This window comes from Nicotiana tomentosiformis, chromosome 8 (assembly GCF_000390325.3).
Source record: "Nicotiana tomentosiformis chromosome 8, ASM39032v3, whole genome shotgun sequence".
Lineage (NCBI taxonomy): Eukaryota > Viridiplantae > Streptophyta > Magnoliopsida > Solanales > Solanaceae > Nicotiana > Nicotiana tomentosiformis.
The window spans coordinates 43,550,444-43,622,532 of NC_090819.1; the positions used below are offsets into that span (position 1 = coordinate 43,550,444).

Sequence of the window (72,089 nt, forward strand, 5' to 3'; positions counted from 1 at the left end):
GCAAAAAAAGTATTTTTAGAATAAGCATTTAAATTATCTTTTTTCTGGAAATATAAAAAATATATCATAATAGTAGTAATACTAGTTATTAATATTAATTATATGATAATAATTTAGTCTTAAATAAATATAATTATCCCACTTTTATTATTTTAATTAATCAAACAATTGGTTTCTATAATTTTAATATATGAGTATTTTGGGCAGATAGGTCGAAGCCTCGGGCATGGATCTATTCGAGGGTCTCCCTTTAAGACAGCCGCTTCATGTACTCAATAATGGTTTTCATATGAGCCTCGGATGCCTCGACATCAGCCCTATACTGGGCCACCATCTCTTCAGCATTGGCGGAGGTTGTGTGCATCTGAGCCTTTACAGCTTCACATTTACTGCCGAGGGCATCCCGCTCTCTAGGGCCAAGTTCAGTTGGGCTCGGAGTTCCTCATTCAGCTGGGCTCGCTTATTGTCCCTGTTTTTTGTCACTCGGAGTTGAACTTCTACTGATTCTAGTTGTGCCTTGGCGGTCTCCTTCTCCGAAGCCAGCCGGTCCATTTTGCCCTTCCAAGCATCGGCTATGGCTTAGACCTAGTTCATTTCAGCTCGGAGTTTGTCGATCCGGTTAATCTTCTGTTTAACCTGCGAGGTTTGGTTATTAGTCTCCATGGCTAAGTCCGTATTGTTAACTTCGAAAACCTTTAACTTTTCAACCAAGTCGGCATGCTCCTTTTGAGCCGCATCCAGCTCGGCCTGGAGATTCTTGACGACCCCTTCGTGTTGCTCGCTGAGAAGCTTATATGTGTCTCTTTTCTCAGCAAGCTCCTTGATCTCGGCCTCGAGCTGGTTAACCTCGGCCCAGTACTGAAGAAAGCTTTCTTGATGGAGCACCGAGGCATGCGAAAGGGTAAAAGAAAGAAGACGTGAGAAATATCAAGGATTAAGTCAAAGGTCGAATGATCGTAATGATACCTTACCCGATTCAGTGCATCTTGCGCCTCATTGAATAGGCATGGTACGTCCACCTCATTCATTTTCTCCTGGTCTTCTTCAGTCACCAAGCATCAAAGGTGGCTCCCTACTCCTACGGGAGCGGAAAGAACCCGGGCATCCTCCGGGATAGTGATGACTATTGATCTCTTGCGGCCGGGATCTATGCTTGGTGTAGGGAATTAGTTGACTAACTTCGGGCTCAAATGCAGCCTGCCAACTTCTGAAGACGAGCCCTTTCTCGGCACCTCCAAGTTGCCGAGCCCAGAAAAATCCTCCAAATTGGACGAGTCCACAGCGTCAAAAAAGGAACGAAGGGGATCGTCCGCACCTTGAGTCCCTTCGTTATACCTCTCCTTTCCCACTCGAGCCTCCTCGAGCATGGAATCGGTATAGGAAGGCGACCCTAAAATCTCTATTATACCAGGTGCTTTCTTCGAGGCATGGCCGGCATACCGGGAAGTATCGGCCTCGGTCTCCTCATCGACCCCCCGGGCCTGAGAGGATCAGCCTTATAGATCTCCTCTTCAACGGATACTCGCTTCTCGAGGGATGTCGGCCCGTGGGCCACGAAAAAATCATCTTCTTCGGGCTCATCCCTGAGCCGATAAAGCGAATCTGAGTCGAGCGCTCGAGAGCTAGAACTTTCCTTTGGCTTACGGGCCAACCCTTTCTTTGGCTTCTTCTTCTCTGAGCTCGGGGAGCCCGGAGCCTTCCTTTTCTTCTTTTCTCCTGCTGCAGCCCCTAGCTGCCCCAAAGCGAAGGGGTCAATAGATGGATCCTCGTCCCCTACTAAAGGCCTAAGCTCAATGGTCTTAGGCAAACCTGCAAAAGGAAAAGTGAAGAAAAGAGGGTAAGTATGATGTGAATGAGAGAGAAAGATGTTACCTATTCGAGGAAGGGTCCTACCATGAGAACGGCCCTCCCAACGGCCCCTCGAGCATTTGCGCCATGAGCGCTCGGAATAAGGCATCGGTGAACAAATGCCCTCGATCCACTCCTTGAGCCAAGGGATCGCGTTTGGGACTCGAGCGACAGGTGCACCACCACAAATACCAGTAAGAAAAGAGAAGATGAAGGTAAAATTACATTCAAGGGGAAACTATACTTACGAGATGCGTTCCACTTCTCGGGGAACGACATGAGTTCGAGGGGAACCAAGTCTTCGGTCTTCACCTGAACAAAACGTCCCTGCCATCCCCGATTCCGATCCTCATTGATGCTCGAGAATGGGACTTTGCTGGCCCGGCGTTTGAGCTTTATTAGTCCCCCTCGAAAGATTCGGGGACTGCATAGAGGGAGAAGGTGATTGATGGTGAACTGACGGGACTCGGTCTTGTTTACGAAATAACGAAGGAGGATCACGATCCTCCACATTGACGGGTGGATTTGACCGAGGCATACTTCGTACCACTTGCAGAAATCTAAGATAACCGGGTCCACTGGGCCCAATGTGAAGGGATAAGTGTAAACACTTCGATAACCCTCCACGTGGGTAGTTATGGCGTCCGCAGGCCCGGGGACTACTACATCCTTACCCGCCCAATTGCAGTCATCTCGGATCGCGGGGAGGACGTCTTCGGTAATGGAGCATATATATCTTGATACTCTCTCACACCGGCCCTGAACCGACAAGGACTTCTCAACCTTAAAGTCATCGACAACCGAACAACCCTCAGGAACGAACATTTTCAAGGGAGGCTTGGCAGTCGGTTCATCGGTAGCTGCGCCAAGAGCAGACCTCTAGAGGACGACCACATTGGGAGTAGTCTCATGGAGTTCAACGGTCGTTTGTAAAGAAGAAGAAGCAACTTTTTGGGGAACAAATTTGGAAGTTTTAGCTATTGTTATCTGGAAAAAGCTTGAAAACTATGAAGAGAGGATGAAAGATGAAAGGTCAAGTCTGCTGATTTGGGTAGAAAGTAAGTACAAACTTGCAACTTACTGAGAAGTTTTAAAGAACGGAGGTGAAAATATTAGAGTGTGAAGAAGGGTAGTGATATCCTGAAAACTTGAAGGTAGAAGCTTAGTCAAAAGGTAAAAAATGAACGAAGGAGGAAAGTATTTATAGAGGTTTCGCGCCGTATCGCATTCAGGGATGACATGCCGATGGCTGACGCATGTTTGAAGTCATAATGATGTGAATGACGGGACATTTCAGATTCTTTGTCGTTTCTGTCATGGCGTATTGAAGAAGGAATCGAAGTGCGTATGTCGTATCTCGTGGTTTCCGTAAACTTACTCTTCGAGAAATGAGGGGACTATCTGTATATGGGTGAAACCGAGCCCTTTGGACGCCTCTATTCCCGATGAGGTAAACAGAGCAGAGATGTGACTGTAAGGAATCAGAATCGGGGCAAGGAGCCTCTCGAGTCGGGGTCCGGGCAATACACCTGCCCTCGGAAGAATCGGGGCCACGTCCCCCCAGGAACGATTCGAACCCCAAAAATTCGGAAAGTTTACCAGATAATCGAGCACGGTGAACAAAGATCGGTGATATCTGTGCCCAGACGGATATTACGGCGTGAATCTCGGTACGTATCGGCAGAAAATCAGTGATTAGTAAAACGGATGATTTTTACCTCTTTTAGAATTGTACTTAGGGTAAAACTCCCATACTATATAAAGGAGAGTCTAACTATTCATTAGGCATCATTGTAACATGCATATCAAGGCAATATACTCTTATTTTCTCTATTATTCAAAGTTCTTACTTTTGTTCACCAGTTCTTCATTATCGTGAGACCGGGATCGACGACATTTCATTAAAGTTGTTACTGAGTCCGGGATCATTCCCATTAATTGGTTTGACAATTTATTACATCCTTTATCTGTTTAATCTAACGTAATTTATCATTTGTATTGAATTAATCCGCGCATCCTTAAAATCATATATAAGTTTAATTGTTATCCATTTTTTAGTGTAAACAACCTCTGTATGAAGAACTAGGACTCTTGCTACTCCTATTAATAGGTGCACAGAGTGTACTTACAAAAATAAAATAAAAAGTACAATAAGTGGTAATGTAAATGTGGAAGTTGTTCAAATCGTTTCACACCATTGCAATTGGACACTTTGCTTACTGAAGGAAATACATCACGATTTTGGCCAGTTGGTTCTGTGGAAGTTTTATGTCAGTATTTTCTACTTAGTACTGTGACCCTCTGAAGGTAAAAAAGCAATATTTTTATTTTGATAATTGTGAATGCTTAGGGGATTTGGTGCATGTAATCCTTGAGTAGTTGAGCAAACACACTTTTAGTGTTCTTTGCTTTGTAATGTTGTCAGCACTATTGTTGACCCGAAAAATGGATAGAGTTGAATTTATACATAGTTCTAAGGACACGTGATATAAATTGATACAAATCGCGAAAGATATGTAAATGAATATCAAAATTAGTCATCAAAAAAAATGAATACAAACCGAATGAACTAGTTGGTCTAAGCCTTCAAATTTTATCACCTCCAAATTGAGTGAAGAGCAATTGATAGAAAAAACAATATGACTATATATCAAAAGCCAAAAAGGATAATATTTGCTCTCTTTCTATGTATCTTAGAAAGAATAATGTCTGAATGAATCAATGTCCCATTACAAATGATAACCACTCTTAATATAGTGGGGGAATCCCATTTTGGATATAATTAAAAATAGATAGTGGGGATCCCATGATAGATTAATTGATTACTTTTTCCTTGATTCAAGCCGTGATTTCTGCAGAGATTCTCTCCCCAAATGCGGCTATAACGGCTTTTTTTTCTTGGCTCGATCTTGATCTTGGCCGATCTCAACCTTGAACGGTCTCTGGGTCTCGAGCTCGACCTTGATTAGATCTCGATCTTGGCCGGTCTTGGTATTGATCGGTCTCTGGGTCTCGAGCTCGATCTTGAATCGATCTCAATATTGATAGGTCTCTGGAGTTCGAGCTCGACAATCTAACTTCGTATCATGGCTCGATATTACAATGATGGACCTTGGACCATCATGTTCCAATCTCGATTAGTCATACGAAGGGCAGACTCGGTTTTGACCATATACAGATAGTCCCCTCATTTCTCGGAAAGAAGATGACGAGAAACGATATGAATTTTTGAACTTCGACTTGGTGGATGGTGATGTCAGCGACGAGACCGATTGTGACATATGCGACAAACATTCCGTCGGTCTAGTTACCAAGGCATTAAATGTGCGTCAGACAATGGTCGGCCACTACAGTTTTGAACCGTCGTTGTGAAACCAATAAATAGCTCCTTTTCTTCTTCATTCCAAACTTTTACTTTCAAATCTTTTTCATTCCTATCTTCATAGTTTTTTGCCTTCTCCAAAGCTCCCTATTTCCAGGTTTTCAAATTTCTTCGCTTGTTCTTCTTAAAATACCAAATACTTCAATCTCCATTCTCCTTTGTTCACATAAACTAAATGGAAAAAACATCTAAAACTGCTCCACAGAAAGAGGCTGCTTCCTCATCTCGGCCGGCCGGCGAGAAACCAGTGGTGGAGTCATGCCTTGAAGAACTTATTCGCGGTGTGCTATTGATTCCGACTTTAAGGTCGAGAAGCCCTCATTGGTTGCTGGTCGATGCGAGCCGGTATTGAGATATATATGCTCAATACCCAAAAGACTTCTTGATCGGGTGAAGAAAGATTGCAATTGGGAAAATAAAAAGGTTGTGATACCGGCACTAGAGGAAGCGATCACTACCCACGTGGAAGGGTACCTGAGTGTTTACACTTATCCTTTCACGTTAGGTCCCCTCGATCCGGTCATCGTCGATATTTTGCAAGAAATACCAAGTGACCCTCGTCCATATTCACCCTTCTTTCTAGAGGATCGTGATACTGCTCCGTTTCTTTGTGAGCAAAATCGACGGACTTCCCTTCACCCTTGACCACCTCGTAAGATTATATAGCCCTCGACTCTACCGAGGTGGGCTGATAAAGCTTCAACGTCGGGCCACCAAGGCGTTCACCTCGAGTATAGATGAAGACAAAGATTGGGGCTGGATGGGCCGGTTTGTTCAGGTGAAGACCTCGGACCTAATCCCGGCTGAAAGTATGCCATTTCCTGAGAAATGGAATATGAATAGTAAGTATGATCCCGTTTTTAGTTTTTGTTGTTTTTACTTCTTCATCTTTTCTTATCAGTGTTTTTCTTGACGCAGTTGTCAGTTGGATACCGGGTGCGGTTCCCCATCTTGAGAACTGGGTCAGGAGCCTGGTTTCGACATCAACATACGTCGAGCGTGCGTGGCGCGATTTGTCAAAGGGCTAGTGGGAGGCTCGTACTCATGGTAAGCCTTCTTCTTGGCTTACCAATTTGCCTATCGTTCAAGCATTTTTTTCTCAAGTATGAGTTTATTTACTTTTTCTTTTTTTAGGTCTCGGAAAGGATGCTACTTTGAGACCCTTGTCCGGTGATGAAGAAGCTTTACTGCCTGTCTCAAAACTGGCGATGGTGATTAAGAGAAAAAAGGCCTCGAACTTCGAGGATCAAAAACCCAAGAAGAGAGCGGCCGTAAACCCAAGGGGAACACAATCCCACTGACTATAGAGTTAGTCCAAAGATTAAGGGATGATGAAGAAGAGGAAGAAGAAGAAGGTGGTTCTGGGCTGGTGGCCCGTGCACGAGCTAGCAACGATATTCAGAAAACTTCGGGACCGGTGGGGGCTGATACTGCTCCGTCCAGGCTCAATGATGTCGAGGAGGAGACTCCGACCCAAGTTCCCGGGCCGAGGAGAATCGAAAATGCTTTACCTCGGGGCGAAGGGACTGTTGAAGAGGCGGTGGATGCCGATGCAGAAATCGGCTCCGAGGCTTATCAAGACGGAGGCGGCGCCCCAAAAAACCTACTTGGGGAAATAGAGATCGGGGATTCCCCCTCGTTTCCTTCATTTTCCCAGTCGATGATACATGATGCTCAGGCCGTGGAGACTTGTCACGGGGAGGGAGCCCATGGAGAGGAAGATCCTTTCCATGGTTATTTTGTTGGGGTAGAAGATGCCACCGGTCTAAGTGATTTGGAGGCTCCGAAGAAGAGCTCGGGCAAGGTGGGAGTTTCTTGTCTTTTCAAGAAGCTCAACAGGCCTTGAATCGGGTAAGTTCATTTTCTCTTTGTTAATACTCATATTTTCATACTTGTATTTTTCTTTCCTTGTATAATTCCTTATTATTATATTTGTAGGCCTCTGTGCTTCATCACGAGGTGTTTCTCCGATCCCGAGGGGAGCTGAGCCAGTATGAAGCCGAAATCTAAAGGCTTACTGAGGAGAGAGATGCCTTCAAGCTTCTCAGTGAGCAGAGATAAGGAGAAGCAAAAGGACTTCGGGCTGAGCTAGAAGTAGCTCAGAAAGAACAAGCAGATTTGTCCGAGCAAGTAAAAAGAATCTTTGAAGTTAATGACATTGACTCGAGCGTGATGGCTAACAGTTCGGTCCCACAGGTCTAGCAAAAGCTCGATGTGATCAGATAGCTTCGTGTTGAAGTGGAAACAGTAAAAGCGGAGGCTGAGGAGTGGAAAAAGAACATGGACTACCTTACCTCAGAAAAGGAGGCTGCCCGAGCTCAACTGGCCTCGGCTGAGACCCAACTCCGAAGCTTGAAAGAGAAGGCCTTGGTACAAGCCAAGAAAATCGAGGAGTTCCAGTCTCGGTTGGGCTTAACAACTTCTGATCGAGAGAGACTGGCCACAGAACTTGCAGCGGTCAAATCGGAGATTGAAATAGCTACGGCTAATGCTGATGCAATGGTGGCCGTCTACCGGTCTGATGCTGAAGCTGCTCAGGTTCGAGCAAAGGAGGTTGCCGAGGCTACTCAGGCTCGAGTAAACTGGGTTGCCGAGCATGCTAAATGCCAGTCTCGGAGGGAGACTCTCGAGGAGATCCATGCTCGTGGCTTCAATCTTACAGCCGAGATCGAGAATTCTAAGGAGCTTGAAGCCGAAGCCAGAGTGTTGGCCTTTCCTAATGATGATAATACCGGGAGTATGAGCGGATCTAAAAGCGAAGGAGGCCTCGAGGGCGAAGATGCTGCTCCCGGAGAGGACTAAGTCCTTTAGTATTTTTTGTGTTTCTTTTAAGGTCATTTTGGTCTTTTGTAGAGAAACTTGATCGGGCCATGGTGCCCTTGTAAATGATTTTTGATACATATATATAAAACTTTCGTCATTTCTGCCTTATAAAATTATGAAGTTATTTTCTAAGATCCAAGGTTTAAACAATTTGATTGGAAATGAATTAGTATAGCCCTTAGACTTTATGGTCGAGTGAGTGCTTGCTCAAACTCGAAGTAAACTAGAAAAACTTTTCTGAGATATGAGATATCGATAAAGAAGAAATTTCTCTCTCTATAAATCATTATACATGCGTACATGTTTTGTGCCAGGGCTCGAGCAAACTATGCGGGCATGGTTCATTTGACTATTTGGCCCTTACAAATTTTTCCTATTGAGACCCTGCTGCCATGAAATAATTTCATTGCATTAAACTTGATATTCGAGGGCAATGCCCCCCAGTATTGAAGGTTGATTGTAAAGAAGCCTTGGATACTGTTGAATTGTTCTAAGTTAGCACAATCAATGGTTGCCTCATTAAAAACCTCGCCGGAAAACCCATTTGGGACTAAACCGGTCTAAGGATAAAAGAGTGCAATGCGTTCTTTCAGACCTAAAGGCTTCATATTGAAGAATCCATCACTGCTTCTGGTCGAACACCTGCAAGGGTTAGTTTTGAAATATAAATGAGAATGGGAGCGGTCGTTCCTTAGCAGTAGTATCGTTTAAGGTGCGATACGTTCCAATTGCTCGGTAGTTGTTTGCCATTTATCATGCCGAGCTTGTAGGATCCTTTTCCAATGATTTCGAGAACCTGATATGGTCCTTCCCAGTTCAGACCCAGTTTCCCTTCATTCGAATTTCGGGTATTGAGGGTGACTTTTCTTAGCACCAAGTCCCTGATGTTAAAATGTCGAAGATTGGTTCTTCGATTGTAGTACCTTTCGATCCGCTATTTTTGGGCGGCCAATCGGACGAGAGTGGCTTCTCGTCTTTCGTCCAACAATTCTAGGCTCGTATTCAAGGTCTAGTTATTCAACTCCTCTGTTGCATATCGAAACCTTATGCTAGGTTCTCCGACCTCGACCGGGATCAGAGCTTCAGCACCATAAACCAACGTAAACGGTTTTGCTCTGGTACTGTATTTTGATGTTGTGCGGTATGCCCATAGGACCTCGAGTAGTATTTCTCTCCATTTTCCTTTGGCGTCGGTCAATCTGTTCTTAAGATTTTGGATAATGGTTTTGTTGGTCGATTCACCTTGTCCGTTCCCGCTGTGATGATAAGGTGTTGATAGGATCCTTTTGATCTTGTGATCCTCAAGATATTTAGTTACTTTGCTGCCGATGAATTATTTTTCATTATCACATACAATCTCGGATGGCATCCCGAATTGACATATGATGTGGTCCCAAATGAAGTCTATGACTTCCTTTTCTCTGACTTTCTCGAAATCTTGTGCTTCAACCCATTTAGAGAAATAATCAGTCATAAAAAAAATAAACTGAGCCTTACCTGGGGCCGATGGGAGGGGGCCAACGATGTCTATTCCCCATTTCATGAAGGGCCATAGGGATAGGACCGAGGGGAGTAGTTCCCCGGGTTGATGAATCATGGGCGCATACCTTTGGCATTTGTCACATTTTCGAACAAACTCCCTTGCATCCTTGCTCATATCGGTCCAATAATACCCTGCTCTGATTACTTTGTGGACCTGCGAATTGGCACCGGAATGATTTCCACAAGTGCCCTCATGAATTTACCGTAGTATGTAGTCGGTATCTCCCGATCCCAAACATATTGCCAATGGTCCATCGAACGTCCTTCTAAACAGCGTTCCGTCTTCGGACAAGGTGAACCGTGTTGCCTTTGTGTGTAGAGCTCTCGATTCCTTTGGATCTGATGGAAGCTTCCCGTTCTTTAAGTACTCTATGTATTTGTTTCTCCAATCCCAGGTTAAACTTGTGGAGTTTATCTTGGTGTGACCTTCTTCGATTACTGATCTCATGAGTTGTACGACAGTCCCCGAGTTGAGTTCGTCATCTTCGACCGATGAACCTAAGTTTGCAAGAGCGTCAGCCTCGTTGTTCTGTTCTTGGGGTACATGTTGCAAGGTTCATTCCTTAAATCGATGTAGCGTCACCTATAGTTTATCTAAGTACCTCTATATTCGATCTTCTCGAATTTCAAAAGTTTCGTTAACTTGGTTTACCACGAGGAGGGAATCACACTTAGCCACTACGACTTCCGCTCCCAAGCTTCTAGCTAGTCTGAGACCTGCAATCATGGCCTCATACTCGGTCTCATTGTTAGTCAATTTTGTAGTTCTGATAGACTATCTAACTATATTACCTATGGGTGATTTTAGTACGATGCCTAGTCCGGACCCCTTCGCGTTCGAAGTACCGTCCGTAAAGAGGGTCCAGACTGCCGAAGAGGTACCCGATTTTATGAGTAGTTCTTTTTCAATCTCGGGTACGAAGGCCGGCGTAAAGTCAGCCATGAAGTCTGCCAAGATTTGAGTTTTGATGGTGGTTTGGGGTCGAAACTCAATATCGTACCCACTTATTTCTATAGCCCATTTGGCCAATCGACCCGAAAGCTCGGGTTTGTGTAAAATATTTCGAAGATGGTAAGTCGTTACAACACATATCGGATTACATTGAAAATATGATTTTAGTTTCCTAGAGGCGCTTATTAAAGCAAGCGCTAATTTTTCTAAGTGTGGATATCTAGTTTCGGCCTCGCCTAAGGTCCGACTGACATAATAAATAGGGAATTGCGTACCTTGTTCTTCTCGAACCAGGACTCCACTTATAGCTATCTCCGAGACAGCTAAGTACAGGTAAAGATGTTTGTCCACTTTCGGGGTATGAAGCAGCGGCGGGCTCGATAAATACCGCTTTAGTTCCTCCAAGGCCTGCTGGCATTCCGAGTCCATGCAAAGTTGCTCTTCTTCTTAAGTAGTGAGAAACATTGGTGGATCCTATCTGAGGATCTCGAAATGAATCGTCCTAGGGCGGCTAGCCGTCCCGTTAGCCTCTGCATGGCCTTTACATTATCCACTATCGTTACATCCTCGATGGCTTTGATTTTATCGGGGTTGATCTCGATTCCCCGATCGGACACCATGAAACCAAGAAACTTGCCCAAGCCAACCCCGAATGCATATTTTTCGGGGTTGATCTTCATATTGTACTCCCTCAGTATATCGAAAGTTTCCTGCTAATGCTTTAAATGGTCCTCTGCTTGCAGGGACTTAACTAACATGTCATCAATATAAACTTCCATTGATTTTCCTATTTGTTTTTCCAACATTTGGTTTACTAGGGGTTGATAAGTTTCACCAACATTTTTTATACCGAATGGCATTACGTTATAACAGTAGGTACCATACTTAGTGATAAACGATGTCTTTTCCTGGTCCTCCGGGTTCATCTGTATCTGGTTGTACCCGGAGTAGGCATCGAGAAAACTGAGAGTCTCGTGGCCGGCCGTGGCATCGATCATACGATCGATATTAGGCAAAGGAAAATAATCCTTGGGGCATGCTTTATTCAAGTCTTTATAATCTATACACATTCTAAGTTTGTTTCCCTTCTTAGGGACTACCACCACGTTTGCTAGCCATTCATGGTATTTTACTTCTCGAATGGATCCTATTTTAAGAAGTTTGGTTACCTCATCCTTGATGAAGGCATGTTTTGACCTCGGACTGGGGCCTTCTTTTTTGCTTTACCGGATGGAATTTCGGATCCAAGCTTAGTCTATGAGTGGTGATTTCCGGTGGGATCCCTGTCATGTGAAGATGGGACCAAGCGAAATAGCTCATGTTAGCTATAAGAAATTGAATATGCTTTTTCCTGAGCTCGGGATTTAACCCCGTGCCCAGGTATACCTTTCGTTCTGGCAGATGTCCAATTAGCATGATTTGCTCCAGCTCTTCGACCGTTGATTTGGTAGCGTCGGAATCATCGGGGACCACTAAAGATCGAGAGATCCCATAATCATCATCTTCGTCAATCTTCTGCTTCTCTAGTTGGGTCTAGGCTGACGTTTGTGATTGCTATTTGGTATCCCATTTTTCCTTCGAATTTGATCCCTTTGTCAATGAAAGTGACGATATCGAAATCGCTTCATCGACAGAAAACATTTCTTTTGCGGCTGGTTGCTCCCCGTAGACTGCTCTGATTCCATCCAGTGTTGGGAATTGTAGAACCTGGTGAAGGGTAGAGGGTACTGCTCTCATGTTGTGGATCCACAGCCTCCCGAACAGGGCGTTATACCTCATGTCGCCCTCGATCATGTGGAACTTCGTTTCTTGGATGGTCCCGACCATGTTTACTGGCAGAATTATCTCGCCCTTAGTAGTTTCACATGCCATATTGAATCTGTTTAGTACCAGGGTTGCGGGCACGACCTGGTCCTGTAGACCGAGTTGCTCTACGACCCTCGGTAGAATGATGTCAGCCGAACTACCTGGATCAATTAACACACTCATAACTTGAGTTTTATTCATAAGTATAGATATTACCGGTGCATCGTTATGGGGCTGCATGATTCCTTCTGCATCTTTGTCATTAAAGGACAAAGTTCCTTTAGGTATGTAATCCTGAGTTCGAGATCACTTCTCTCCTATAATCGACATCTTAGTGCGTTTAAGTACTGGTCCCTGGGGGACATCGATCCCTCCGATGATCATGTGGATAATGTGTTGTAGCTCTTCTTGTTTATTTGTCTATTGAATTCTCTGTTTTTGAAATGGTTTTTGGCCCGGTCACTTAAAACTCTCGAAGGTGCCCTTCATTGAATAACCGGGCTACCTCCTCTCTCAACTGCCTGCAATATTTCATTCTATGGCCATGGGTGCCATGATACTTGCATATTTGATTGGGATTTCTCTAGGCTGGATCGGATTGCAGAGGTTGAGGCCATTTAGTGTCTTTGATGCGTCCGATAGCCGACATGATGGCAGATGCATCAATGTTGAAGTTATACTCTGATAACCGCGGTGCTTCCTTAGGTTCGGTATGCCTATCGAAACCATTCTTGTTCATCAGCCCTCGAGACCCTTGGCCTCAATCATTTCTCCTTTCGCCTCGTACGGAGCTGCATCCTGGTTCGCTACCCTTATGATCTCTGTTATATGGCCGGTATCAGTCCCTGTTCGACCTCGGTTCTCGGTCGATGTCCTTTTTAATAATGGACCCAGAACCCAACTGGTCGTCTTCGACTCTAATCTTCGATTGATATTAATTGTGTACATCGGCCTAGGTAACAGTCGGGTACTCAATAAAGTTCTGCTTCAACTGTCGTGAAACCATTGAGCTTCGTTCGTTCAGTCCTTGGGTGAAATCTTGAACGGCCCGATCATTCGTGACCGGTGGTAGATCCATTCGTTCTATTTGGAAATGAGATTCGAACTCTCTTAGCATCTCTTTATCTTTTTGCCTTACCTTGAAAAGGTCCAACTTCCTGGTCTCGACCTTTATGGCTCCGGCATGTGCGTTTACAAAAGAATCTGCAAGAATGGCAAAAGAATCGATAGAGTTAGGCGGTAAATTATGATATCGTATCATTGCTCCCTTTGACAGGGTTTTTCCGAATTTCTTTAATAATACGGATTCGATCTCGTCATCCTCTAGATCGTTCCCTTTAATGGCACATGTGTAAGAGGTGACATGTTCATTGGGGTCGGTCGTTCCATTATATTTAGGAATTTCGGGCATGTGGAACTTCTTGGGATCGGTTTGGGAGCTGCGCTCGGGGGGAAGGGCTTTTGTACAAACTTTTTGGAATCCAAACCCTTCAACATTGGTGGTGCCCCCGGGATCTGATCAACCCTGGAGTTATAAGTCTCTACTTTTTTGTCGTTTGCTTCAATCCACTTTTCTCCTGACTCTGTCCGTTTTGTCAGTTCCTCGAGCATCTTCATAATTTTGGGGTTAGTCCCCAATTCTTGTTAATTTGACCTTGCTATAGCTGGACCCGTTTTGTGGGTGATTTCTTAAGGTGGACCGGGCTCGGGCCTGCTCGGTGCCTGGGTTTGGCTCTGCAGCTGAGCTATCGCTACCTGTTGAGCTTGCAACATTTCAAAAATCATGCGCAAGCTGATCCCGTCTTATCCAACATTTTGGGTTTTTCGAACTGCAGATCGAGTTCCACCATGAATGCTATTTGCGGGGGTTGGATTGTTGGTTCGCCTCAATGGCCACATGTGAATTAACGTCAATTGGATCTACGGCCCGAGTTCCAACGGGGTCAACGAGTGGCCTTTCATCCCCGGGCGTCAGGTTGTTATTCTCATCTTGATGGCCAGCTTCGTTGTCGATAGGTAGGGCCATTAATTGAGGGTTCATCATTTTTAACCTAAAATCAAAGATACTTCCAAGAGCAAGTGTAAAATAGTGTGTTTTGCAGAGATTCGTACCAAATAACCACTATTGTCCTTAGCCCCACGGTGGGCGCCAAACTGTTTACCCGAAAAATGGATAGAGTTGAATTTATACGTAGTTCTAAGGATACGTGATATAAATTGATACAAATCACGAAAGATATGTAAATGAATATCAAAATTAGTCATAAAAGAAATGAATACAAACCGAATGAACTAGTTGGTCTAAGCCTTCAAGTTTTATCACTTCTAAATTGAGTGAAGAACAATAGATAAAAAAAATAATATGACTATATATCAAAAGCCAAAAAGGATAATATTTGCTCTCTTTGCTATGTATCTCAGAAAGAATAATGTCTGAATGAATCAATGTCCCATTACAAATGATAATCACTCTTAATATAGTGGGAGAATTCCATTTTGGATATAATTAAAAATAGATGGTGGGGATCCCATGATAGATTAATTAATTAGTTTTTTCTTGATTCAAGCCGTGATTTCTGTCGAGATTCTCTTCCCAAATGCGGCTATAACGGCTTTTTTGTTTCTTGGCTCGATCTCGATCTTGGCCGATCTCAACCTTGACCGGTCTCTGGGTCTCGAACTCGACCTTAATTCGATCTCGATCTTGGCCGGTCTCGATATTGGTCGGTCTCTGGGTCTCAAGCTCGATCTTGACTCGATCTCGATATTGATCGGTCTCTGGGGGTTGAGCTCGACAACCTAACTTCGTATCATGGCTCGATATTACAATGATGGACCTTGGACCATCATGTTCCAATCTCAATTAGTCATATGAAGGGCAGACTCGATTTTGACCGTACACAACTATGTTATTAACTTTATGCCTGTGGTGCCTAATTTTTCTCCGCTAATTCATACTCTCCCTTTCTTCCATTTATCTATTTCTTTTTAGTTTCTAGATTCTTCCATTTATCTATTATCTAGATGGCCGGTGCCCGTGCTATGTACCGGCGTAAGCCCGACTTCGCTGTTTGTACCAATATAGATTGCATAAAACTGCATAAAAAGGTTTATTGGGAAAACAATTTCATCTTTGTTTCTTAATATTAATCTGATCAAATATTTATATTGATAACGTATCAACACGTCTTACTAAATACATCCAATTAAGAATCCAAAAAATTATGACACATGTATTTGCAACATAGTCCAATGTTTATCTTACTCTCATTATTCAACTTGCTTCCACAAAAAGGCCTACGGACATACTTCACTGGGAAAAACATCCCTTTTGAATGTCCTTCGAGGTTATAAGCCATCTTTTTGGAATATCTCCCTGTGGAGGAAGATACTAAACTCTGAAGAAACTGAAACAACATAACCATGCTTTTGTTAAGCTCATTTAAGCAAAAGAGAAAAAAGACAGATATTAAAATCTAAAGAACATTAAGAACAAATGAAACCACCTCATCTTGTTGGCCAAACAAAGAGAACATTATTCATTTATACGCATACCACTTCCTGTTTGGACATGTATGCCAAATATTTTTATTGCAAAAAAAACAAATGCATATGCAACTTTTATCTAATAAGCATAATTCCTCAATTTCACAAATAACAACATCTGTTTCATATTGTTTTAGATAGTAACTTACTACCGCTATTCCAAATAATTATAAGTTAGTGCGGAACAATCAAACATTAGTATGGTATAAACCACAAATATGGTGGGCAAAAGATAATTAGCTACTGCAGTCTATGAAATGCATGATCATGTAAATTGGAGAATGATATGCAATGTTGGACTGGCCAACACAGTTGATTTTTGCACTTGAAATATCTCAAGTGGACTAATAATTATGGGATTGTCTGCTGATAGTTTTGGGCTTGAGTCTCAATCCTTGCAGACAAATGATATCTGAACTTTGAATTCAACCGATACGTCTTGTTCCTAGAATTGGACTGTTATTTTTCTATTATTTGCAAACATATTTGAGTTATAACTCTTGCAATTTATATGTTAAGCGACTGCGCTACATTCAAAGAAGACTAATATAGGTTTTCTTGGAAATCTTTTTATGATCATGTGCTAAATATAGTAACTTCTTAAGACAAATAATTCTTCATATTCTATACAACTCAGCTCATAAAGATGTTTGATAGAAGTTCAACTTTTTCTGTAACATTACCTTTTATCATTTTATATCTTGTTCTTACTTAACAATCAGCAATATTCTCCAATCAAATGGCATGGAAGATAAAATTACGTTAAATTACCTCAAAAGAATGTCCTCATGTGGAAAATTAGCATATATTAGATGCAATCTTGTATTGTCCTTATAGTTTTGAAGAACAGCTGTAGCAACCTGGACAGAAACAGAAATGAGTTATGACCTATACCATACTAAATTTTCAGGTCACAACAAATTATGACAATATTTTTCTACCACCCCTTTACAACCTGGAAAATATAATTTATTCATAAACTTAGCGAGAAACTCGTATATCATCCAATCAGTTTCAAATTTCACAGAACACTAAGAAAAATGTCGAAGTTATCCTGTATCTAAATCTTAGATATGAAACTATAACACAGTGGAAAATTATGGCATGTTCTGTCTTTTTAGCTATTGACAAAATCAAAATTAGTTACTCTGAACTATGTAGATGTATTAGATGTAGAAAAACTTACCCAATTTGCATAGTTTCTAATCGGTATGAAGCTTCCAAACTGAGCCAAAACAAATAAAAGAGCTGCCATCTTCCACCCACAAGTTTTATAAGGTTGAGAAAATAAATTGAAGTGAGATGAAAAAATTGACCGGAAAAACTAAGCAAGCAAAAATATCTTGATTTCTTGCATGTGCGGCTAAAAAGTCTAAGGTGCCCACCTTTAAAATGAGCGAATACATATTTAGCACATGTACTTTAATAGGATAATGTCATGTATAAAAACCTCTGACGAAAATACACTACTTATTTTTATTTAAATATCATGTCCTGAACTTAAATATTAAATTTGACAAACTATAATTGAAAATTAACCCTCTGAACGGAATTCCATTTTAAAAGACAAATTAATCCATAAACACACATCATGTGTCTCCCCAAGAATGCACTATCAACGCATACATTATATGGTAACTAAAGAAGATTATATAAGTGAAATCGTCAGGATATAAGGAATCAATCTCGCATCAGATCTAGAGTCTGTTATGATGTGCTTGTTTTAAGTGACTTTTAAGTCAAAAACCATAAGTTAGGAATTTTAGCTTTTGATTTTTGGCTTATTTTTGTTATTTTAGCTTAAAAACAAGTGTTTAAAAGCACTTTTTTATTTTATCCAAATACTACAAAATAGCTTAAAAACTATTTTGACTTAAAAATACTTAAAATAAGTCAATCCAAACGGGCTCCGAATGTAGGAGGCTTGAACCAACTTCCAGTGAACGTGCTATATAGAGAATGCTATAGAGGCTGCGCGCTTGCAAGAGTTTGATTCTGAGCCATATATTTTTGGTCCTAACATTACGAAGGTATTCTCTGCTACCATATGGTGAAACTGTACCATTTGCTTTCCCTTTCTGTTCATAAGCGGATCTAATATATCCGATTGCAGATTTAAACTATTTGCATCCACTTTGTGCCTTTTTCTGTTTCGTAGAATTGACATTTATAATTTGTTTTTCGTTGAACCATCTCCGACTTGGATAATAGATTGATGTCACAACTCGCACTTTGGAGTGGTGATTTCGGCTAAGAACTGGTGAGAAAAGGTCCTTCTGATGGTCTGACGTAGAACTGTCTACTCGGACAACTTGGGCTTTTCAATTTTAAGTATATATAAGGGGGGTATAGGTGATGAAAGCTCCGACCTGCCTCCCCCATACGTGCTGCCACCGAGTCGTATAGAACGAGCTACCTTGGGGCAACCTCAAAGGCCTGCCTAGATGACTCAAAGGAGTGTCAAAGGTACCCATACGAGTTAGGGAAACTCTATGGGCGGCGCGATGCCTTCGGGCTAGCGTTGGGCATCAAAGTGGTGCTGGAGGCTCGATGTGTGGGACGGCCAGCCGCGCGGGCTACCGAATGTTGGAACGAGACCTCCGTGCCGATTGGATACTTGACGCACCCGTCATAGGGGCATCATGTGTAGACTTGTGAGCATGGCTTAGGTTCAACCATGCAAGCAAGGGTCCGTTGGCCTAAAGGTGCAGTTGTGGGGCGACACTGCACTATTCGGGATGGAAGCGTGTCGCGAGGGCAATGTATGGGCATGGCACGAAAGACGCGCATGACAATGGCCAAGGGCTAAAGGTTGCCTTACTCGGGCGAGGCACGAGCTAGTCGCGGATGCACTCGGTGAGTGTCAAGCTTGAGGACTGGGCTGTGCACGCGGGAGCGATGCTCAGTCTTGGGCGAGGGACAAGACATGTCCTAAGCCAATCCCCCAGGGCGCGTATGGATAGTGATCCTAAGATGAAGCGCCACGACATGTCTAGGGCCAAGGGCCTAGACATCTTACGGGCGGCACAAGTTGGGGCGAGCCTACGGGCGAACCCCACCAACAGGCACAGGATCGTGTTTGGGAATCGTGGGACAGGAAACATGCTGGCCTGCAGCGAGGGGAACTGCGGGCGCCGCACGAGCGAGCAGGTGCCGCTACCCAATGTAAGGATTTGGGCCCGTGACACTTGGTATCAGAGCTGATTAAGGCCATACTATGCCATGGCACAATGTCAAGGCAAAGGGTGGATATGGCGAGTGCATTTTGGATGTCAGTGCAGAGATCACGTCAAAGCAGAGATTGATGTTCATATGCCACCAAAGATCGAGAATCCGATACTAATGGTCGACGAAAGAAATGGGTGATTCCATTGTCTTTCGTGAGTCTAAGGTGCTACTGAATGAGGTGATATGCCGATGAGCCGGATGGCCAAGAGAAAGCCATGTTTGCCAGGTCGTGCAACCATATTGCGAAGAGTGGGAGCCATGGACTATAAACTTGGGCATGATTATAGCGGAGATCTTGCCAAGGATGCGTGCAACGCATCAAGTTGAGTGTCTTTCCTTCAGGACAGACTTGTGAGCTGCCTGAGGGCATTGCCAAGGTGAGGAAACGGATTCGAGGGTATAGTGAAACTTCGAAACTGGGCGGATTTCCAAGTTAGAAGGTGTCATTCTGGAAAGAAGTACGTCGAATGATCGGGGACCGTGAGTGTCCAGGTGCGAGGCATACCAAACCGGGAAGCCGTGCTAGCAGGGCCAAGAGGGTGCCTGTCTATAGGGCGAGTATTGAAGTACTACCGGGAGCATTGGCTACTTGCTGAGGAAGTAACAGTTGGAAAACAAAGAGCTTTGTTCGGGAATGCGGCGATGCTATGACTTTGGGAATGTAGTACTCACCAAAGGTCGTCCCAAGAGCTGGCCGAATGCCAAGTGGGACGATAGTGCTAAGATGTATCCTCCACATTGAGTGTGGGAGGATCCTGCCTATGCAAGAGGCATATGGGCGAAGTTGTGAGTATGGAAGCGAACACATCTTCAAGGTAGTGAGGGCAACTAAAAGCTACGGGAGCGGAATGCTACGTGAGCTATGCCAAGAGGGCGTCTTAATGCTACGGGAGCGAAAGGCTACGGGAGCCATGCCAAAGGGACCTTAAGGCTACGGGAGCGACGTCAAAAGAGCACATTGATGTGCTAACCTGTGAAGGAAAGCTTCAGACGGACATGAAGGCCGTGAGGGTCATGGTGTGATTGACTAGTGTGGGTCAATCACAAAGTTAGACACCAGAGGGTGCAAGTGCGGAGGCACTTTCCAAGTGAACACCGAATAGAGGTGAAGTGCAGAGGCACCCTTGGAAGATACTTGGGGGAGAAGTGCATGGGGCACGACTCCTTTTGAGAAAGGACTTCGAGGAAGTCCAACCCACAGGACAAAGGGAGCTGAAATAGGCATACCTGAGGAGGCAGACTCCGGGATGTCTTAAGCCATGATGTGTCATCGGGGACGATGACATTATGAGTGTGGGAGGATGTCACAACTCGCACTTTGGAGTTGTGATTTTGGCTAAGAACTGGTGAAAAAAGGTCCTTCTGATGGTCTGACGTAGAACTGTCTACTCGGGTAACTTGGGCTTTTTAATTTTAAGCATATATAAGGGGGGTATAGGTGATGAAAGCTCCGACCTACCTCCCCCATACGTGCTGCCACCGAGCCGTATAGAACGAGCTACCTTGGGGGCAACCTCAAGGGCCTGCCTAGATGACTCAAAGGAGTGTCAAAGGTACCCATACGAGTTAGGGGAACTCTATGGGCGGCGCGACGCCTTCGGGCTAGTGTTGGGCATCAAAGTGGTGCTGGAGGCTCGATGTGTGGGACGGCCAGCCCCGCGGGCTGCCGAATGTTGGAATGAGACCTCCGTACCGATTGGATACTTAACGCACCCGTCATAGGGGCATCATGTGTCGACTTGTGAGCATGGCTTGGGTTCAACCATGCAAGCAAGGGTCTGTTGGCCTAAAGGTGCAGTTGTGGGGCAACACTGCACTATTCGGGATGGAAGCGTGTCGCGAGGGAAATGTATGGGCATGGGCACGAAAGACGTGCATGACAATGGCCAAGGGCTAAAGGTTGCCTTACTCGGGCGACGCACGAGCTAGTCACGGATGCACTAGGCGAGTGTCAAGATTGAGGATTAGGCTATGCACGCGGGAGCGATGCTCAGTCTTGGGCGAGGGACAAGACATGTCCTAAGCCAATCCCCCAGGGGGCGCATGGATAGCGATCCTAAGATAAAGTGCCATGACATGTCTAGGGCCAAGGGCCTAGATATCTTACGGGCGGCACAAGTTGGGGCGAGCCTACGGGCGACCCCCACCAACAGGCACAGGATCGTGCTTGGGAATCCTGGGACAGGAAACAGGTTGGCCTGCAGCGAGGGGAACTGCGGGCGCTGCACGGGCGAGCAGGTGCCGCTACCCAATGTAAGGATTTGGGCCCGTGACATTGAGCCTGTTAAAACATCCTGCACAATTCTGGACATAGTAAGTATGCACAAGTGATCAGTCAAATTCAATGGGATTCTAAGATGGGAAGAAATATTTTACATTTTCTTATTGCGTCACTGACAGTCAATGTGGGAAGTCGCAAATGCGAAATGCGACAAATGTGTCACAAATGCAAACCTACCCATCCCAGGTACTACTTCGCAATTGCGACACTTGAGACCCCCTACTAAGATCGCAATTGCGATGCTGGTATTCGCAATTACGACATCAGATACACCAACACACCAGCAACCTGTTTCAGTTCAAAATCATTCTGAAACACGTCTGAAAGTCACCCGAGCCCTCGAGGCTCCAAATCAAATTTCCACACAAGTATTAAAATATCATAAGAACTCGCTCACGCGATCAAAACACAAAAATAACATCTAGAACTAGAATCGGACATCAAAACGCATGAATTTCAAATGAAAACGCAAGAACCTCTAGAATTGCAACCAAGTGTCCGAATCCTATCAAACCAACTCCAAATGATGACAAATTTTGCAGACAAGTTCCAAATAGCAAAATAGACCTATTCAAGTCCCAAAATCAAATTTCGAACCCGGTAGCCAAAAGGTATACAGTGAAACTTTTGAAGACTTCTAAACCTCAAATTGCCAATTTTCGGAAAAACAAGACAAATCAACCTAGGGACCTCCGGATTCGATTTTGGGCATACGCCCAAGTCCAAAATCATGATACGAACCTATCGGAGCCATCAAAATACCGTCCCGGAGTTGTTTTCACAAAGTCAAACTTTGATCAACATATCTAATTTAGGATTCTAAGTCCAGAACCAAAAAGTCCAAATCAACTCAAAACCTTTCCGGAATGAAATTAACTAACCTCGAAAGTCATAAAATCATAAATATACATGTGGGAAGCATCAAAGGAAAATTAGAGCTCAAATACACAAAACGATCGGTCGGGGCGTTGCATGGTAAGAGACTAAAGTTAAACAAGTCAAATATAAATTTTAGATCCACCTTTTCACAATAGTAAACCTTTTCTCTTGAAATACTGGATTCCCCTTAGTGGCACACTTGTTTAGCTTTTCACATAAACTACGTAATTCACAAAAAATTCAATTAATTTGATTAGAAGAATTTATGTACATTAAAGTGGGCCGAATTGTGGTTGAAAAAGGTTTTCATCTCAAATTTAAAAATCCAGGGGCAAGATTAGAAAGCCCAAAATATTGATAAATACAATAAATTAGCAACAGTCCAAAGACAAACTTATTAGTAGACTCCAACATTATTATGGGCCCAGTATAGTAGCTTACATAACTTGGCAACTGAAGGCACGCGTAGGATCTAAATAAAATAATATATCAGTTGATGAGCAAAATGGTCAATAAATTCAAATATTTTGTGGGAGCTACAATAATCAATACTTGTAGCCAATAGCATAGCTCCATTTTACTAAAATAACATAGATACCCTTATGATGAAACCGGAGGCAGCTCTCCTTTCAACCGGAGGCACCTTAAACTCCCTCTTATTAATAGCAAAATTTCTCCACCATCCATAAACTCAAACCCCACCTTAATAGTCCTTGCTACCCAATGAACCCTAATACAGAAACGCTCTCTACTTAGGCGACAAACAAGAACAGTAGCTGACCCGTCAAAAATGTTCATCGATCCATCGTCCGGTGGTGAAAAGCCACCGGACCAGTACCAACAATTGCGTCTATACACTGCGAACACAACCCAAGTAGGCGCCCGTATCGTTTCTTCCCCATATGCTGAAGAAATCAACAATGGTGGAAATACGTCTTCACCAAGAAATCGCCAGGACTTAGCTGACATACACTGCAATATTTCTGGGCCAAATCGACTGATTCAAAGCCATGGAGATTGCTCAGCACACCATTTACTATCAACCAACAATGTCTCAGACAACATCACAACAGGAGAATGCGATTCTGCACATGAGAACAATGTCGACAAACAGATGCTGGTCGCGCGAGGGGTTACGGATATCCAAACTGGTCAAAACCAATGCCAATCTACTCCATTTGATCTAGATACTGATCCCAACCCCTCAAACAACAACCACGATGAGAAACTTGATCCAAAATGGCAGAACACAGTATACACAGAATCAGACATACCACCTGTTTGACGAAATACCAGGGTTAGTTCTGATGTCAATTTAAATGAATATATGAATGGATGTGCTTCACAAAGTCATGTTGAGATTAGTCGTCATGAGAAATTGCAAGAACATTCAACAAAGAAGGGTGCTCAAAGGCAGATACCTACAACAACACATGTTGCCTATGCTAATTCTGATGATCAAGTTGTGATTGAATTGGATGGAAAAGAACTTGTTGGTGGAAGTCACCGGATTGCCCAATCTCAATTGCATAGTGAGGACCTTGATGCTCGACCAAATGCTGCCACTGCTGCTGTGATGTTAGATGACTGTGATGTTGATACTCCTTCAACTGCCCAACGATCACTTGAGCATTCTCTTGCTGACTGGGAGAAGCATGTCAAACCAACTACTACTGATCAACCACGCCCAACACAGCCATCACTAAATTTGCCAACATCTGATGTGTTAACCAATAATGAAAATGATCCCACACTGCCCCAGCCAACACACAGACCAACACCTTCGACCTTCCCTAAAATATCAACCAACTTTGATAAAAATCATGTTTCTCACTATAAAAAATAAGGTACCTACCACCATCTCAACAATCTCACTTGTAACTCGTCTCCCAAAGAAACTCCCTCTCAAGCACAGATACTCAATCAATCTCCTGCTTTAGCCCCTGCACACACATACCCAAATGCTACAGCTCCATCTAACAAACCGAAGTAGCAAAACAGTTCCAGTAGACAAAACAACCAGCCTCAGCACATTAAGACACCTATACCTATATTACTAAGTGACAATAATACTCAACCAAGTAAAATACCTTCCTATCCTACTCCATCACCTCCTACTATCACACAATCTCTAGCTACCAAATTACGAGCAAGGCAGGCTATGCAGATTGAACCAATGGAGTTCACAACTCCTAGAATAACTACCAAATAGGGTCAACCAACATTTTTTACTAGAAAGGATATACATGATCACACTTGCCAGCAGGTGCCTGTACACAATTGTAGGCAAGTTTCTAAATACAATGCCTAGAATGGAGCAGATTATGAGAAGTTTCATTGTCCAGACAGAACTCAGATGAGGAGTTAAGATACCTCATTCTAATGCTAAGACAGTTTACATCGACCTTGATAATGAGTATGATCACACCACTGTCTGGACCAAAACGTTCATGTACATTCAAGGTCAGAGAATGGAATTACAGGCTTGGACACCTACCTTTAATCCAAATGAGGATACTCCCATTGTCCCTATTTGGATTGTCATTCCAGAGTTTCCATGACATTTCTACTACAGATAGATTTTATCTGTTTTATTATCACCAGTTAGGAAGATTCTGCACCTTGACTTTGCTTCCATCCAAAAGACCAGGGGAAGTGTTGCCAAAGTAAGGATGCAAGTGGACTTAACCCAAACAAAGCCTCACCATGTTTGGCTTGGCTTTGATGAGGATCAAAATGTCAATGGGGATGACCAATGGTTGGAAGTTATTTATGAAGATGTCCCACTTTACTGCTTTCACTGCAGACATTTAGGACATGAAGACTACTACTGTTCCACAAGGAAAAAAGATGAGGAAGAAAAGAAGAAAACTGCTGCAAAATCATCAAACAACAATAACAACAAAACTACTCTCAGTGATACTACTAATAATGGATCACAACAACAACAAATTCAACTCATTATACTCCAAAATGATCAGAGTCCAAAACAAGATATGGGGGTACAACACCAAACTGAGGAACAACAGCAAATATCAAATCAGAAGACCAACAGGCATGAAAGATCAAATGGCACACAACAACAACAGGAGCAGATAATACAAGGGTAACATAAAAATCAGCTTTCACAGCCAACACTTGTGGAGAAAGACCAAAGTGCAGTACAATAGGCAAGAACAAACATCAATGCCACACCAAATCAGCAAACAAAGGATAATATTCCCAAGGAGCAATGTCAGTCTCAAAAGAAGAAGAATTTCAGAGGCATCAACAACAGAAGCAAACAACAGAAATTAAAACAGCCAAGTGTTCAAACAAGTGAAAAGCAACCCAACAACCTACACCAGATTTCAAATACAAATCCCAGATCCCACAATGATCATCCATATTCTTCTGAGGGTGTGCACAATCCACTACCAAATTACATTATTCATGTGGTTGAAAGAGAGAAAGGAAAGCAGGGTGAGCAGGAAACCCCTGAACTTGATCAATTGGGGGAGTCAGCAGGTTTTACATCTTCTCAGTTTTTGCATGTGACTGCTGCTGCACAGACTACATCTATGATGGACAACATAACACACACTTCTCCCACTAGAACATGTATATCTATTGAAACTATATCACATGTGGTGGAAGTTGCAGCCACTAATGCACAGGTTGCTATTACAGCTCAACAGAAGAAGCTTCCATCAATTGAATCCTACAAGCACCAACATAACTAGAGTATTGGCAGTGTGGAAAATCACAGCTCTAATCGTTAACATTTAGTGAATACTAGGGAACCCACTGCCAGTGGTACTGAATTAAAAGGGCCAGCTACAAAGGAAACCACAGCTTCCTGGGTTCAAAGGAGCTTTGGAACACAAAAGCCAGTCCTAAATGTTACCCTCAATCACCCATGTCAGAAAGTACCTTCGCAGACTTTTGGGGATTCACCTAACTCTACTAGAGGTGCTACAGAACTCTATAGCGATGAAGTGCAACAATCTGAGTTCAACCAACAAGTAAATACATGCCTCACAATTGAAGATCGGAGAGCCAACATAACTCTAGATCCACAAACAATTTAGCCATTATGATATCTATGAATAATGCACCACACAACAGTTTTTACCAACTATTGCTTGTAATCTGTTGGAAGTTTTGCCTAATGAGGAGAGTACTGATGCTGTAGAAGATCAAACAGCAAGATCAGCCTTACAAATTCTTGATGAGCATAACTACAATAGGGGACTTGACCATGTGGAGCTTGCAATTGTACAAAGGGAATATCCAGCAATTACCACTAATCCCATTGCTTATGCTTCACCTACTGGCTCTCCAATCCAGATCCATCTCAATGTTCTACTGATCTCTCCCAATCAGATTTTACATGATCTTATCACACACGAGGAACTGCCACTTGAAATTCATACAGCTTTGGTCGACAAACATCAGCTGGAAGATAAAGGAGAAGATGAAACCACTACTGGGAACTTCAAAGTTGTTTCAAGGGAAGGAGATTTATCACCTAGAATCTCACCCAGACATGGAAAGAAAGGCAAGAAGCAAACACATGCTAAGGAGCCACTTCTACCAACCAGGATCTTGCCCTAGAGGGCAACATCAACAACTAAATGATGGTTAAAATATTAATATGGAACATTAGGTCTATTAAGACTCGGCAGGCCTTTCAAAGAGTCATCAACATGCAAAAGGAACATAGTTTTTTCATTATAGCACTTATGGAGCCTTTTCAAAATCAGGGGTTAATTCACAAGTATAGGAGAAGGCGGGGATGGACACTGTTAACTCAAATATTAATGGGAAGATGTGGCTATTTTTGGATGCTATGGTAGAGTGGGAACTACTGACTAACACTGAACAGCAACTAACTATTAAGATATATCATTAAGATGTTGGGCGGCACATCATTATGACCTTTGTATATGCAAAGTGTTCATCACTAGACAGATTGGAACTGTGCAATAATCTGTATTACCTTGCTGCTAACATGGAATTGCCCTGGGTGGTTGGAGGGGACTTCAATGTTGTTCTTCATGAGGAGGAAAAAATAGGAGGATTACTAGTATATCTACCAGAAATTGAAGACTTTGCCTTTTGTATTAATTCTTCTGGTTTGTTTGACACTGGCTACAAAGGAAGTCCCTTCACTTTGTGGAATGAAAGATCAGATGTTGAATGTATATTCAAAAGGCTGGATAGGATACTAGCTAATCAACCTTTTCAGACTCTATTCCCAAACATAGAGGTAGAGCACCTTATAAGAACAGGTTCTGACCATGCTCCTTTGCTCATGAGTTGTACAGAAGAAGCTATGAAGTCTACTAAAACATTCAAGTTTCTCAACTTCTGGACTACTCATCACTCCTTCACTGAGGTGGTAAGGCAGAATTGGATAGCAAACTTTGTTGGTGATCCCTTTCTAATGTTCAAACAAAAGTTGAAGAGAGTTAAAACTGCACTTTCCCATTGGAGTAAGCTGATATTTGGTGATATTTTCAAACAGCTTGCCATTAGGGAAGATATTGTCAGGGTCAAGGAGATGCTTTTTGAAGAGAATCCGACAATTGAGAATAGAGCTGTGCTCCAAAAGGCATAAGCTGAATTGAAGAAATATCTTAGCATCGAGGAGCAATTCATGAAGCAAAAAGCAGGCATGCATTGGTTTGCTGAAGGTTATAGGAACAAAAGATTCTTCCACAATCATGTGAATGGAAAGAGACATAAACTTCAGCTCAGAAGAATTCAAAATGGAGATGGTGTGTGGTTGGAATCTCAAGCACTTATTTCTGAGGCTGCAGTTGATCATTTTCACAAACAATTCACACATGATGGAGATCCTACAATCTTTGAATTACTTAACAATGTACCACATATGGTTACTCAAGAGCAAAATATGGAACTGTGCAGATTTCCAACAATTGAAGAGGTTAAGAGAGCTGCCTTTTCATTAGGTGGAGATAATGCCAGTGGGCTTGATGGTTTTACTGGTTTGTTTTATCAAAGCTGTTGGGACATTGTAGGGGAGGACATCTTCAGGATGATAGAACAGTTCTATGTAGGCGCATCACTACCAAAATCAATCACTCACACTAACCTAATGTTATTACCAAAGAAACCACATCCCAAGCATTTTCTGATCTAAGACTGTAACGACCCGATCGGTTGTTTTGAGCATTTATGCTCTTTTCCACTATTTGAGGTCTTGCATAACTTTGTATGAGGTATTATGACTTGTGTGAATTATCGGTTTTAGTTTTAAGGTATTTCGGAGTTAGCTTGGAAGAATGAATTTCATGTTGGAAGCTTAAGTTGAAATAGTTGATCGGATGTTGACTTTTGTGTAAACGACCCCGGAATAGAGTTTTGATGATTCCAATAATTCCGTATGGTGATTATGGACTTAGGAGCGTGTCCAAAAAATTATTTGGAGGTTCGTAGTAGAATTAGGCTTGAAATGGCGAAAGTTGAATTTTTGGAAAGTTTGATCGGGGGGTTGACTTTTTGGTACAGGGGTTGGAATCTGATTCCGGAAATTAGAATAGGTTTGTTATGTCATTTATGACTTGTGTACAAAATTTGAGGTCAATCGGACTTGATTCGGTAGGTTTCGGTATCGAATGTAGAAGTTGGAAATTTTATAAAAGACTAAAGTTCAAGTGAGTTCGTACAAAACCCAACTTCAAATGAGCATAACTCTCATGATTCGAAGTTTTATATGATTTATTACCTATCAAATGAAAGATCTTTGAGTCTAGTTTCTAACGCTTTAAACCGTTTGTCATTTGGACATTCCTACTCAAAGCTATGACCAAATTACCAAAGGCTGGAAAAATACAATTATGCGACCAATTATGCGATCGCAAAATATTTATGCGATCGCAAAACTGCTTCTACGATCGCAAACTGGTCGCAGAATGGACCAGAAGAGCCCAGTTCTGGGAACCAATTTTGCGATCAACTTTGCGGTCCATTATGCGACCGCAGACCTGCTTTCGGAGGGTCAATTATTTTATTTTTATAACCCGATCCCATTTTGATAAATAGGATTTAGGACTCATTTTGGAGCAAAAATCTGACATTTTTAGAGAGAAGGGAGAGTGTTCTAGAGAGAGGAAGAAGCTCAAGTGCTTTGTTCATAAAGATCTTGTTCAAGCCTTGAAATCCAACAAGGAAATATCACAAGATTTTCACCCAAGAGGTAAGGTTCTAACCCCTAATCTTCAATTTCGAGTTTGGGTAAAGATGGGTGATTAAGAGTATGATTCTTGGGTATAATAGTATTATTTATACATATCAATAAGGTTTATGGAAAGAATGTTGAGTTCAAATGGGTAAAGATTTGAGGGTCGAGTTGATGTTGGAATTTAGTGAAATTCATATGATTCGACTCGTGGTTGGATGGGCGTTCATATTTTGTAAATTTTGTCGGGTTCCGAGACGTGGGCCCTGCGGGTAATTTTTGAGTTAATTTTGGATTTTATTGGAAAATTTAGTATTTCCTTATGGAATTAATTACAATAATTGGTATTGACTGAATCAAATTAATTGTGGCTAGATAAGAGGCTTTCGGAGACCAATTCTCGTGGCAAGGGCATAAGGGAATAAAGAATTACACGGGTTGAGGTAAGTAACAGTTTTAAATCTAGTCCCGAGTGTATGAAACCCCAGATTGTTGTATCATATGATTATTTTGGAGGTGACGCACATGCTAGGTGACGGGCGTGTGGGCGTACACCAAGGGAATTGTGACTTGGTCCATCCCGGGAAACTGTAAAGTTTAATAATTTATTGTTAGCTATATGCTCTCTATGTGTTGATAAAATCTGACTGTAAATCATGTTAGAAATCATGTTTAGGCTATGTGATAGTACTGTTGGGACCCATAGAGGTCGCGTACTTGTTGAATTGCCTGCTAAATTCTATATGTACTCAGTCTCAGTTTTTACTTGCACATTTTATCTTAGTCTCTGTTATTATTATTGATACATCATATCATTGTTGTTTAAGCTGATTTCATGATTATTGAAAGCCTGAGAGACTAGAGAGATTTATGACTGAGTGAGGCCGAGGGCCTGATTGTGAGATATTGATACTATAGCACGTGAGTTGTCCCTGCAGCACGTGAGTTGGCCCTGAAGATTCTTATATTATACTATAGCACGTGAGTTGGCCGTGTAGCACATGAGTTGGCCGTGCAGCACGTGAGTTGGCCATGCAGCACGTGAGTTGGCTATGCGGATCTAGATATTTATATTATGGCACGTGAGTTGTCCGTGCAGATTATAGCGCTTGGGCTGTAGGAGCCCCTCCGGAGTCTGTACACCCCTAGTGAGCGCGGGTACCCATTGAGTGTTAGTGATGAGGGCTGGGAGCCCAACGAGTGATGAGGGCTGGGAGCCTAGTGAGTGATTGTTGTCCTGAGAGGTTGTACTTGATTTCCATTTGTTGTTGCACCTAGTTGCTATCTATCATTGTTGTGAAATCTCTTAAAGATTTTATATATGGATTACATGAACATGAACTGTATAAAAATTGATTTGACATTAAACTGCCAGATTTGAAAGCATGTCTATTCCTTGCTGGAACTACTGAATATGAACTGTAGTTGTGTAGCTCGTCACTATCTTCAATTCTTTATTTATTATTGTTACTTATTGAGTTGGTTGTACTCATACTACACCCTGTACTTCGTGTGCAGATCCAGGTGTTCCCAGTCATAGCGGGTGTTGATTCTCTCACACAGTTGACTTTTTTTTGGAGATTCAGAGGTAGCTGTCGTGTTTTACAGACCTTGTCTCTTCTTCCCTATCTCCTTGTTTATTGTATTTGGTCTCAGACTATTATAGATCGTATTTTCCAGACTTGTATTCAGATTAGATACTCATGTACTCAGTGACACCAGGTTTTGGGAGTTGTTGTATCCGTAATTGTAAGATTTGTGGATTTTATTGAAATATTATATTTTCAAACTTAAGAGAAATTGTGGTTTATTGAGATTTTCGGCTTGCCTAGTATTGAGATAGGCACCATCACGACGGGTGAGATTTTGGGTCGTGACAAGTTGGTATTAGAGCTTTAGGTGACATAGGTCTCACGAGTCATGAGCAAGTTTAGTAGAGTCTTGCGGATCGGTACGGAGACGTCTGTACTTATCTTCGAGAGGCTGCCGAACCCTTAGGAAAATTTCACTTTCTTGTATTCTATCATGCGGAATTAATTCAGCTTGAAACATAACTCTTTGAATTCCTTCCATGCATTCGTATGCGCACATGAGCGCTCGGTATCAGTTGTGAATTGCCGGCTTATGATTCTATGAACGAGGTTCAAGATGTGTGTTCTGTGTTTTGGTGATGGGCCAGTCTGGAGGACTTAAGGCCAGGTTTAGACTGCAGCTTAGGCTCGGTAGCTTCAGTTGTAACCTGTACATTTGGACTCATATGTCCGGTAATATCCCTAAGAGTGAAATTTGTGGCTCGATGAGCGATGGAATGGCTTTGTGATGAGTATGATGTAACTACGGGATGTGTTAAGACGATTTGAATGTGACGAGATGTGTTTCCTTGAAATGTAAAGGAAGGCCATTGGGTGCTTTATTTTTGTTTTGATGTGATGTACAATCTCGAGTGTGAATGTTTTGAGAGATCTTTCACGTTGTTAAATGTTGGGGCAAATTAAATTCTCGTGTCTGGTTAATGAGTTTGGATTTAGAAAGATTAAGTGATTTCATAGTAATTGTAGCTGCGAAAAGGTATAACAAGATGCCAATTTGAGACTAAGCAGGTGGGTTATCTCCTACGCAGTAATCTATGTAGGTGTGTTCCTTATGATGTGAATAGAGATTTTCTTTTCTGCCAGCGGGGCGTATGTGTTGAGACTTGAATTTGAACCTGGTTGAGAAAGTTGACTTGAGTGTTAAGAGAATGAATGCGAGATTAGCGGATGATTGGGGTATTTTTTGGTTGGTGTGTCTTGAGCTTGAGAAGAATTTTTGTTGAACTGACTGCGGTATTAAGAAAGTAATAAAATATGGGTATTGTGAGTTATCAAATATTTTAATCTATGGCTTTGTGCCAAGTGGGGGGGGGCCTGCTATTAACAATTCAATTCATGGTTATGTGTCAAATTATTTGTTTTGGTCTGAAGTATACTTGGGAATCAGTGATGACTTGCAGAGGTGGATTTCGAGAATGACTCGAGTAAGGAGATTTCTGGATACGGGTTATATTGCACTTTATGAGTATATGAACATCATGGGATGAGTGAATTGTTATTTATAAATGATTTAGTGTGAACGGAGTATGAATTTGATAGGTGGTAATAAGGCAAGGTTACTTATTTGAGTGTTGATTGTGCTAAAGGAGTACATGTCTTTCGGCCCGTTTGGGACAGAGTAAATTAGATGTGAGCAGAGTGGATGACTATCGAGAGGGTTTTAATGGATTCAAAATATATATGTGGAAATTGAAATTGTTTTTTTTTCGAATATGTATATCACTAGAATCAGTTACTTACATTGGATGGTATCGGGATGTGCGGTAATTCTATTTGACTATGGATTCTACATTTCAGTATAAGAAAGGAAAGCGGAACAATTTTAAATTCGCATAAGTTATTTTCAGAATGAGTATTACGGTTGGGGTATCTATGAAGGTGCTTAAGAAGAATACAATGGCTTATGGGCCTTAGGGCGGTGTAGTTTTATGTTAGGATGTCTTGTAGCGAGCTTTAGGTAAAGTAGTAATGTTCTGACAAGGAGAAATGGTAACTTGAGGATAATCCAGAAGAAACTTGGAGAAAATAGGACAAACGGGTAACATGCTGGATCAGTATGGTAATGGTATGCTCGGCTCTTTTAGTTCTTAAGATGAGGTGGGGCTTTATAGGTGTTTTGTGGCAATACTCTCGAATTTGGCAACCTGTGTGGCTTGGCGGAGTTAGAAGAATTCGGTTCTAATCGCTTGGTTTGTGCAAATAGGTTTCGAAGAGTTCTCAATGGTTTTTACCACGGTTTGAGGAGTATATTTCCTGATGGTGTGAGGAATATGTGGCGTATTGGGATTTTCTCCGGGTGGAGATCAAGTGGAAGGTTTCTGATTGACCGGGTATGTATTCTGCTTGTGACTTAGAGTGATTATGAGGTTCTTGTACTCTTCACAGGATGGCATGGTAGACACGGTGTATTGTGTGGGATTGAGATTTACTTGTACAAGGTGACAGTTCAGTCTTGAAGAGAAGGTAATGGACGCTGGACAGCATGGTCAGTTTAAGATATTTCGATGAATGTTATAACTGCTCGGTAATTCCTGAGAAGGGTGCGCATTTCAAAAGGCGCATTGTGTTTTGACTTACAAATGTTTTGTTAGTATTGTGATACTCACCTGGTTGATAGACTGATGATATTCAAATTAATGCTATGTGGCACGGAAGAATTAAAAGTATTCCTCGTGGAATAATCGTGCATGGAAAATGTGTTAGTCATTCGAGTGCTGGAGTTAAGATCAGTTACGGTGATTCATGTGTTCGATGAATTTGGAGACTGGGAGTTCTCAGAAGTATATTGTTTCGGGGTTGTGACCTATTTGGCGTGACTATTTTATTTAAAACTTGGTGGAGGCACTAGTTGCGTTAATTATTTGTGATAGCTATGCGCTATGAGTGCGCATATATGTGAGGTTTGAGCCCGTGTGCAGTCACTATAGCAAATATTCATACTCGGAAGAATGCTTAGGCTATTATATGCCTAGAGTTGACTGTTAAGCGTAAACTTATAACGTTTCCCGTGTTCGTATCTTTGTTGAGAACTATCTGGGCTATACTTGAGGTTACAAAGAAGATGATTCCCTAAATAAACGGGATAGTTACTAATTCTGCATTAAAAAAAAATTCCGATTTGGAGTGTGATAGCAGACTTTGCACGTGCTTACACTATGGCGTGCTATTTCTACCAGTCCAGGAGCATGAGAATCTTATTTCATTATCATATATAAGTGTACTTGTTTAATTGCTCATATATGATATGTTGGGACTAGAGGCCTGTGACCATGCCGTGCGATTCATATTATTGGCACGTGAGTTGTCCGTGCCATGTGTGGGAATTTTATTTCTATAATAATTTATCTGATCTATTAATTTCCTTCCTCTACAATTGTGCACATGCACCTACGGTTATCCTCTTCACGAAATTTGAGGAGTTGGTTGTAATATTGCGGTTGTGGTGGTGCTTGTGAAACTTGCAATACGGTTCTCTTCCTTGAGACATCTCCCATATTTGGGTACACGGAGTGCGCAGTGGTGGGTTAAGTTATATTGATGTGGCGTGTTTGTGGGATAGTTGTGTTTAATAAAATAAAGTCGTTGGACCTAGAATGGGTACTATCAAGCTTGATTATGGTATATTCGGGAGAATAATATTGAAAGTCAGCTTAGGAGAGGATTGTGGTTCTGGTTAGGGCGAGAGAGCTCCATGACTAGTTGATCTGATGAGTGATTATGAGTTTTTGATTGTTTCTTTCATCTTTGGCAGTGTACGAAGGTTTTGAAATGAGGTTCTGTTGAATGTAGGGTTTTATACTAGTACTTGCTTGGTCTGAAGTAGTTACTGTGATCAGGAATGATGCTACGAGCGGACGAGTTGTGTAATATGATGGGTGATTATATCCGTGATTATAGTTATAGTTCAATGTAGCTTGTTCAGACTCATACAGTGTGTAAATGTAAGATTCGTGTCTTGAAAAGAAATTCTGAAGGTTGGGAATTGAATTCCAAGGTTTTTGGGCTAAGGTTAAATTAAGGATTTTCAGTCGTATTGTGTTGTCAGACCTATGTGGAATAGGGTGACATGGGATCACCCCCGGGTACATGCGTCGTTAGATAGGATAGTGATTTAAAGGCTTAGGAACAACTCTTGGCACGTTCGAGGACGAACGTATATTTAAGTAGGGGAGATTGTAACGACCCGACCGGTCGTTTTGAGCATTTACGCTCCTTTCAACTATTTGAGGTCTTGCATAACTTCGTATGATGTATTATGAATTGTGTGAATTATCGATTTTGGTTTTAAGGTATTTCGGAGTTAGCTTGGAAGAATGAATTTCATGTTGGAAGCTTAGGTTGAAATAGTAGATCGGATGTTGACTTTTGTGTAAACGACCCCGGAATAGAGTTTTGATAATTCCAATAATTCTGTATGGTGATTATGGACTTAGGAGCGTGTCCGTAAAATTATTTGGAGGTCCGTAGTAGAATTAGGCTTGAAATGGCGAAAGTTGAATTTTTGGAAAGTTTCACCCGGGGGAGGGGAGGGGGGAGGGGTTGACTTTTTGGTATCGGGATCGGAATCCGATTCCACAAATTGAAATAGGTTTGTTATGTCATTTATGACTTGTGTCCAAATTTTGAGGTCAATCGGACTTGATTCGATAGGTTTCGGCATCGAATGTAGAAGTTGGAAATTTCATAAAAGACTAAAGTTCAAGTGAGTTCGCACAAGATCCAACTTCAAATGAGCATAACTCTCATGATTCGATGTTTTATATGGTGTATTACCTATCACATGAAAGATCTTTGAGTCTAGTTTCTAACACTTCAAACCGTTCATCGTTTGGACATTCCTACACAAAGTTATGACCAAATTACCAAAGGCTGGAAAAATGCAATTATGCGACCAATTATGCGATCACAAAATAGTTATGCGATCGCAAAACTGCTTCTGCGACCGCAAACTGGTCGCAGAATGGACCAGAAGAGCCCAGTTCTGGGCACCGATTTTGCGATCAACTTTGCGGCCCGCATACCCATTCTGCGGTCCATTATGCGAATACAGACCTGCTTTCGGAGGGTTAATTTATCTATTTTTATAACCCGATCCCATTTTGATAAATAGGCTTTGGGACTTATTTTGGAGCAAAAATCTGACACTTTTAGAGAGAAGGGAGAGTGTTCTAGAGAGGAAGAAGCTCAAGTGCTTTGTTCATAAAGATCTTGTTCCATCTTTGAAATCCAACAAGGAAATATCACAAGATCTTCACCCAAGAGGTAAGGTTCTAACCCCTAGTCTTCAATTTCGAGTTTGGATAAATATGGGTGATTAAGAGTATTATTCTTGGGTGTAATAGTATTATTTATACATATCAATAAGATTTATGGAAAGATTGTTGAGTTCAAATGGGTAAAGATTGGGTTGAAAATGGTAGAAATCTCCAAAGACTTTAATTGAAGATTTGAGGGTCGAGTTGATGTTGGAATTTAGTGAAATTTGTATGATTCGACTCATGGTTGGATGGGCATTCATATTTTGTAACTTTTGTCGGGTTTCGAGACATGGGCCTCGCGGGCGATTTTTGAGTTAATTTTGGATTTTATTGGAAAAATTAGTATTTCCTTGTGGAATTAATTACAATAATTGGTATTGACTAAATCGAATTAATTATGGCTAGATACGAGGCTTTCGGAGACCAATTCTCGTGGAAAGGGCATAGCGAAATAAAGAATTACACGGGTTGAGGTAAGTAACAGTTTTAAATCTGGTCCTGAGGGTATGAAATCCCTGATTGTTGTATCATGTGATTATTTTGGAGGTGACGCACATGCTAGGTACGGCGTGTGGGCGTGCACCGAGGGGATTGTGACTTGGTCCGTCTCGGGAAACTGTAAAGTTGAATAATTTGTTGTTAGCTATATGATCTCTATGTGTTGATAAAATCTGACTGTAAATCATGTTAGAAATCATGCTTAGGCTATGTGATAGTACTGTTGGGACCCACAGAGGACGCGTACTTGTTGAACTGCCCGCTAAATGCTATATGTACTCAGTCTCAGTTTTTACTTGCATATTTTATCTTAGTCTCTGTTCTTATTATTGATACATCGTATCATTGTTATTTGGGCTGATTTCATGATTATTGAAAGCCTGAGAGACCGGAGAGATTTATGACCGAGTGAAGCCGAGGCCTGATTGTGAGATATTGATACTATAGCACGTGAGTTATCCATGCAGCACGTGAGTTGGCTGTAAAGATCCTTATATTATACTATAGCACGTGAGTTGACCGTGCATCACGTGAGTTGGCCGTGCGGATCCTTATATTATACTATAGCACGTGAGTTGGTCGTGCAGCATGTGAGTTGGTCGTGCGGATCCAGATATTTATATTATGACACGTGAGTTGTCTGTGCAGCACGTGAGTTGTCCGTACAGATTATAGTGCTTGGGCTGTAGGAGCCCCTTCAGAGTCTGTACACCCCCAGTGAGCGCGGGTGCCCATTGAGTGTGAGTGATGAGGGCTGGGAGCCCAACGAGTGATGAGGGCTGGGAGCTCAGTGAGTGATTGTTGTCCTGAGAGGTTTTACTTGATTTCCATTTGTTGTTGCACCTAGTTGCTATCTGTCATTGTTGTGAAATCTCTTAAAGATTTTATATATGGATTACATGAGCATGAACTGTATAAAAATTGATTTGACATTAAACTGCCAGATTTGAAAGCATGTCTATTCCTTGCTGGAACTACTGAATATGAACTGTAGCTGTGTAGCTCATCACTATTTTCAGTTCTTTATTTATTATTGTTACTTACTGAGTTGGTTGTACTCATACTACACCCTTCACTTCGTGTGCAGATCCAGGTGTTCCCGGTCATAGCTAGTGTTGATTCTCTCACACAGTTGACTTTGTTTTTGGAGATTCAGAGGTAGCTGCTGTGTTTCGCAGACCTTTTCTCTTCTTCCCTATCTCCTTGTTTATTGTATTTGGTCTCAGACTATTATAGACCGTATTTCCAGACTTGTATTCAGATTAGATGCTCATGTACTCAGTGACCCCAGGTTTTGGGAGTGGTTGTATCAGTAATTGTAAGATTTGTAGATTTTATTAAAATATTATATTTTCAAACTTAAGAGAAATTGTGGTTTATTGAGATTTTCGGCTTGCCTAGTATTGAGATAGGCGCCATCACGACGGGTGAGATTTTGGGTCGTGACAAAGACAAATAAGTTTGAGCAACTTTATCAACAAGGTTATCTCCAGAGTACTGCATGACATTTTGGAAAACATCCTCCCTTCACTCATTTCTTCAAACCAAACTGGATTTCTGAAAGGAAGAAGAAAATTTGAAAATATTTTGCTTACACAGGAAATAGTTATAGATATAAGGCTAAGAGGAAAACCTGCTAATTTCGTCATTAAACTTGACATGGAAAAGGCCTACGACAGGGTATCATGGAAGTATCTTCTTCATACTCTAAGAAATATGGAATTTTCTGAACACTACATAACTGTGATTTGGAACTTACTGGCAAACAATTGGTACTCAGTTCTAGTGAATGGCCAATCTACTGGATTTTCAAGTCAACAAGAGGGGTTAAGCAGGGAGATCATCTTCTGAGGTACTGTCAAGATCAATGAACAAACTGTTCGAAGACAAGAAATTCATTGGCTATGGAATGCCAAAATGGACTGAACCATTGAATCATTTGGCATATGCTGATGATACAATCATCTTTGCCTCTCCTGACGCATACTCATTGTATAAAATTGTTGAAGTTCTCACACAATATGAGCATACCTCAGGTTAACTGATCAACAAAGATAAGAGTTCATACTACATGCACAACAATGTGGTAGACCAACTATTTCAGAATGTAGCTTTAATCACTGGTTTCCAAAAAGGTAAGTTCCCCTTAACCTACCTAGGATCTCCAATATTCTACACAAGGAGAAGAAAAGAATACTATAATGACTTAATTCAGAAAATAAAACAAAAATTCATTCCTGGAAAGGAAAGCTGCTGTCTTTTGGAGGCAAATCCACTCTCATCTCCGGTGTTCTCTAGAGCTTACCTACACACATCCTATCTATTCTTGATCCTCCTAAAAATATCATTGAACACTTGCATAAGTTATTTGCTAGGTTCTTTTGGAGTACAAAGGAAGAGGGCAGGAGTAGGCACTGGACAAAATGGCAGAATCTATGCCTTCCAAAGGAGGAGGGGGGAATAGGTTTCAGATCCTTGTTTGATATTTCTAAATCTTTCTTTGCCATGCTGTGGTGGAGATTTAGGACATCAAAATTATTGTGGTCCAACTACATGTGGAATAAATACTGCAAAAAGGATCTTCCAATAACTGTACAATTTAGGAATGGATCTCGTGTTTGGAATCCAACTAAACAAGGTTTCAAGTTTTAAATACTAAAGGTTACATTCTTTTCTTTCAAGAATCAACCCCTCTTTCAATCTTCTAGATTAAAGTCTTCCACTATTTGTGTTGTTATAATTTTGAAAACGGATCAAGAGTAATCTGAAGAAGTTGGGTCGGTATAGCAATGGCTTGGATTAACATGGTAATATAAATGATCATTTTATTTGATATAATAGGGCATTACAGACACATTTGTTGTAGGAATTTTGGGTTTGGCAGTTTGCCCGACTTGGTGGACTAGGAGAGACTCAGTTTCAATGGTTTGATTATTGTGTAAGTGGGTTCTAAGAGCTCAAGGACTATACTAATTCTGACATAGAGTTGATAATAAGATTCTTGTACACATGATTAATGTGGTGAGTCACCTGAAGTTTGCATTGTTTTGCAAAGGTCATGGTTCATCTTCGAGAAAAAGGATTGGGATCAGAGATAGCACATATGATTTGAGTTGCTTAAGAAGTATATTCTTACCGATTAAAAATCACTAGGAAAGGGAATGTGTTGTAGAGGTTGCTTGATGATGGGGTCTATAGACAATTCGATTAATCCATATGGGAATAGTGTGATATTTAGTCGTTGAGGTTTGAATTTAATTGCCTAACATAGAAGGATTGATGGAATTGCACATTTCTTGGTGCTCGCAGTGCGAATTCATAGTTGTATTTGAATGGGCAGGTAGGAGTCACTAGAATTCATAGAAGTGTGTTAATGGTTAGATAGTTAGTGGTATGTGTCTTGGATGGTTGACTTGCGAAGATTTCTTCTTGACGGAGCTCATGGTTCATGGTATTTGATGTGCTGTGGTCTTCCTAAGTATAGTAAAATTATATTTAAGGAGTACGGTTCAAGAGGTTGTTGGTATTATTTTTGTGTATTGGGATGATGAACAAGTTAACTAAAGACTTTAGAGACTCAAAGATTTGAATATTCGATGCATTGGGTTCCACAAATTTATAGCAGGTCACAAGTGAATGGCACTGATGGAGGAACATAGAGAAAAATTGGGTCCTTATTATCTTATGGAAGGCTTATTACCTACTTTAGAAAAATATTTAATCAATTTGGGTATGTACTGGTAGGACTGTTAAGGATGTGCATTCTACGGCGGGTCAGATTGGCTTATACAACATAAGGTGTCATATGGATTTGTCATCCAGAAAGGTTTATATTTATATGGGATCCTTTCTACCATCAGATTCGATAGAATGATAGCTCACTATGTGAGTATGGCAGTTATGATCGATGACTTGGTAAACAAGTTGAGTTCCATTGAGTTTGCTTAATTGTTGCATAACACACCGATGGAGTAAGTTATATAGATACTCATAGTTTTGTTGAGAATGAACACCACCATCAGAGGGAGTCGTTGGGCGATAAGTTATTTTTCCATGGATTTTTTATATTTGGGGTTATTGCTTGTATGATACACATACCATGATAGTTAAGGTTTTATGTGGAACTTGGTATGACTTATTGGTTGATGAAGCTAACAGGCCTAGAATTAGCACGGTCGGATTTGGATAAGGTATATTTGGAAGAAGAATGCTTTTAGGAAGCCTAGAACAGACAATAGTTCTTACTAAATGAGAGAGAGCCATGACTTATTGATATTATGGGTGGTCATGAATTTATACAGGTTTCTTTTATTATTTGTGGTGTTGTGAAGGCTTGCAACAAAGATCTATTTAATATGAGGTATTTTACTGATACCGGGTTTTGAAATGAGCAGTTATTGGGATCAGAAGATATTTGTATGGGTATATGAGTTATTAGATATATCATGTAATTACATCATAGAAGTAAATTTATGACTCGATACAGATTGTTGGGATTGATACAGTGAATATATATAACAATTGAATATTTGAGGATGTTTCAGATATTAAAGTTGGATTTAAAGGCTTACAAGATAAGGTTGAAAGAGGAATCTTCAGTCAGGATGTGTTAATGGATTTATATGGGTGAAGGTGACATAAGATCGAACATGTGTGTAAGTAGGGGAGAATGTAAAGTTTCAGCATATCGTTCTGTAATTTGAGATTTTTTGTAGGTCCATTGGATATTTTTATGACTTGCGGGTGTAAGTTATTTTGTTACCTAGAGGTTTGGGTGTGATTTAGAATACTTAGTTCCTAAATAGAAGCTTTAAGTTGAAAAAGTTGACCAAAGATTAACTTTTTGATAAACGGGCTCAGAATATTTTTTTTGATGTTTCTGGTATATTGTTATGATGATGAATATTTTTTTTGATGTTTCTGGTATATTTTTATGATGATTTTGTACTTGTACGTATGTTCGGATTGGGCTTTGGATGTTTCTAGAAGAATGCAACATCATTTGTCGAAAGTTGGAAATATGAAGAACTTATGAGTTCATAAGTTTGATCAAGAGTTAACTTTAAAGTTATCGGACTCTGATTGGTGTTCTGAGATTTGAATAGATCTATATAGTTGAATTGAACTTGTATGCAAAATCTGAAAATAATTTGAGATGTCTAAGTGTGACTCAGACGCTCTTTTGAATGAATGAGGACTTTATGACTTAAGAGAGCTTCTATGTGTGCTTTGACTTTTGATTCTTAGATGTGGTGATTCGGTATGTGTTTTGAGACATTTCACAAGTTTGTATAGTGTTTTTGGACTTGTTTGAATGTTTGGATGGGGTCTTGGGGGGGGGGGGGCTCAGGTGAGTTTCGAACCACTCGGATCATATTTTAAAATGCAAAAACATGTCTGGAGCAAACAGGTTATTGTGCGCACTTTTAATGACCAGATTTGGGATATTTAGCTATAAGACATGCACTTTTATCCACCAGATTCATATTCTATATTGGGTATTATTTTTTTATAAGCTCATTTCACGATTTTTGGGGCTATGGAACTTGGATTGAGACGATTTTGAAAGAGGAATTCACTCAAAATTCATGGATAAGTATGTTTACATTATATTTGATTATATATTGTGACTCCGCATTGATTATTACACCTAAATCAAGGGTTTGAATAGCAGAAATTCAGTTTTTGGCTTGAAACTTAAGATGGTGAATTTTGGAGATTTGAATATGAAATTGAAGTCGAATTTTAGAATAAATTATATATTTGGATTTAGAGATGAATGGTTCATGGGCACTTGGTCTTGGTTGCGAGTTTTGCGAGGGCCAAGTTGAATTTTGTTGACTTTTTAGAATTTTTTCAAAGATTAAAGCTTTATTGATTGAGAATGCTTCCTTAAGCATTTTTTGACTTTCATGAATGATATTTAACTAGGTTTTGGGTAATTGGAGGTCAAGAACATACAAAAAGGTGGGATTTGCGGCAAAGGACTAGCCCTGAGAAGGTATTGTAACGACCCAGCTGATTGTTTTGAGTATTTTAGCCCCCTTCCCTATTTATTGCCTCATATATTTTATATTGGAAGCTAAAGATGAAAGAGTTGACCGAAGTTTGACTTTTGTGTAGATGACTTCATAATGGAGTTTAGATGGTTTTGATAGCATTGTATGGTGATTTAGGACTTAGGAGCATGTTCAGATATTGATTTGGAGGTCCGTAGGTCATTTTCACTTGAATTTGAGAAAGTTAGAAAGTTGAAGGTTTGGAAGGTTGAGAAATTTCACTGAGAGTTTATATTATTGATATCGGGGTCAAATTTTTATTTCGAAAATTGAAATAGGTCTGTTGTGTCATTTATGACTTTGGTGCAAAATTTGAGGTCAATCGGAGTTGGTTTGGTATGAATCGGCATTAGTTTTGGAAGTTGGATGTTCATGGTTTCAATAGGTTTGAATTGGGTTTCGATTCGTAGAATCGATGTTATTTATGAGATTTTAGGCCTCAGGTAGGTTCGTTATGTGTTTTAGAACTGGATGGCGTTCTTGGATGGTATCCTGGATGCCCCGGTTATGATTCAGATTAAATCCGAAACCATTTGAGACTTGGTAGGAAATTTCCCAGCGGAACATCTGGTGCAATCGCATCTGCGCATTTTGGGCCGCAGGTGCGATACTGCAGAAGCGGCCCGAGAGCCGCAAAAGCTACTTTGGGCTAGGTGCGTTGTGACCGTAGATGCGGTCCTTTCTTCGCAAAAGCGGGCTCGCAAAAGAGAGCCATCGTCCGCAGAAGCGGTTTGTGACCGCAGAAATGGAAGGTCGTGGCATAAGTAAAAAACGCACCTGCGACAGAATTTCCACAGGTGCGGTGACCCAGATGCGGCTATTGGTCCGCAGAAGTGGAACCACTTGGCAGAAAAGGGGCAGATCGAGGGTTTGTTCCCATTCTTCATCTTTTGAGTTAGAGACTTTTGTTTTGGGCGATTTTGAGAGAGATTTTAAAGGAGTTGATCGGGTTAAGTGATTTGAATAAGATTTGATTACTATACATGAATCCATCATTATTTTTGCCATTTAATAAGTGTTTTGAGTTGGAAAAATTAGGAAAATTTGTGAAAACATTCATAAACTATATTTTGAGGATATGAAGGTCGATTTGAGGTCGAAATTGAATAATTTTAGTATGATTGGTCTCGTTATTTAATAGGTGTTCGGATTTTGAATGGTTGGTCGAGTTCCGAGATGCGGGCCCATGGTTGACCTTTTGAATTGACTTTTTGATTTTCTTTAAAGATTGTAACTTTATTATCTGGAATAGTTTTCTATGGTTTGTATTGAAGGTATAAAGTTATTTTGGCAAGATTCGAGTCGGATATTCGCGGAAAAGGCTTACTAGTGGATTGAGTTAGCATTTTTGAGGTAAGTATCTTGCCTAACTTTGTGTGGGGAATTACTCCTTAGGATTGGAGTTGTTTTGTGTCATTTGTGGTACGTGAAAGCCATATACTCAAGGTGAAGAGTGGGTACATGGGCTATATGTGGTAACTGACCAGTTTAAGGTAAGTAGATTCTTTTCATGCCTTAATCGGATTGTCATAACATGTCATATCTATCATCGTTAATCCATCCTTACATGCTTTATTTGACATTGTTAATACTTGTCCCGTCTCGTACTTGTTATCTTCCCTTACATGCTTAGTTGAAGTTACTGTTTCCTTATTGCCTTGTTAATTATTGATTGTTGAGTTACTTTACTTGAAGTTGTTATTTCTAGGAATATCTATTTGTTGAGTTTTGGTGTTGAAGTTGTTAAAGTCGTGATCACATTGAGGCAAAGCTATAAATTGTTGGAATACCATTCTTGTTGAGCTATTTTCTTTCAGTTGCTATTATTGAGACTCTTGTACACATTGTAGTTGAGCCATGGGCTATTTGTTGTGGAAACATTGTTATTGTTGATTATTTTGACAAGTTGTGTTATTTGGGCACTTGAGGTGCGAGTTATGATATGTTGTGATATTGATACGCATGCGGTGGTATAAGGAGAGGGGTTGATATACATGCGGTGATATAAGGTGGGCTTGATACGTGTATTACTAGTAGGGGAACTACTTGAAGCCACGCGGTGTGATAAGGTGGGCTAAAATGCGGGTAGTTATGGGAAAAATGATTTTTCAAAACTAAATGTAAGGCTCCCGCAGTGAGATAAGGTTAGATTGTGATTGTGATTTTGAAATGAGATTATGAGACGGTACCTCGGTTGTGATTTTTTGTTATTGCCTCATTTTCCTCGTGTTCATTCATACACTGCATTATACTTGTTCAATTTCTTTTTCTTATCCTAGTAGGTGTCTTGACCCGACCTCGTCGCTATTCTAGCGAGGTTAGGCTTGGTACTTACTGGGTACCATTATGATGTACTCATAAAATACTTCTACACATCCTTTTGTGCAAATCCAGGTACCTCATACCAGGCTAGGCACCAATAAGTTGAGCTTCCATAACAGAGACATCAAGGTATACATACCGGCATTCGCAGGCCTCGGAGTCACCCTCTGTCATTGTTTTTCTATTGCATACTCCTTATTTAGATGGTGACATATTAGAGATGTTCCGTATACTCATGTAGATATTATGACTCAATCTCACCAGATTTTAGGAGTTATTGTCAGTTGTATTGTGGAGTTGCTTTTATGATAGCTGGTTGGTTTTAAATTTGAAGTTTTATTATTATTTCTATTATTTCTCCATGTATGTTAGTATTACCTAGTCTTAGGGACTAGGTGCCATCATGACATCATACGGTGGGAGATTGGGGTCGTGACAAGTTCGTATCATGGTTCTAGGTTCATAGATGTTACGAGTCATAAGCGCATTTAGTAGAGTCTTGCGACTATTGAACTGTTAGGAAACTTCACTTATTTGATTGCTTATTGTGTGAATTTATTGACTTCGAAAATTCTGAATTTTTGTCTTTCTATTCTCTCACAAATAGTGATGAAACGCACCACTGGATCCATGATAAGACACTCGCGCCCCCTGCTGGCCCGCGAGAGGCTGGGGCCGTGGCAAAGCCCGAGGAGGGGCACTTGGTGTAGCCAGAGCACCTGCCTGAGCTGCGACAAAGGAGCCACCAGTAGCTGCAGTAGGGGGCAGGCACCTGAGGGGCCTGTTGCCACCCCTGCACTCCAGGAGACCCTCACACAGTTCTTGAGCATGTTTGGTACTCTAGCTCAGGCAGGTTTGATTCCACTTGCACCAACCACATCTCAGGCTGGGGAGGAGCTCAGACTCTCGCGGCCCGTACCCCAGAGTAGCGGATCCATGTTGACAAGGTTCTAGAGGTTATACCAGTGCAGCCGGTTGTTCCAGTTCAGCCCAAGATTAGGGCAATAGCATTTCAGGAGGAGCAGCTTAGACTTGAGAGGTATAAGAAGTACCATCCTACTGCTTTCAACGGCCTAGCTATAGAGGATGCACAAGGTTTCCTAGAGAAGTGCCACCGTAGTATCCGCACCATAGATATTGTTGAGATGAGCGAGGTTGCTTTTACTACATTCCAGCTGTCTGGAGCAGCTTATCAGTGGTGGCGGGCTTACGAGGAGGGTAGCCCGGCCGATGCAGCTTCACTCACATGGGCTCAATTTTTAGAGATATTCTTAAGAGAGTTTGTTCCCTAGATCCTTGGGGATGCATGGAGCACGGAGTTTGAGCAGTTGCGCTAGGTACCATGATAGTGTCAGAGTATGCTGTCAGATTTAGTGAGTTTTCCAGACATGCACCTCCCTTGGTTTCTACAGTTAGAGAGTTGGTCTGTCAATTTATCGAGGGGCTTAGATTCATCATGGCTCAAGAGTTGGAGATAGATACCCCATATCAGTAGGTGGTAGAGATAGCACAGAGATTGGAGGGTATGCGGGGTCGTGAGAGAGAGGACATTGAGGCCAAAAGGCCTCGAGATTCTTGCAGATATAGTGGTGTCCGTGCCCCAGTTGTAACCCGTCATGGTAGAGGCTAAGTGAGTCGTCTAGTTCATTCTGCACTTCTAACTTCTAGTGATACTCCGGTTACTTCCAGGCCTCAGGTTTCCCATTATGAACCGCCACTGTCTAGTGCACCTCCTACACGGGATGCTTTCAGCAATCAGTCCAGCCGACCAGGCCCGAGCCAGTTTCAGCAGCCACGTCCTCCGAGAGCTTGTTTTGAGTGTGGTGACACTCATCATATGGTGAGGGACTGCCCCAGAATTAGTAAGGGTGCACCCCCACTGACTACTCAGGCTCCACTTATTCCACAACGTCCCCAAACCTCTTAGGCCGTAGTTACTGCTCTAGTTGCCGCTCCACCACCACAGCCAGCTAGAGGTGGAGCTCAGGCGGGTAGGGGTCGCCCTTGAGGGGGAGGCCAGGCCAGATGTTATGCTTTTACGGGTAGGACGAAGGAGGTTGCATAAGATGCAGTTATTACAGGTATTGTTTCGGTTTGTCTAAGAGATGAATCAGTCTTATTTGATCCAGGATCCACTTTCTCATATGTATCATCCTACTTTGCTCTGTATTTGGGGATATCTTGTGATTCTTCGAGTTTTACTGTTTATGTGACCACTCTTGTGATAGATTCTAATGTTGTTGATTGTGTATATCGGTCGTGTTTAGTTGTTATTGGTGATTTTGTGACCAGAGTTGATCTATTATTGCTCAGTATGGTAGACGTTGACGTTATCATGGGCATGGACTGGTTCTTGAAGTGGAGGGGTAATTTGGATTATGTTCCTAGCAGGGTTTTGTCCTTCCTTAAGGTGAGTAGATCTTTCAAAAGCTAAAGACTGCTTTGACTTCAGCCCCAGTATTAGTATTGCATACGGGTTTGGGGTCGTACACTGTGTAATGTGATGCATCACGTGTTGGCCTTGGTGCGGTGTTGATGCATGACGGTAGGGTGATTGCCTACACGTCTATGCAAATGAAGGTTCATGAGAAGAATTATCTTGTCCACGACTTGGAGTTGGCATCTATTGTTCATGCCTTGATGATTTGGCTGCACTATTTGTACAGTGTCCCTTGTGAGGTCTATATAGACCACCGAAGTCTCTAACATCTTTTCAAACAGATGGATCTTAATTTGCAGCAGTGGAGGTGGTTAGAGTTGCTTAAGGACTATGATATCACTATTCTATATCATCCCGGGATGACCAATATAGTGGCTGATATCTTGAGTCGAAAGGCGGAGAGCTTGGGCAGTTCAGCATATCTACCAACACTAGAGATGTCACTAGCCTTAGACGATCACTCATTGGCCAACCAGTTTCTTAGATTGGATGTTTCGGAGTCCAATCAGGTTCTTGCTTGCGTGCTTTCTCGTTCTTCTTTGTATGATTGCATCAGAGAGCATCAGTATGACAACCCCCATTTGCTTGTCCTCAAGTACACGGTACAGCACGGCGATACCAATGAGGTTTCTATCGGAGATGATGGTGTGTTATAGATGCAGGGCCAATTATATGTGCCCAATGTGGATGGTCTACGTGAGTTGATTCTTCTAGAGGGCCACAATTTTCAGTACTTCATTCATCCGGATAACGCTAAGATGTATTAGGATTTGAGGCAGCTTTATTGGTGGAGAATAATGAATAAAGATATAGTGGAGTATCTAGCTCGGTGCCTAAATTGGCAGCAAGTGAAGTATGAGCACCAGAGGCCAGGAGGGGTTGCTTCGGAAACTTGATATTCCCGAGTGGAAATAGGAGTCTGTTACCATGGACTTCATTGTTGGGCTCCCACAAATTCAAAAGAAATTTGACTCTGTATCGGTGATTGTGGATAGGTTGACCAAGCCGGCTCCTTTCATTCCGGTAGTGACTACCTATTCATCAGAGCAGCTGGCTCAGGTTTATCGCGAGATTGTTTGACTTCATGGCGTGCCGATATCCATCATCTCTGACAACGGCACACAATTTATATCACACTTCTTGATTTCCATACAGCGTGAGTGAGGCACATGGGTTGTGTTGAGTATAACATCCCCCCATACGGACAGACAGTCCGAGCATACCATTCAGATAATGGAGGATATGCTTCGTGCCTGTGTTATGGATTACGGGGGTTCTTAGGATCCATTTTTTCCACTTGTAGAGGTTTCCTAAAACAATAGCTACCAATCGAGTATTCAGATGGATCCTTATAAGGCCCTATATGGGAGACGATATTGTTCTCCAGTTGGTTGGTTTGATCTGGGAGAGGCTAAGTTATTAGGCACGAATTTGGTTCGAGATGCCTTGGAAAAGGTCAAGTTGATGTTGGACTGGCTTCATACAACCCAATCCAGACAGAAGTGTTATGCAGATCGGAAGGTTAGTGATGTTGCATTCATGGTTTGAGAGAGAGTATTGCTCCGGGTTTCACCTATGAAGGGTGTGATGAGGTTCGGGAAGAAAGGAAAGTTGAGCCTAGAGAGTGGGAGAGGTGGCCTACAACCTTACATGACTACCTAGTCTATCTGTAGTTCATCTGGTGTTCTATGTTTGTATGCTCTGAAAGTATCACGATGATATGTCCCATGTTCTAGATTCAAGTTCAGTCCAATTAGACAAGGATTTGTCTTATGTTGAGGAGCTAGTAGCCATCTTGGACAAGCAGGTACAAAACATGAGGTCAAAGAGCATTGCTTCAGTAAAGGTTCAGTGGAGAGGTCAACCAGTCAAGGAGGAAACTTGTGAGACCGATCATGATATGCATAGCCTTTATCCTCATCTTTTTATCACTTCAGGCATGTCTCTATACTCGTTCGAGGACAAATGTTTGCTTGAGAGGGGGAGGATGTAATGATCTGGCATTCATTTATAGTATTATAGCCATGTTCCCCTATTTATTGCCTCCTCTATATTATATTATGGTCATGTGACTTGTCGGGGTGGTTGGTTTGGTTTCGGGTGAGTTTCGGAGTGAATTGGGACACTTAGTCACAAAGTTGGAAGCTTAAGTTGAAAGAGTTAACCGGAGTTTGACTTTTGTGTAGACGACTCAGGAATGGAGTTTTGATAGTTCTGATAGCTTTGTATGGTGATTTTAGACTTAGGCACGCGTTCGGATATTGATTTGGAGGTCAGTATGTCGGTTTGGCTTGAATTGGAGAAAGTTATAAAGTTGAAGGTTTGGAAGGTTGAGAAGTTTGGAAGTTGAATGTTCATGATTTCAATAGGTTTGAATTGGGTTGTGATTCTTAGAATCAATGTTGTTTATGTGATTTTAAGCCTCGGGTAGGTTTGTTTTATGTTTTGGAACTTGATGGTGTGCTTGGAGGGGGTCCGGGGGGGCCTGGATATGATTCAGAATGAATCCGGAACCATTTGAGACTTGGCAGGAAATCTGCCCAGCTGAAGATCTGGTGCAATCGCACCTGCACATTTTGGGCCGCAGGTGCGGCACCGCAGATGCTGCCCGAGAGACGCATAAGGGACTTTGGGCTAGGTGGGCTAGGACCGCAGGTGCAGTCCTTCCTTCGCAGAAGCGGGCTCATAGAAGCGAGCTCGCAGAATCGAGCCATGGTCCACAGAAGCGGAACCGCTTAAGTAGAAGGTCCTGGCATAAGTGCAAATTGCACTTGCGATGGAATTTCAGTAAGTACGGAGACACAGATGCGGCTATTGGTCCGCATAAGCGGAACAACTGGAAGAAAAGGGGGCAGATGAAAGGTTTGTTGCCATTCTTCATCTTTTGAGTTAGCGTGTTTGAGGTAAGTATCTTGCCTAACTTTGTGTGGGAAAATTACCCCTTAGGATTGGAGTTGTTTTGTGTCATCTATGGTACATGAAAGCCATGTGCGCAAGGTGACGAGTAGGTACACGAGCTATATGTGGTAATTGATCGGTTTAATCTAAGTAGATTCTTTTTATGCCTTAATCGAATTGTCATAACATGTCATATCTATCATCGTTAATTTATCCTTACATGCTTTATTTGACATTGTTAATACTTGTCCCATCTCTTACTTATTATCTGCCCTTACATGCTTAGTTGAAGTTACTGTTTCCTTATTGCCTTGTTAATTATTGACTGTTGAGTTACTTTACTTGAAGTTGTTATTTTTGGGAATATCTATTTGTTGAGTTTTGGTGTTGAAGTTGTTAAAGACGTGATCACATTGAGGCAAAGTTGTAAATTGTTGAAGTACCATTCTTTTTGAGCTATTTACTTTCAATTGCTATTGTTGAGAATCTTGTACACATTGTGGTTGAGCCATGCGCTATTTGTTGTGGAAACATTGTTATTGTTGATTCTTTTGGTAAGTTGTGGTATTTGGGCACTTAAGGTGCGAGTTGGGATATGTTGTGGTATTGATACGCATGCGGTGGTATAAGGATAGTGGTTAATACGCGTGATGTGAGATAAGGTAGGCTTGATACGCGTGTTGCTAGTGGGGGAACTACTTGAAGCCACACGGTGTGATAAGGTGGGCTAAAACACGGGTAGCTATTTCGTAAAAAATGATTTTTCAAAACTAAATATAAGGCTCCCGTGGTGAGATAAGGAAAGATTGTGATTTTGATTGTGAAATGAGAATACGAGGCGGTACCTTGGTTGTGATTCTTATTGTTATCTCGCATTTACTTCTATTGTATTTGTCCACATTGTTTCCTTCATGTTCTTATGACGTGTTCCTTCCTGGTTGCAATTAGTGCTTTAGATTTAGTTGTAGTCTATCTTGTTGTATTTCTTTATTGCCATATTTTTTCGTGTTCATTCTTAGACTGTATTATACTTGTTCAATTTATTTATTTTATCCTAGTAGATGTCTTCACCCGACCTCGTCACTACTATACCGAGGATGGGCTTGGTACTTAGTAGGTACCGTTGTGGTGTACTAATACAAGGATTCTGCACATCTTTTTGTGCAGATCCAGGTACCGCATACCAGGCTAGGCTCAAGTGAGTAGAGCTTCCAGACCGGAGACTTCAAAGTATACCTGACGGCATTCGCAGGCCTTGGAGTCACCATATGTACTTGTTTTCTATTGTATACTCTTTATTTAGATAGTGACGTATTATAGATATTTTGTAGACTCGTGTAGAGCTTATGACTCAGTGTCACCATATTTTGGGAGTTATTGCCAGTTGTATTATGGGGTTTCTTTTATAATAGCTGGCTGGTTTTAAATTTGAAGTTCTATTATTATTTTCATTATTTCTCAATGTATGTTAGGCTGACCTAGTCGTAGGGACTAGATGTTGTCACACATCCTACGATGGAAGATTATTTTCGTGACATGTATCTTTCTCAACTTGATGGAATATTTTCCTAAAATAAAATTATATGCCACATGCTATGTGTTTGGGGGTGATGTATATGGGAGGTGACGAGCGTATATGTGGTCACCGAGGTTATATCATGCTCGGTGTAGATTTTAGACTTCGTTATGCCTTGTTTTGATACATGATCTACGTGTGATATGTTTTAATTCTTTGTATGATTACCTGAGCTTTCTTATTGGCTAGAGATCATGTCTAGGCTTTTGATGCTTATTTGAGCATAATGGGATAATTTTTAGATTGCCGATGTACTTGATTTAGTCATAGTCATACATTATTAAAATAAACACACATCCACATCCTTATTTAGTGTGTCCTTGTGCATATTGTTGATTATTACTTGAACATATCTATACATCCTTAGAGATGGAGATATTGATACAGATTGGTATACTTATGGCATATTGGGACTTTATGAGTGCATTGGTATTGTTATGGAATGAGGTTTTTGCTATGAAATTATTGTGATATTGATATTGTTATAGCACGAGTTTTTTGTTGTGCGGTTATTATGATATTCATATTGTTATGGTACACGGTTCCTGTCGTGCGCCACTTAGATATGGATGTGTCCCTCTGGAGTCAGGTGATTACTCATGTTATATCTATGAGCACAGTGATATGCATATCGTGTTGGATTACGTAAGGCGTGCTAAATCGTGTTGGAGCATATGGGACATGTTACATTATGTTGGAGCACATGGGATGTGTTGGATATTGGTTATGGTTGAGCCGTGAGCAAGCATTGAAGTCCTAGACACATGTAGAAACATTCATGCATATCATAGACTTATGTGCATTCATAAATTTTACATATGCGTGGGACTTCTTAGTGGATTATTGGACATTTGGAGAGTATCGACTGATGCATATGTTGAAACTTCATCATGCATAGATATTTTAGACTCTATAGAAGCCTTCATATAAGTGCTATTCGAGAATTGATGTAAATTTGGGACTTTATTTGTTACACCACATCGACGAGCTCAAAACACACACCTAAATTATGCTCGCTAGTCGAATATAGTATAGAAAATATTGTATCCACGGGGATTGGATTTAAACAGTGTTTTCGTAGCTTCTAGTTTTAATTGTTATCCAAGATGATCAACAATTTAGAGTTTTGTTATTTAAAACTAAAATTTACTAAAAGTCTAAACTATTGGCTAATGACAATCGCAACAAGAGTAAGCAAGAAGATATCAAAGGGAGAAAATAGGGGTTGATTGGATAGGTGCAAGATAATTGTCTGGGATTTAACTCTCGTTAATTAACTTCTAATGTTCAAGTGAGTCTCTCGAATTCACTCAATTATTAGTTCAAATGTTTAGTAGAAACTCCTCTCTCGATTAAGTCTCAACCTCACAATATGAACCAATTTATGCTCTGTGAAGATATGCACGAATTCGTAGTGGACTGGTCTTTAGGAGAACCTCTTTCGATTATCCTCCTAACTAGGTCTAAACAATAATTCAACTAGTCTCTTTTGATTACTAAAAATAATCAATGAATTCAACGAACAAGATGATGCAAAAACATTACAAGTTATGCCTCTCTCGATTACATGAATATGTGAATATAGATGCAATAATTAAATTAACTAAAATAATTCAATACATAAAAACTAAAGTTAATATACACAAAAAATAATCAAAACACAAAATCCATCAATCCCTAAAGAGAACTACTCTATAGATATGGAGTAATTCATCACAAAGATAAAGAAAAGCATAAAACGATCCAAACTCTTGTCTTGAGAGAGGATTGAATGATGAATTCCTTGTGCTTTGGCTTCTCCACCTTCTCTCTAGCCTCCTTAGGTCTTAGATGTGTCAAAAGTCCAGAAAATACGATGTTTCCATGTATTTGTACCAAGTAGGGTCGGGCCCAAACGAAATCATCCTTTTCTAGTCGAAATATAAAAAATTGCAAACTTATGGTCTTTCATGCGTCGCATTGTGCGTAACATTAGTGCTTTTTCCTGACAGACCCCAAAAACCCAGTATCTGAAGTTTGACATTTTCTGCAGATTTTTACACTGATGTGTCTCATTGTGCGTCGCACTGTGCGCTGCACTAGTTGGGAATTTGGGAAAATGTAAAACATGAAAGTTGTAGCCCTTTTAAATATCTTTCCAGCGATATATTGTGGAGCCCAAATGGATTTCTGAGCAAAAGCTTATGTGCATTTTACAGGACACTACGCAATATGCCTGCTCGATTCTTCGTTTCGTTCTTAAAGTGCGCTATCATCCGTTGATCCCCGAACACGATCCCAACTTAATCCTTGGGCTTTTACTCAGACTTCAAAGCTCCAGAATAGCTTGAATTGATTCCATAACATCTACATAGATCGAAATCACTCCTACAAGGCATAAAACACACAATTAGTGCAAAACACTAGCGATTAAAGCTCCAACTCAATTAAAGTACAGTAAATTAGAGTGCGATAAGCGACAAAAAATGAGATTATAGCCTACCATCAATACCCCACACTTAAACCATTTCTCGTCCTCGAGCAATCAAACTACACTTCATATAGACACAACCTTTTTAAACAACTCTCCTAACTCATTATACCCAGAATATTTAAAATAGACTAAGCACAATAGTGTAACATCTTCACCTCAATATTTGACTCACAAGTATCATGCACTATTTAAAACTTACTCACTCTAACATAGAGGTCAAGCATTACCTTTCCTACATGAATTAAGTGCCCTCACATAACAATAGAGAGTAGTTCCACACACAATAGACATTAAGAACAACTAGGAACTCAAGATAGAAAGAATTCACTCACTTTCATAAATAACATTCATATGACACAAAAGATGAACCATAGGCTTGCCCGTAGTGTACTACTCTACTAATTGAGCTCATTCAGTCAAGGATCAAGTAGGACTTTAATTGATTGTAATGTAGGCTGCGGGACGGGTAGGATACATTTAGATATAAGAGTGACTACACCTCTCTAAGCACTTTAATACATACATTTTTAATATTCAAAACCCCACACTTATGTCAAACTAAGAATCCACCTTTTCATCCATGTATATTAACTCCCAACTTCTTTAAGCACAATTACATCAAGAGTTACCACTATCAAAGAATATTTGCACAACAATACCACTATTTTTTCTTTTTCTTTTTCAATTCAAGTGGCTCTTATTTTTTCAAAACAGTGCACCTTTCTCCTATTTCAATAGTTCCACTCAAAAGCCAAACCAACCACCTCACACTTTAACTTTTACAAATTCATAACAAATTCAAGTGCTCACGAGATGTAAATGATTCAAAAAGATAGTCAATTCAAATAAATGGGTAAGGCTTGTAATGTGGTTGCCAAAAAAATCAGGATTACAAGCTCAATGGGGTTAACTACGATACATAACAATTAGGTGGGTAAAAGCATATAATTGGCTCAACAAAGAAATGCCTATATAACGTCCACGACTGAATAAAACTACTATTTTGCTTTGCAAATACACGGGGCAAGTTCTAGACATCAAATGCAATGCACAGAATCACACAAAAACCTCACACACACATGGCACATAACTCACTCAAGATTGGATTATCAAGACTCTCTAGTCAAAGCAGTTAAGCAAAGTTAAACTTATACAATTTAAGGTGATTATGCAAGAGTCAAAAACTGAACCTAAGCATCACAACTAAAGCACTCACTATTCTCACTGCATGATAAAGTCAAGAGACATTGCTTCTAATTCATATCATAGCACAAGGTTTCCTACTTCTAAAAACAAAAACTAACTATACCCGGTTCAAACAAAACCTTTAGAAAAGAACCGCGGCACAAAGAAAAACAAAAGGGAAATTATTACACTACCTAACAAAAGAAAATCTTTTTGTCTTTTTCTTTTGACTTAAATCCCTCGAAAACTTGTCGAATTATATCCATCATCATGAAAAGTCAAAAATTTTAGAAATTTTCTGTTTTTTTTTTAATTTTACAAAAACTAAAACTAACATACATACAACATACAACATATAATTATCACCCTAACCCACACTTTAAGTTGTGGCATGTCCCCATGACACACAATTAAAAAGCATAAGTTAAAGGGAACTTTCCTGAATTTTCTTCTTTTTCGAGAACTTATGAACTCCGCCCCTAATTATGAGTTCATTTCTCGTTTTCGCTCCTTGGGATTCTTTATGGAGCCCATTAAACCCAATTCTTCTGAGGATACCTGCAAGACCTGCTCTTTTCTTTCTTTGTTGTCCTCATCTTGAGCAGTAAATTGCTCATTAATGATGATCCTTAACTTGTTTTTGCATTCTTTCATAGGATCAATCCATACATTCCTGTAAATTCCCAAAAATAAAATCCACATGATCAAGGTTAGAATAAGAAAACCAAGAAGAAAGGTCAAGTGAATATTCCTCTAGTATGTCCAAGACTATTTGTTTCTCATTCTCTTCTACCAACTGTTGCAAATATGGAAAGGTGGATGGGGGTTTGAACTATTCTTCCGTTGCTTCACACTCAACCACAGCCTTATTTTCAATTATCTCAGTTGAATCAGAGTCATCTTGAACAGTTAAAAGATCTCTGTGTGGATGCTCATCCTCTTGGGTAGGCTCATTCTCACAGGGTATCTCCTCCATATATTCACCATCACAATGCAATGAGCATTCTGAAAGTATACTTATTATTTGACTTTCTTGCATTGTTAGGTTGTTCATGGCTTCATCATCTTATGTAAATCTCTCTACCGGCTTATTTATAAACCTATACACAAGCTCTTCCAAACTACCATTCTCCCCTTGAGGTGGTTGTCTCACTTCGCTTCCATTCCAATTATAATAAGGGTATTCATCCCAACCAGAGTCAAGATTATGCCCATATGAATCCTCATACTTATACGGACTAGAAAAAGAGTGAGACTGTCCAAAATACGAACCATAGGAGGAATACATACCTACTTGATAGTCAACCCATAGATGATTTCTACCGCATTTAAAACACATAGCAGACCGCTGATAATATTCAGCTGCTAACTATTCAACTTTTTTCTTAGGCTGGTTGCACTCCATCTTCACAGCATTTAGAGTTCAATATATGCAGTATCTTCTCCAACTTATTAGGAACTACAAAACAAATCTTGAAAAGAAGTTAACTAATAAAGAAAATAAAATAGAAAAGGAAAAAGCAAAGAAAAAAAACTAAAACCTAATTCCTGAATTAGCAATACAAACTATTTCAAACAATATTGACTGCCAATCCCTTGCAACGACACCAAAATTTGACGAGCTCAAAACACACACCTAAATTATGCTCGCTAGTCAAATATAGTATAGAAAATATCGTATCCATGGAGATTGGATTTAAACAGTATTTTCGTAGCTTCTAGTTTTAATTGCTATCCAAGATGTTCAACAATTTAGAGTTGTGTGATTTAAAACTAAAATTTACTAAAAGTCTTAAACTATTGGCTAATGACAATCGCAACAAGAGTAAGCAAGAAGATATCAAAGGGAGAAAATAGGGGTTGATGGGATAGGTGCAAGATAAATGTCTGGGATTTAACTCTTGTTAATTCACTTCTAATGTTCAAGTGAGTCTCTCAAATTCACTCAATTATTAGTTCAAACGTTTAGTAGAAACTCCTCTCTCGATTAAGTCTCAGCCTCATAATATGAACCAATTTATGCTCGGTGAAGATATGCACGAATTTGAAGTGGACTAATTTTTAGGAGAACCTCTTTCGATTATCCTCCTAACTAGATCTAAACAATAATTCAACTAGCCTCTTTCGATTACTAAGAAGAATCAATAAATTCAACCAACAAGATAATGCGAAAACATCACAAGTTATGCCTCTCTCGATTACATCAACATGTGAATATAGATGCAATAATTAAATCACCCAAAATAATTCAATACATAAAAACTAGAGTTAATATCCCCAAACAATAATCAAAACACCAAATCCATCAATCCCTAAAGAGAACTATTCCATAGATATGGAGTAATTCATCACAAATATAAAGAAACGCATTAAACGATCCAAACTCTTATCTTGAATGAGGATTGAATGATGAATTCCTTCTTCTTTGGCTTCTCCACCTTCTCTCTAGCCTCCTTAGGTCTTAGATGTGTCAAAAGTCCAGAAAATACCATATTTTTATTTATTTATACCAAGTAGGGTCGAGCCCAAATGAAATCACCATTTTCTAGCCGAACTAGGAAAAATTGCAAACTTATTTCGTTTCATGCGCCGCACCGTGCGTAGCATTAGTGCTTTTTCCTGACAGGCCCCAGAAACACAGTCCTTGAAGGCATAAAACACACAATTAGTGCAAAACATTAGGGATTAAAGCTCCAACTCAATTAAAGTGCAGTGAATTAGAGTGCGATAAGCGACTAAAACATGAGATTATAGCCTACCATCACCCATGTTTACGTACGTAAAAGTACGTCGTAAGTCAATTGATGTAAGCTCGAAAATGAGATCCTCTTTAAAAGTATATAAAGTAAGTTAATCATGTTTGTTGATACTCAATTTTGTGCTCATATTTTTTAAAGTATTCCATATACTTTCAAAATAATATTTTGAATTACCACCCAATTTATAGAGCTTTAAAAAATTTTAAAGCTTTACAAATTGATTTCTTTCATTTTTATTTGTTAAATATTTATTAATTACTCCTTCAAATTATTTTGAGTATTTTAAATTAATTTTTTATACCCATATGCGTACTCTATAATTATTTACTTCATTGTATATAATTATATTTACATTTTACTTATTATTCACATTATTTGCAATAATAGTCTATATTCTACAAATAATTGCGTTTACTATATTATTTATGTCAAAATAGCATTCTATATTTTTATAATTGTTTTTTAAGAATTTTATTTCATAAATAACATTTTTATTATTTATTAGTCATTATAAAAACTTATTTTTAATTAATCTTTTGCATTTTAAAATCTGGCCCAAGTAAAGGCCAATTTTCGGACCAAACTGGTCAAAACCACTAGCCCAATGAACCTGAGCCCAAGACAAATGACCATTTCTCTCTAACCCGGTCAGGACCCGTCCAAATAACCCACCCCATTCCCCTTTGATCTTGGTCGTTGATCATAAATGATCAACGGCCCATAATAAACCTAACAATCTCCTTATCCCCTTACCCTGAAACGCTTATCCATTTCCTCCACCCAACCGCCCCTAAACTATCTCAACTCCCCCCTCCTCCCCCTCTTCTATAAACCCGAGTAGCCGCCTCCTAATTTCTCTCTAATTTCAACGTAGAAATGGAATCAATCTCTGATCTACTTACCTTATTTGTATCCTCTCATTATTGGTCGCCCATTTATGGTATTACTTGGGTACTTGCCTAATTTTGGCAAGTACTACCTCTAAGATCGGACTGTGATGACCTGAATCTTTGCGATTTGGACAATACTCCATCCATATATGCTCAACAATGAATGGTTTGCACCTTTGGTTCGATTTACAGATGGTTGGACCCAACTAGGGTTTAAGATTTTCCATCTCCTTTACAAGTTCTGATTACATGAGATCTTTTCTTGACTTATTTGTGTTTAAATGATTGTTTTCTTTGGTTTTGTTTGCTTAATCAAAATCTATATAAACCCCTTCCCCAATTTCCCTACCACGACCTCTAATCACTCTTACTTCCTCACTTAGTCACTCTATTGTTCTTAAACTACTAGTTCTTGGCCGTCTGAAATCCAAGGCCACCGAAATTTGCTTTATCAACCTTCATAGTGTGAGCACTGCTCGGGGCTCATCGGAAGCCCTTGTGAACTCCGACGCACTAGGTTTGAGGTCTTGCTGTTCTCTTTTGGTATTGAAGATTGATGTACTGCTGGAAATTGTTCTTCTCATTTACTTGTACGCTAATTTGTAACTGGTAAGTACCTTTGTCCCTCATAATTTAATTCTCTTTTGCGTGTGTCCATGCTCTGTATATCTATGTCACTTAAGCTTTTTTGAATCAATATGCGATTGTGTCATCTCTATATGCAGCCCTATTTGCTCTAAAGTAATTTTGTGGCTCTGTACTTTTCTAGCATCTGAACTTACCTAAGTTCTAACTCTGATGTATGCCTTTTACATGTGTTCAACATGAATGATTTCTGACTTATGTGGAGAAGCTTGTTTAGCCTAGTGTGTTTGAGTGTCTCTAAGCTTTTATACTTGCTGCTTGCTATGAGTCTATGTTTGTGCCTTGTTCTAGTTTGTTATCGTAAACTAATTTACGCCCAGAATGTGTTCTAATTGAATCATCTATGTGCAACGTACTACTTTCCTACAGTTAATTCCGGATCATATTGTTAGCCAAACATGATTCCCTGCTAGTTGTGAACTCTAATGTGTGTTCCCTGCCTTGTTTAGTAATGTGTTATTTAGTATTGCCTAAAACTTCTAAGGTGAAAATTCAATATCTAGCCTCTTCTTCTATATGTAGTCAGCTGGTATAAGTCATGATGCATGCCTGTCCTGTTAATCTAGATTTGATATATTTTTCCCTGCTATGAGTTCTGGTATTGTTTAAACCTTTGTGTTATGACTAATACTCAGCATGTTAAAATTTCTCATGCTCGGCTAACAGCTTGTTTGGATGATTGTTATCCATTGTATTGTATTGTATTGTTATCCCAAAATAATGTTTGTTTTGATTGTTTATTTAAAATTGATTGTATTGTATTGTTAAACTCATTGTTCCGGAATATTGAAAAGCCTCATTTTTTGAAACAACCAAATCGGTGTGGTCGGATTGTTTCATATTTTCTTTCCAATCATACCCTTACTTATTTCTCCATAATTATATTTGCCTTTTATCCTATTTTATACTTACTCCATCCAAAAACGTATCTGTCGTTATCACTCCAAGTTATGGTTCGTTCTTAACCTTAGAAGCCATTAAAATACCGTTAGTGATTTGCAAATATCTACCATATGTTAGTTCTCAAACTATTTTATCTATTTATGGCTCACATTATGTATCTACTTTCATATGCAAAAATTTATTTTTGTTGTTCCTGTCTCCGAACTGTTGATCACTTTTTATTTATTAAATTTTTTATGCTCAGCTATATGTCAAACTGGAGCAAGCCTTCGTAATTGGCACATAAATTTTCTTGTCCGTGTGATACCATTTTAAAAATAAATAACTATCTTTATATTATGACTCCATTTTGTTGGTCATGTCTCTAACTATTTTAGTACTCCTAGTAAGTAACCCGTGTTAAGTACACGATGTTAAACATGAAGTATCAGGCATTTCGCTCTTCATCTTGTTCATAGTTAACAAAATGGAAGAACATTTCTCGAACCCTATCTTTCTCACCAGTTAGCTATTTTTAGTGAGTATTATTTAATTTAGGGAATATTGCTTTAATATATAAAATAACTGAGGGTATTTTAGTAAACTTATCAGTTACAGTACAATACGATACAATCAAACCAAATAACAAAAATATTATTTAACAACAGCAAACAATAAAATCTATTCAAATGTTGTATCCTTAAAAAAATACAATACAATACAGTACAATATAATACGATACATTATAAAACGATGGATAACAATGATCCAAAAAGAGTGTAAGTGAAATGTTACAGATCAAGTACACCAACCTGTTTGTTATGCTATTTGTGATCATATTTTTCACTAGGCTCTCATGTTAGAAACTTCCATGTGAAGACTGCTATTCCACTTGTTCCTTTCTATGATTTTGCTAGGCTTTCATGTTAAAGCTCTTATATCTGAAATCTTTTAGGCTGATTCCGGATCATGTTTTACTCTGAAACTCTATTTGGAGTGGTTTGCTAGCTTACGATGTTCAATCCTGTCATTCTGAACTTATTTCTTAAATATAACACGAGCCCACCTTATGTATTACTTGTATGCTTGCGAAAACTTCATGTGATCCTGTCCATATGCCTTTGGTTAGAACTGTTGTTAGTTACAGCCTGAAGAACCAAGTGTGTGGACTTCAAAGGCTGTTTAATTAATTTAGTGTATAGTTTGTCACTTGTATGGTTAAGTTTGGCATCTAATTGGGGAAGTAAGTCATTCGTTTGGTCTTGGTGTTGGGCCATATGTGTTGCTGGACCTAAGCATTGGATTCATGCATACTCTATTGTCCTTGTGATCATGGGATTTGGGTCTGCTGGTTGTGTGAAGAGTAAGGCTGTTGAAGGCCCAGAAACATCATTGGTTATTTTTGTATTGGTCATGTAATTGTTCTATTGGGCATATAGTTGTTTTACTCTGTAACTTGTCATATTCGAGTTTGTATCATTTCATTTGAACCTGTAATAACTTGTAATAACAAACAATTGGGTATTACTAAGAATGGGGGCTGGGATACTTTATTTCCTGCATGAATGGGTAGAAAATATGCCTATGGGATTCTAACTATTTTGTTTGCTCGCCATGCCCCATCCTTTGGGAGTCATCTGTACAACATGCTGATTAATTCCCCTATTCACTTAGAAAACATGACATAGGGCTAGTCTAATGTCTTAAATTGCAATGTTAGAAAGCATGCCTATAGGATCCAAATTGGACTTGTTGTTGCTACCTCATTTTTGTACGTAGATACCATGTCTATAGGATGTCAACGCGATAACTGAAGATGTTCACTTTGGTATATTTTTGTCAATTACTTTAATTACATATATATCATCTCTATAGGATTTCAATCAAAGTAGTCAAAACTGCCCCTATTGATATCTTTCTTCTGTTACGTGGCCCTCTTAGAAAGCATGCTTATAGGAACAAACAAGTAATCATTCAACTGAATTATTATCCACCTAGAAATCATATCTATAGGATGTTATTATCTACCTAGAAACAATGGCTACAGGATCATTCAACTGAATTATGTTTTAAAACAGCTTCATCGTTAAATTTGGTCATCTAGAAATCCTGCCTATAGGACCTTACATTAACTGTTGAAATGCTTAATTATATCCACTCGTATAGATACCATGCTGATAGGCCTGAACTATTTAACATGTTTCAATCCTAACTCTTCCTATTTATAGATGCCCGCTTACCTAATCTTGAACATAGACAATATAAGTAACAAATGTCCGCCTAATTAATTGCGTACACCTGAGTCTACATGAGGAGGTGAACTTGAGTCTTTTGTGTTACTTATGTGAAGTCCAATTTGTTTTGATTGTGCACGCTTAGTTTGATCATTTTGAGAAGCCTAAGAAAAGTTTAGAACCACCAACATAGTAGGTCCAAAAGCCTCCTAGACCATAGGCATAGGGCGGGTAAGCACGTATAGGACGTGACTTAGAATTTAATTAGAACGCTTTAGGTAAACAACTTCAAGATAGTAATTGGGTAGTACGAGATGATAGTCAATGCCTGCTGAATAATATGAGCAACCCTTATACTTAAGGGAGTTGCGAAGTATAATTTATGTTGCATGGGGTGATCCTTTAGGCTAAAGAATTTAGGATCCCCCCCCCCCCCCCCCGCATACATGGTAACTACTTGTATACTTGTTTATTTGAACTTATATTGAACTAGGATGTATCTTGTAATTCTCAAAAGATTGTACCAATCGCTTATTAGTGGATAAGCTACTTCTTTCATCTTTGCAATTTCCTTTATCACTTGTTTCATCCTATAATTTAATTAGTTATTTAGACTCTCTGATCTTCTTTAATTGATATGATCACATAGGTTAATTGCAATTCGATAATCGACATAGTACAAAATTCATCCGGGAACCACAGTTGTGGACCTCGAAGAGTGCCTAACTCCTCCTCTTTTGAGGTAATTTGAGCTCTTACCCGATCTTTGGTGACACAGACTAGTTAAAACAGAGTTATTTGCAAATACATGCCCTAACGCACCTTAAATCGTTAGGTGGCAACTCTTCTCTTTTAATATCCAGATCAAAATGTAGGAGAAAACCCCCTGCAAATCCTCTTCTAAAAGTTCCATCAAACCCTAAGCAATTTTCATGTTTACAAGTGATTCTAGTGGCAAGGAAACCCGGACTGCTTGCCAGTTTCTCTTCCTCTTTCTTGTAGCTACGTTAGAGGTTGTTTTTAGGTGAAGAGGACCTAGGTTTCTACTGGTTGTGATCAGTTCAAGGTGAATTATGCTTTTGCTTCCCTTGTTTAATATTCTACGAGTTGTAGCTCGGTTGTAGGGACTAGAACTTGTATGTTTTGAAAGGATTAGCAAGTTGTTATTGCATCTTTTTTGGGGTGTCATAAAAAAACTTTTAAATTGAATTCATAGATGGTTTACATGAGAAGAGGGTTAATTATGTACTGTGGGTTGGGTTGCTCGAATTAAAGCCAAAAAAAATCGGAAATATGTTTTAGTAATCTAAACATTAGTTTGAGTTGCTGAACTTGTGGGAGTGTTATGGGGTCATTTCAAAGTTGTATTGTAGCTGACAAATAGTTGGTATAATTGAATGTGTTGTGGTTAGTGTTGTTAATAAATTCTGTAAGGAAGAAGGGGTTCAAAACTTTAGTTGTTTAATCATAAATCGAGTTTGTCGCTCCTTATACTATTATTTTAATTGTGGAATTGTTTTTACATTGTTGAGGGGCTGAATGGATAGGATTGGTTGTTGATATTGTTGATGTTGTTGTTTGGTGCTTTTTGAATTCGGGGAAATGAGTAAATATAGGAGAAGTGCTGCTCAATTTTCCGTAAGAGAGCTACTAGCATAGAAATGTCTTTTGAGTTCTTCCATGGTATTTTTCACGACCCAAACTAACCCCTGTCGTGATGACGCCTATCGTGGAACTAGGCAAGCCAACTCATTTCCAAAGCAAACCGATGTTTTCATTTAAAAGATAATTTCAATGTTATTTAACATAAAAACCTTCGTAAAGGAGTTCAAATAAAAAAAAGTGCGGAAAGAAAAACCCGACATCGGGGTGTCACTAGTCATGAGCATCTACTACAATCCGACTAACAATATCAAGGCTAACTCAGCCTGGAAAATAGCTAAATATAACTAGAGGAAGATAAGAGGGAGAAGAGCAGGGGCTGCGATCGCCAAACAGCTACCTTGTATCTCCAAGAAGATCTGCAACCAGAACACTCAATAACCGCTACCATGTCCACCCCTGAATCTTCACACAAGGTGCAGGGAGTAACGTGAGTACGCCAACTCAACAAGTAACAACAATAAATAAAGATTGAGTAGTAGTGACGAGCAATAAAGCATATAACATTTATATCAGAAAATCTCAGTAAAACACCACATGCTTTTAAAATCAGGATTTGAATCAAAACATCTCGTTTAACCCAGTTCCAGTAAAAATCATTTAAAGATATTTTTCAATAGTTTTCAGACAGAGGAAAAATGCAAAGGTGAGAAAAATGATGAAATCATAAACAGCCCCTTGGGCAAAACATCACTCATATACAGCCCCTTGGGCAAAACATCACTCATATACAGCCCCTCGGACAAACCTCACAGTCACTCGTGCCACTCGAAAATACCTCACAATCACTCTTACCACTCGGATATGCCTCACAATCACTCATGCCTCCCAGTCACTCAGCACTCGGCACTCGCACTCAGTAGGTACCTGCGCTCACTGGGGGGGTGTACAGACTCCGGAGGGGCTCCTTCAGCCCAAGCGCTATAATCTGCAGGAACAACTCACGTGTTGCATGGACAACTCACGTGCTATAATAATAAAGTATGATGTAGGCGGGCAGCCCCGATCCATACTCATCCTCACAAATCAGGCCCTCGGCCTCACTCAGTCATAAACCTCTCAAGCCACTCGGGCATTTCAGTAAAACAGGCCATTCGGCCCAAAACATTTATAGGCATCAAAATAGAGTCATAAAACTGAATTATGTGGTAAACAAGTATAAACATGACTGAGTATAGATTTTAATCAAAAACAATAAGAGGATGGTAAGAAACAACCCCTAAGGTCCAAACAGCATTGGCGCAAGGCCCAAACATGGCATTCAGCCCAATTTACAGAAATTCTTTCTATAACATATAAGTATCATATAGTTTTAACTTTACAGTTGCTACGGGACGGACCAAGTTGCAATTCCCAAAAGTGCCCGCCCACACGCCCGTCACCTAGCATGTGCGTCACTAAAATAGTATAATGATACAAAATCCGGGGTTTCATACCCTCAGGACTAGATTTACAATCGTTACTTACCTCAAACCGGTCAAATTTATACCTCGCAATGCTCTTGCCTCTGGAATCGGCCTCCAAATGCTCCAAATCTATTCACAATCAGTACAATACCATCAATATACGCTAATGGAATGAATTCCACAAGAAAAGCTACAAAATTAGACCAAAACCCGAAATTGGCTCAAACCCGGCCCCCGGGCCCACGTCTCGAAATCCAATAAAATTCACCAAACTAGAAAGCTCATTCACTCACGAGTCTAACCATACCAAATTCATCAAAATCCGACATCATTTGATCCTTCAAATCCTTAAATTACTCTTCAAATATTCCAAGCCCTAACCCCTCATTTTCACTAATAACAATGATTAAAAAATGGAAAATCACCATATATATAAGTATTAGGGCTAAAGTAACTTACCTCAATGAAATCCCCTTGATACCCTCTTCAAATCTCTCCCGAAAGCTCTAAAAACCGAATAGAAATGGTGAAGAATGCACCAAAATTCGCGAAGTGTGCAATATGTACCCTCTGCACAGGCTTCTCGCACCTGCGGCCATTTTCTCACACCCGCGCTACCGCACCTGCGGTCCAAGGAGTCATACCTGCGCAACTCACTTATGCGCCCAGGCTTCGCATTTGCAGCAAAACCGTGGCACCTACGTGTTTCCTCTGCTTCTGCGAAGCCTGCCCAGCATTGCCCTTTTCCGCATCTGCGCCCCAGGTTTCGCACCTGCGGGCTCGCAGATGCGACCTCCAACTCGCACCTGCGCATCTTGCCTAGCCCAGCGTTGCCCGCACCTGCGCACTCCCTACGCGCACCTACGAGGCTTTTTTCCGCAGGTGCGAAAATAGCAGTAGCTGCAGCACCAGCTACAAATTCTAACTTCGACAAATCTGTTAACCACCCGGAATCACCCCGAGGCCCTCGGGACCTCAACCAAAAATACCAACAAGTCATATATCAACATACAAACTTAGTCGAACCTTCGAATCACTCAAAACAACATCCAATCGTCAAATTACCCTCGGATTCAAGCCTAAGAACTTCTAAATTTTCAAATTCGGCAACCCATGCCGAAACCAACCAAACCATGCCCGAATGATCTCAAATTTTGCACACACGTCAAAAATGACACTACAAACCTACTTTAACTTCTGGAATTCCATTCTGACCCCGATATCAAATTTTTCACTGCCAACCAAAATTGCCAAATTTTCAATTTCGCCAATTCAAGCCTAATTCTACCACGGACCTCCAAATCACATTCCGGACGCACCCCTAAGTCCAAAATCACCTAACGGAGCTAACGGAACCATCAGAATTCAAATCCAAGATCATTTACACATAGGTAAACATCCGGTTGACTTTTCCAACTTAAGTTTCTACTTAAGAGACTAAGTGTCTCAATTCACTGTGAAACCGCTCCGGTCCGAAACCAACTAACCCGATATAACATAATATAGCTGAATAACACAAAAGAAGTAGAAATGGGGAAAACAGGGCTATAACACTCGAAACGACCGGCCAGTTCGTTACATCCTTCCCCTCTTAAACATTCGTTCGTCCTCGAACGGGTCTAGAAACATACCTGGAGTCTCAAATAGGCATGGATATCTGCTCCGCATCTCCCGCTTGGTCTCCCAGGTGGCCTCCTCCATAGGCTGACCTCTCCATTACACCTTCACTGAAGCTATATCCTTTGACCTCAACCTTCGAACCTGCCAAAGTCATATCACCCTTCAATTGAACCGTGCTGAAATCCAAAACATGGGACGGATCTTCAATATACTTCCAGAACATGGAAACATGAAACACTGGATGCACACTCGACAAGATGGGTGGCAAGGCAAGCTTATAAGCCACCTCCCCTATTCTCTGAAGCACCTCTAAAGGACCAATGAACCGGGGGCTCAACTTGCCCCTCTTCCCAAACCTCATAACACCCTTCATGGGTGATACCTTCAGCAAAACCTTCTCCCCAACAATAAAAGACACATCACGGACCTTCCTATCTGCGTAGCTCTTCTGCCTAGACTGCACCGTGAGAAGCCGCTCCTGAATCAATTTCACCTTATCTAATGTGTCCTGGACCTAGTTTGTACCTAAGATCCTAGCCTCACCCGGCTCAAACCATCAAATCGGAGATCTATACCTCCTCTCATATAAAGCCTCATACGGAGCCTTCTGAATACTCGACTGATAACTATTGTTTTATGCAAACTCCGTGAGTGGCAGAAACCGGTCCCATGAACCCCCAAAGTCAATGACACAAGCACGCAACATATCCTCCAATATCTGAATAGTGCGCTCGGACTGCCCGTCCATCTGAGGGTGAAAAGTTGCGCTCAAAACCGTGATGTGAACTGGGACACCATGCAGGCGAACGATCTCTCGGATATAAATCTCAGCCAACCACTCTAAAGAGTAAGTAGTACCAACTAGAATGAAGTGCGCGAACTTGGTCAGCCGATCCACAATAACCCAAATAGCATCGAACTTCCTCGAAGTCCTTGGGAGCCCAACTACAAAGTCCATGGTGATCCGCTTCCACTTCCACTCTGGGATCACTGAAGCAAGCCACCCGGTCTCTGATGCTCATACTTAACCTACTGACAGTTGAGACACCGAGCCACAAACCCAACTATATAATTCTTCTTCTGCCTCCACTAATAGTGCTGCCTCAAATCCTGGTACATCTTCACGGCACCCGGATGGATGGAATACCACGAGTTGTGGGCCTCCTCAAGAATCAACTCTCGAAGCCCATCTACATTAGGCACACATATCCGGCCCTGCATTCTCAGCACACCGTCATCACCAATTGTCACATCCCTAGCATCACCTCTCTGAACCCTATCCTGAAGAACGAGAAGGTGGGGTTCATCATACTGATGCTCCCTGATACGGTCATAAAGAGAAGACCTGGAGACCACACAAGCCAATACCCGTCCGAAATATCCAATCTGACAAGCTGGCCCGCTAAGGCCTGAATATCCAATGCCAAAGGGCTCTCTACTACTGGAAGATATGCTAAACTCCCCAAACTCTCTGCCCGCGACTCAAAGCATTGGCCACCACATTGGCCTTCCCCGGATGGTACAAAATAGTGATATCATAGTACTTAAGAAGCTCCAACCATCTCTGCTGACGCAAATTAAGATCCTTCTGCTTTAACAAATACAGCAGACTCCGGTGATCAGTATAGATCTCACAATGAATCCCATACAAATAATGACGCCAAAACTTCAAGGCGTGAACAATGGCTGCTAACTCAAGATCATGGATAGGATAGTTCTTCTCATGGGTCTTCAACCGGCGCGAGGCATAGGTAATTACCCTACCCTTCTACATCAAAACACAACAAATGCCTATCCTCGAGGCATCACAATATACAGTGTAAGAACCTGAAGCTGATGGCAGATCTAACACTGGAGTTGTGGTCAAAGCAGCCTTAAGCTTCTGAAAGGTCTCCTCACACTCATCCGACCATCTGAATGGAGCACCTCAGTATTCTAGGGTTATGAACATGAACATGAATGGCTAAGAACCTCGGTATTCTGGGGTTATGGATCATTTTGACTATTGTAATTTGATGGTTGATTGTTTTGCTTGAATTATTATATTAATTTGTTTATTCATTATTGCACTTAATTATTCTACTATGTAGGTAACAATAGAGTACTATATATGAATTTATAGTTGAACTCAAAAGTGGGAACTATAGATTGCATATAAGATTGAATAGAGTAAGTTCTTGAATGTGGGCATCGGAGAATAGATTCACGATAAAGATAGACGTATTCTAGTTACCTTACTTGGTTATTTTTACAGGAAATACACATACGTTCATGTTAAGCTTGATTCTATAGACATATAGTCTTAGGTTGTCTTGAATAAGCAAGTGAAGCATCGAAAGAACTTTGCGAGCATAATAAACCCTGCTAATCAACAAATTACATAAATCAAGTGAGTAAATCAACCGGAAGAACGCAATAGGAGTGACATTAATCCCATAACCCCAGAACATTCACATCTCATTGAATTCTTTCTAATTGTTTACTTGTTTGCTTTGCACCTTTGAATTGTTTGTTTGTTTAGTAATTTCATAGTAATTTTTAGTCGTAAAAATCACAATCATCTTCTTCACAACCACTTGATAAATAGATTTATAAATAGTTTAGATTGGATAATAGTTGATCATAAATACTCGTGGGACGATACATTCTCAACACTTTATTACTTGTCGACCACGTATACTTCTGTGTGTGTTTGGACCCAATAAGTTTTTGGTGTCGTTGTCGGGGATTTAGAAATTAGCTACTTTTCTTAAATAAGAATTTATTTGTTATTGTTTGAGATTTCTTTTCTTTTATAGTTTCTGATTCTACAGGTGTTCACATTGAATGCTAGGAAGAACTAACAGTTTGAACAATCCTTCGCCTTTTGATCCCGAACCCAAAAGACTCTTCCACATGTTAAGGAGGGAGGCGAAAGCAAGAGCAAGACTTACGGAGTTGGGTGTTGTAGTCCAACCACAGCCAACTGAGATGGCAAAAAATTAACGAGAGACGCAAGGTCTACTCTCGCAAACATGACTTGGGCTATCGTGAAGCCTAATATAAATGGGCACTTCGAGCTGAAATAGTACATGGTGTAACTGATTCAATCCACAGGGCTATTTGTGGGTTTGTCTAGTGAAGATCCCCAAAGGAATATACATAATATTTTGGAGATTACGGATATATACAACTATCTGAACGTCTCGAAGGACTATGTCAGATTAACTTTATTTCCCTTTTCTCTGATGGGGGAAGCAAATGAATGGTTAAACAAAGAGCCCACAAACTCAATCCTCACATGGGATGATCTAGCACGGAAATTCCTCATCAAATTCTTTTCCACAAAGAAAACAAAGTCATTGAGAAGCCAAATTTTGGGGTTTCAACAAAACGATGGCGAGACTCTATGTCAGGCCTTGGAGAGATATAAAAAGCTACTCAAAGATTGCCCTCACCATTGTCAAACTGATAAAGTGTTGGGACATACTATTGTGTATGGGTTAGTTGAGACCTCCAAATTGAATCTAGACTCTGCTTGTGGAGGAAGTTGCATGCAAATCCATTTAGTGAGATTCAGACTCTGCTAAACAATTTCACTGCAAACGATCATAACTGGCAAGGTAAGGGTGAACCAAGAAGAATGATCGAGGCAGAAGAAGAATAACTGGCAGCAGGTACACTCTAGCTAGATAAGATGTCAGCCATCCGGGTAGAAATTTCTAAATATACTAACCAAGTGGCTAAGATGGCAATGGGTCAAGGGCATCAGATGCAGCAGGTGCAAAGGATGGCCATATACTATGAAATTTGTGGAGAAGGTCACACGAGTAACCAATGTCTGGTGAATCCAGAAACTATTTATTATGTGGGCCAGCAAAGTAAAGGTCCAATGAACAAAAATTCACAATATGAGAACACTCATAATACCAACTGGAGGAATCACCCGAACTTCTCATGGGGTGGAAATCAAGCTACTAAAAATTAATACAGTCCCCAAGGAAACTACAATCAGCTCCAAAGGCCACCATAACAGGTAGAAGACAACACCAATGATATGTTGAAAAAGCTGCTAATTAAAACCAGCAGCTGAGGACTGATTTTTGAAATTTAGAAAGGCAAGTTGCGCATTTAGCTGTTGTAACGACTCGGACGAGCTTAAAACATACACTAAAATATGTTCGCTAGTCGAATATAGTATAAAACATTATCGTATTGAGTTAAACAGAATTTTCGGA

The 72,089-nt window shown here is 40.4% G+C and overlaps 2 protein-coding genes, 1 long non-coding RNA gene and 1 other non-coding gene across 4 annotated transcripts; 2 read left to right on the top strand and 2 right to left on the bottom strand.

Annotated features, from left to right (window-relative positions):
- Window positions 1-15,462: 15,462 nt before the first annotated feature.
- On the bottom strand, window positions 15,463-17,264 carry LOC104116526 (uncharacterized). The gene is made up of 3 exons (XR_690857.4): window positions 17,086-17,264; window positions 16,671-16,759; window positions 15,463-15,760 (listed from the first exon to the last, which is right to left on the bottom strand). It is a non-coding gene; the product is annotated as an uncharacterized lncRNA (long non-coding RNA).
- Window positions 17,265-22,966: 5,702 nt separating this feature from the next.
- On the top strand, window positions 22,967-31,228 carry LOC138896853 (uncharacterized). The gene is made up of 2 exons (XM_070182271.1): window positions 22,967-29,916; window positions 30,992-31,228. Exon 1 carries the CDS (start codon window positions 27,203-27,205, stop codon window positions 27,887-27,889), a length of 687 nt encoding a protein of 228 aa, XP_070038372.1. The 5' UTR covers window positions 22,967-27,202; the 3' UTR covers window positions 27,890-29,916; window positions 30,992-31,228.
- Window positions 31,229-48,569: 17,341 nt separating this feature from the next.
- LOC138897391 (uncharacterized) lies at window positions 48,570-49,635 on the top strand. The gene is made up of 2 exons (XM_070183357.1): window positions 48,570-48,701; window positions 49,351-49,635. Exons 1-2 carry the CDS (start codon window positions 48,570-48,572, stop codon window positions 49,633-49,635), a joined length of 417 nt encoding a protein of 138 aa, XP_070039458.1.
- Window positions 49,636-71,210: 21,575 nt separating this feature from the next.
- On the bottom strand, window positions 71,211-71,317 carry LOC117279743 (small nucleolar RNA R71). Its single transcript, XR_004510166.1, has one exon. It is a non-coding gene; the product is annotated as a small nucleolar RNA R71 (small nucleolar RNA).
- Between the last annotated feature and the right edge of the window lie 772 nt (window positions 71,318-72,089).

Excerpts from the sequence above, each read along its gene's own strand:
- LOC138896853 (XM_070182271.1), top strand. The coding sequence starts at position 27,203 with ATGACCTTTGTATATGCAAAGTGTTCATCACTAGACAGATTGGAACTG.
- LOC138897391 (XM_070183357.1), top strand. The coding sequence starts at position 48,570 with ATGGACTTCATTGTTGGGCTCCCACAAATTCAAAAGAAATTTGACTCT. Across the intron at positions 48,702-49,350 it reads CATCAGAGCAGCTGGCTCAG|TATCACGATGATATGTCCCA; the intron begins GTTTATCGCGAG and ends ATGCTCTGAAAG.